General features: G+C 44.9%; 1 protein-coding gene across 1 annotated transcript; it reads right to left on the minus strand.

Moving 5' to 3' along the window:
* Positions 1–1,257: 1,257 nt before the first annotated feature.
* LOC146208439 (cytochrome P450 2J6-like) lies at positions 1,258–33,984 on the minus strand. Its single transcript, XM_084578516.1, has 7 exons — positions 33,737–33,984; positions 25,174–25,301; positions 19,878–19,984; positions 11,602–11,903; positions 8,521–8,829; positions 3,001–3,188; positions 1,258–1,487 (listed from the first exon to the last, which is right to left on the minus strand). The coding sequence occupies exons 1-7, from the start codon at positions 33,982–33,984 to the stop codon at positions 1,258–1,260; spliced, it is 1,512 nt and encodes a 503-aa protein (XP_084434642.1).
* Positions 33,985–62,980: the final 28,996 nt, after the last annotated feature.

Consider the following 62,980-nt stretch of genomic DNA (forward strand, 5'->3'; position numbering starts at 1 on the left):
CGCCTTCCTGCACGTAGGCAGTTCTAAGCGCCTCGAAATGTTTAGGTGAATTGTTCTTCCAACACGTCTTGGTCATTCCTAATTCCAGGACTTTCACAGGAACCCCAATTCTGATCTTGTAATTTTGTGCAGTAAGGGATCATTTATGATGGGAGATTGTCCCCCCGCCGCGGTGGCGCAGTGGTTACGGTGCTCGACTACTGTTCCGAAGAATGCGGGATCGAATCCTGGCCTCGGCGGCCGCTTTTCGATGGAGGCGAAAAGCAAGGCGCCCGTGTGCTGTGCGATGTCAGTGCAAGTTAAAGAACCCCAGGTGGTGAAAATTTCCGGAGCCCTCCAATACGGCGTCTCTCATAGCCTGAGTCGCTTTGGGACGTTAAACCCCACAAACCAAACCATCATGAAGAGGATGTATGCAGAATATAACAGAACTATTTCTCGAAGTAGTGCACACAAAATAACTCATGTAGGAGACAACAACAAAAACGTCAGGAATGAATAAAATAAATTTATTGTTAGTTATAATACGTTGGTTTAAATGTTTACAACTGGTTATATGGAGAAAACAGTAGCACATAATTTAAAATTGTTCCAACCTCTTTGCGCCGATTCATAATAATTCTGATACCTAATAAAACCGCATTAAAGCTTATAACTTCAATTATTTGTAGGTGTCGAAGATTATAATATGCCCGAAGTATTACTTGGGACTTGGAGAGTAAAAATATTGACTTTCCTAAAGGCCAGATCTCATATACTGCTAAGATAGCATGCCGCATTTCCTAGCCGAATGCTTGGCGCAGTCTAGCCCCATGATAATCACAGAAATATATTGGCGAACATATTATACGTTTTATCTGGGAAAACTACAATTTTATGGCATAAAACAAAGCCGAAAATAATTACTAGCAGCGAACAAAAAGTCAAACTATCATTGATGAGTTTCTCTGCAATGAAAAAATGAAAAGGTCAAATTGGCACATTAGGAGCTCGTGGCAGCAACGCGGTACAAAGCACACGTGGTCTCTCATGAAACTGCACTGCAAGCAAATCACTTGTGCTTTTCCGCGTTTATAACTCACACAATAAAAAAAAACTCCAGAAGGGGAGTATAATTGCATACGATGCATTTTTTTTTAATGTGTGCAGTGCTGCTTGCCGCACTAATGAAAAGGTAGAGTTAGTACCTCAATACAACTTTTCTGGAACGTATGAGTCACAGTCCCGTTAAGGGTTTGATTTTGTTTATATTTTATGCTAGCCTGTAGACCCGGTGGTTATGTCCGTGAAGTCACGGCATGCGCGCCGTATGCGCGGCCGGATGAGCACCTGCATCTTGTTTGAAGGTAGTAGAAGGATCGAGTAATCTCTTGAAGATAGACTGTCTCGTTCGGATGCTTCGACGATGGTAAAGTGCTGCAGAATCGTAGTAAAATAGGCGAAAATTGCCATGGTTGCTATGGATTCGCCAGGACACTTCCGTAATCCTGAAAAATAATGAAACGAATTAATGTAATATTATTTTTAAACTGTTCTGGATGCTTTTATTTTTTCAGCAATTTGCTCTCAACGGCACCTGAAGATTTTAATGAAGGTGGTGCGGACACACAAAATAGGCATTCTTTCCAGCCAGACAAATAGCTGAAATTCTTCCCCATAGTAGCCATACGTTTCTTTGAACCATTCCTAAGCTTACCTAACTGGAAACAAGCAAGCACCATCAGAGATTGTATGGCGTTTGTGCCTGTCGCATACGACTATTTACCTACGAATAATTTTTTATTGCATATGCACACTTCCTTAGCTTGAGCGACACACTGTGTCTGTGCTTCGCGTCCCTTTTATCTTCCCCACTTTGATCCCCTTATCCTTATCTTCAGTGTAGGGTAGTCAAGCAGAAGTATTTCTAGTTAACAACCCTGCTTTCCCTCCTCCTCCATATCTATCTATCTAGGATGCGTTAGGCGATTTTATACACTCCCGTACTTCACTGCTAGGCATTCCTCTAGGTAGGCAAAGTACCCAAGGATACGTTTTCAGTAGTCTGTTCCTACAAGAGGCATGCACTCATAAGAGACATACACCTTTAGACTCTTTATCATTTAAAAAGAATGTGCATACAAATCGGTGGTTCGCTTAAAAAGTCAGCTGACTTTGACAAGTCCTGCAGTTAAAGCCTCGCTGCTAGAGCCAAATGGCAATCAGTGGGCTTCCAGTAACGGGAGCGGCATTATCTGCACCCGGATATAAGGACTACGTTTCATGTGGCTTGTTGGGAACATAAATTCTCATTCAAGCGCCTCCATCGAACGCAAAACTTCATATAGAGCGATCCATTCACAAGGGCGTTGGCACAGCTTACAGAACATACAAATGGCAACGGCTACGCCATGGGCCAAGAGGAAAGCGCATGATTACTTCAGTTGTGAGCGGCTAGGCTCGACTAGTCAAGTGAGCACATTAAGCCAGAGAATGCAAATGAAGGCGCCCAGATGCATATCTAACGCCTTAGAAATGGTGTTTACTCCTATCTATACGTGCAATGCCATTAATAATATCAGTTTAATTATCGTGCTTATCAGCAATATGTACCGCCCCAGAATGCGCTACGATGGTCCAGGACAGCATTTCAATTTGCTGTTTATTCTAAAAATACCGATATACCTCCTTGCTATTTTTATAGCCCCACCATTTATTTGTGAGAGCGGAGCCAGTTACAAACCTATTATAGCTCAAAGTGCTTTTCTACTTCTTCTGTACATTCTGCAGCTATGAGATTTAGTCCAAAGCATTCTGTGAGATTACGCCTTTGTCATGGTGTGAAAGCTAACCATAAACCCACTAACGAATAGCTGTAGTGTCGTAGCAGAATAAACAACTTTTTCTTACATTGCCGGGAAGGTCTATAAGGACAGTCTGTTCCCATATTTTTTCTTTGCAGGGGCATCTGACGATGGAAGGTGGAAAATGAAAGAACTTTAGCTTCTTAGGCGCTGTTACCGTATGAAAATGGGACGAGTCGGTCCGGCTTCATGGCTCGCGTTCCTCCGTCGGTGAGAAAACGTTCCGGTCTGAACACCTCGGCGTCACCCCAGACGGTCTTGTCTCGGAACATGGAGAACAAGCACGTCATCACGACAGTGCCCCGAGGGATGACGTAGTCGCCCACTGTGACATCTTCGCTTGCACTGCAAACAAGAGGCATTATTGTCTTCCGTATACGAATACATGCAGCAACAAAAAAAAAAACAGCAAAAACCCACATCAAAACGTATGTTGGCCCAGAGCGGGTACGTCACAGAGTACTTCCGCTAGCCACTGGGGACATACGCAGTTTAAAGAAGCACCAGTGATGAGGCCTGCCACAGCTATCAGCATGACAGGAACAAGAACTTATTTTTAAAAGTTTTCTTTTTCATTGTATCGCAGGTATATACCACGCCACTGCGGTTTCCATTGCTCATCGCCTATGGTTGCAATCATCACCATCCGCCTGACTATACCCACTGCAAGGCGGAGGCCTCTCCCATATTTCTCCAATTAACCCGGTTTTGTGTTAGCTGCATCCACCTGACCCTTCGAACTTCTTAACCTCATCCGCCCACCTAACATTCTCCCGCCCCCTGCGACGCTTTCCATCCTTTGGAATCCAGTTTGTTACCCTAAGCAACCATCGGTTATCCTCTCTTCGCACTACATGTCCTGCCCATGCGCATTTCTTCTTCTTGGTTTCCACTAGAATGTCAGTAACTTGAGGTATTTCTCTCCCCACTCTGCGCGCTTCCTATCTCTTAATGTTACCCCTACCATTTTTCGTTTCATAGCCTTCTGCGTTGTCCTCCAATTAAGTAGAACCCTTTTGGTTGGCCTCCACGTTTTAGCATAGTTGCAATGGTGGGAACTATCTAAGAGCCACACCTGGGTCATCAACCATCCCAGCTAGTCCACAGGGCCTAGGCGGTACGAAGAAGACGTACCGACGAGGCCATGAATAGCTGAAAGCTGCAGCAGCAACAAGAGCATATTTGTAAACTTTGTCTGTTTCATTGCATTGAAGGTTGAAATATGCATTGTACTGAATTGCACTCGACTTCACTGTGTGTCGAGGCTGCTGCGAAATATAGTTCCTTTTTATTGGTTGGGTGAAGATGGGTCCTGAAAGACTTAAACTATTAGAAGAAGTGTGAAACTATTATCTGGACATGCGTGCAAGTCTCCAAAAAGAGTTCAGAAAAGAGCACTGAGAAGGAAAAACAAGCTTTGCCTGTTTGTTCTCAGTAAAATAAAGCTGGCGCAATTGCGAATATGCTAACCTTAGCTCGAAAAGAAAAGGCTGGAATTAGGATGGAAAACGCCTACGTCTCCCTGACTGTGTAGCTGTAGCTTTAAAGCAAAACATGCTCCCAGGTGAATTGAGATTAGTGAAGTCGAAACATTACTCAAGGAACAGAAATATTGAGATGAAATGCGCATTCCAGGCAGGCTGCATAAACACCTACATGGAAAGTAAGCACATCAACCAGCGAAAGTATAGAATAAACCCATTTAGATGTCTATTGTGGGTTCCCACAAAGAATAAAGACAATGAATTTCTTTGTTGAGCTTCATAGCTGATCCAAACGGGAAACTGTGGTTGAATATGCTAGCAAAAAGTGTCCATTTTTCTAACCATGGCATCGTTTTCGACCTGTCTCTGTAAACCAACATTCATGTTCTCAGTTAAACTTTTTAAGCAAGCATGTCCATTGCAAAAAAAAAAAAAAAAAAAAAAAAATCTATGGAACTGGAAGTACGCTTGGAAAAGGGGTGGAACGATTTTCGCAAGGAAAACAAAGATCACGTACCTTGTAGCTAACATGGTGCAGTGATCTAGAAAAGGTGAGGTGAATATTTCCTAATCTGCCTTCCAAGACTTTTTGTTTCAGTTAAAAATGACTGCTGATTACATGCAGCCCGGGCGAAGTATGTACAAACAAATTTAGCTCCAAGATCCACAACGGTATGCACGGACGCGGCTCCGTATACAGGAAGCTCACATAATAGCGCAGTGGCGGTAGCTATTGATTCCAACCTAAAGGAACTAGCTAGCGCCTCAGTCAGGGAATGCACGGTAACCGAAGGGGAGGAGTTGGCCGTTGCTCCTGCGGTGGTAGCCTGGTATCGAAGCAACACGTCCCTTACCATTCTTACAGATTCGAGAGAAGCGTGCCGTAACTACATGAACGGCCGCATAGGTCGCGCCGCGCACAGGCTCCTCCAGAGCGCGACCCCATCAAAAGTCAAACACAACATCTACTGAGTGCCAGGACACATCGACATAGCGGGGAACGAACGCGCCGATCAGGTAGCTCGAGGGTACACGAGCCAATCGGACGATCTACCCGAGCGAGTCGGCCCTACGTACTCAGACATTCTGAACTACTATAAGGGGGTACGGATCCGCTATCCGCCGCCTCATCGGGATCTAAAACAACAAGAGGCAGTGTCCTGGCGAAGACTGAAGACAGGACCATTCCCTAACCTGCATATCCTAAGTAAAATTTACCCATCACAATATCGGGACACCTGCCCATGGTGTGGTAGCAAGCCTTCGTTATACCTCATCACGTGGCAATGTAGAAATAACGATAGCTTTCGTAAAGACCCGAGTGCGGAACAGTGGGAGAGCCGGCTCTCCAGGGGCGATTTGGATTGCCAACTAGGTCTAATCCAGCACGCCCAGCGAGCAGCGAAGCTCAGCGGAGCCCTGGAATAGGGGCACCGACCCTGTGAGAAGACGGAAGGTGGACGTCTTCTGCTACTAGCACGAGACCTTCCTAGAGAAACTAACGTATTTCCTATCCTATCCTATCCTATCCTATCCTATCCTATCCTATCCTATCCTATCCTATCCTATCCTATCCTATCCTATCCTATCCTATCCTATCCTATCCTATCCTATCCTATCCTATCCTATCCTATCCTCTCCTCTCCTCTCCTATCCTGTCCTATCCTATCCTATCCTATCCTATCCTATCCTATCCTATCCTATCCTATCCTATCCTATCCTATCCTATCCTATCCTATCAAGCCATGTGAAGTGGGAGCTACACATGCTAGAAACCGCCGCAGCCCCTCCCGCCTTTTGTGTCAAACAGTGCAGGTCTTTCTTGGTTCCTGTCGTGGCACATTGCTGAAACTAGCTGGACGGAATTGTTGCGGAGCCTTGCCTTTAATTTTTATTATTGTTTACTTTGAAATGCCAACCTTGAGTGACAGCTTAGAGTTTTCTTTTGGGATCTGACGAGCATCATGCACAAGTGCCAGGCATCATCGGACTCCCAAAGAGAAAATGAGGGGGAGGGAGGTGTTTCTTTCGTCCGAGGGGGGCCGACTTCCGGTTGCTCAATCGCTAATGATCAATTGTTGGACGGGTTGCCGTCGAGATTTACGGCGTGAGGCGGAAATTCAGGTGTTTCTAAGTGGGGACTTTGACCACCAAGCCACACGCACTAGACGCAGGGTCATGACATCCTCAAGGATGAGCAGATTCAAAATTGAATACTGCTCGGCATTGTTAGCTATAAACCTCTCATCACAGAACCAATCATAATGAGATTCAAATATTTTTGAATGGTATCAAATCTACTACCCAACGTGTTTTTCGCAAATGGGTATTTTTGTTGTTCTATAAGATTACAGCTTCTATTTTCGGTGTGTTTATAATAGACAGGGAATTGTTTATGAGAAATTTTCTGCGATAAATCAAAGGACATTCATGACCTAAGCAAACAATACTCATTGTACAACGAGAGCACTCTTTTTTGCACTCTACTCTGCGTGCATTTTTACCTTCATAATAGTTGATGAGTGGCAGCAGATTCGTTCATTAAATGTTTTATTCCAAGTAATTATTCAGAATCCTGCGGAATCACTCGTTTGTATACCACTCGGTTGTTAACCAGGTCTTTCAGCTTGCCACATTCAGCACATACGGGTATAGAACTCGATAATTTCATTCTTGCAGTTATAGTGGCCATGTAGACTGAAAACTTTCAAAGGACAATTACGATACTCTCTAATGTAACTTAGAGCTCAGTTGTCTAAGCGTTTCTGCGATACATTGAAGGAAACAATTTCAGAGAAGTTTTTATGTTAGAAGCTGTATGCTGCTTACAAAGCACTTTATTATTGCGATAGCAATACTGCGCCAGGTTTCGAGCCATCGCGTATCTCCGGCGGACGCCATGCTTGACATTGAACAGCCGTGGAGGAGGAGGAGCAGAAGAAGAAGACGAAGAGGAAGAAGAAGAAGAAGAAGAAGAAGAAGAAGAAGAAGAAGAAGAAGAAGAAGAAGAAGAAGAAGAAGAAGAAGAAGAAGAAGAAGAAGAAGAAGAAGAAGAAGAAGAAGAAGAAGAAGAAGAAGAAGAAGAAGAAGAAGAAGAAGAAGAAGAAGAAGAAGGCTGCTAATTTATGCTCTCGCATCATACCCTTAAAGGATGAGCTCAAGTGTCCCTAATAATGTAGCGCCTTACACTGATAGGGCGTGATAGGGGAATAAGGTAGCAGGCAAAAGAAGCTTCCGCCGTTGTTATCGCAATTCAACTAGGGTTAAAAAGAGTTAAACCACCACTATTTTTTTTTTCTCACAAACCAAACAGAATTTCTCATAAGGATAGGCAGAGAGAGCCACAAGCCATAAACCGCTTGCTCTTGGTATTTCTTTTTTTTTTCTATTGAGCAATTCTCTTTCGTTCGTGACTTTCTTTCTCATGGTTACGCCGGCAATGGCACCAATTGGGACGCGTCTCAACCGCCACACGAGCACATAATTGCTGCGCTCTAATATACTCCCTCCGTATCCCTCATCACTGCACACCCTCCCTTCAGAGAACTTTCTCAGCCCGTTTGTAGGACACTTGTCTTTTTGAAACCTTAAAGTATGGCGACCCATCTAAAACTCCAAGGTAGCATTTATGATGAATATCTCATTTGAACGAAAGTGCGACCTAATTATTATCATAATGATGTAGCCCTATCTTACAGCACCTGCAAAAAGCTAGCAGTATGTTCGAAATAAATAAATAAATAAATAAATAAATAAATAAATAAATAAATAAATAAATAAATAAATAAATAAATAAATAAATAAATAAATAAATAAATAAATAAATAAATAAATAAATAAATAAATAAATAAATAAATAAATAAATAAATAAATTTACCATTCCAAGTATCTTTGCATTCATTATTTTTCCCAAAACTTTATTCAGCACGCAAGGCAGCAAGTCAGCAATTTTACATAATGAGAAAGGAATTTGTCTTTTCCAATAAAGAGCTTCTCCTCTTTCTCTCTTGCCAGAGCCGCTACTTCACAAAATTCTTCGAAATTTCAGGTCATTGCAGAGAGGAAAAACATTTAGGCAAGATTTAAATCCTAAAAAAAAACATAATGCCACTTAACTCAGCTTGTGGAACTAAATTTTCTCCTTACTCTACCACAATTAGTTAAAAAGTACAGGAATGGTTCGGTCGCTTACCGTCGCATCTGGGTGAGTGGAATTACAGGCCTGTACCGCAGTGTCTCCCAAATGAAAGCTTGCGTGTACGGCATCATGCCGCGTTCATTCCACGCAACATGCGCTCCCATGTCGCTCTTTTCGAGGACAGTGTCGATCTCGTCCTGGACACGGCGCTGCATGTGGGGTTCGGTAGCACACATCAGCATCAAGCTCTCGAGCGCAGCGCGCATAGCACCACTTCCACCACCGAAGAAGGAGCCTATGTTCCCGATCAGAAGCTTGCCTGCGTCAGGGATGAAAATCAGTATATTGATGCGGGGCCGTGGCCTGTCGGGCAACTGGAAAAATTAGCGCGGTTACACAAAGCTATCATGATTTTGTTTAGAATGTGGCACGAAAGGTTCAGTAATTCGTACTTTACAAATGCTTTTGTAAACATTTAGTATAAAGTGCGTCCCCGCATGACTTTGGTCCTTCGCAAATGATTAAAATCGATTCAAATGGTCATTAAATGAGCTTTCTGAAATAATTCGAATCAGTGATAAGATGACAATTACAGTTAGTCATAAGCACATACGCATCATCGAAATGATGCAGATGCTGTAGCACTCGGAGAGGGTCGCGTGCGGTCAGTGTCCGTACTGATGTTGTCTGCCGTTATAAGGCTAATGCAATGAACTTTAAGACATAGAACAGATTGCAGCCGTCCTTAGAGGTTGTGAAAACCAAAATAAGATTACCAAACCTCTCATGCGGGGCGAGTTGTGTCTGTGTGTGGCACCTGCACTGTAGATAATGAGGACTCCATGAAACCACATATACGCATATCGTGTGATTGAGATGATTCTTTTAGCATGGGGACTGAGATTTTGCGGGATCGGTCTGCTATCTGCAAAGGGATGTAGGTAAGGAAGAGATGGTGCATTTAGAACGCCGCCTTTCTTTTGGGTAAATGAACCTGGCTCAGTTAGTGTGTTATCAGACGGACAACCTGGCCGATTGCGACCATGGTAGAAGAAATACCGGTCCCTTTATCAAGAATTTTCAGCATGCCGTGCCAGATTTGCTTTTCAATCATACGCATAATAAATGTGTTTCCCAGGTTGCTCCAAGGAACGAGTCACCTGACCATTGAAGTGTAGGTAATATTCATGCTCACTTTTCTCTCTGTGCAAGGCGCCGGGGGGGTAGAACCCAATCTGACGTGCTCACCTAGTGCTCGAACGTTGGGCATTTTACTATATTGCTTGCATCAAAAACGATTTCGCATGGCTTTGATGTCATCTTCAGAATTTACGAAAAATAGTTCCTGTGAGTTCATTATGATTATATCAATAATAATCATCATTTCGCTTTCTGCTCCGAGTTGAGAACGTGTGGCAAATTAGAAGATTTACGTGACATAATTAGAAGTCAAATTATTAAAAAAAAATGCTGCGTGGGTAATTGAATCAATAAATATGGATGAATCTGCATCGCTTTTATGTTCTCATCTCCTTACATCTTCTCATATTATTATCAGGTAGACCACTTGCAGAGATGCCTGGTTGTGTGCCGACCGATCTATACGAGTCTGCAGACACTGTAATGAAGGAATGACGCAAGACTCTGTCTATAGGGATAACAATTTCAAATGCTGTGTAAATTTCCAGCACGTAATACAACTAGAAGCCCTTATTATTTATCTTTATTTTTCCTGGATCAAAGAGTCGCGCAACATGTGCAATGATACTCACGCGTAAACGCATTGTTTTTTTCTTCGAGCAACATTTCGCTGAGAAAGCCATCAGTGTAGTTCTGTATGACTCCACGCTGGTAATTGGGCTCGTGGACATCGACTGCAATACTGAAAGTTCAAATCAAACGATTGGAAGATTGAGTGGCCCTGTGGCTTCTTTTTGAACGCAATTTATTTTCAGGGTACTTTTTCTCTCTCTTTATTTCCCGTGCGAAATAAAAAAAAAAGGGTAGTGGACGCGTGGGAACGCCCTGTGCTTAAGGTCGCTCGTTGTTACTTATTAAGCTTATTGAATAAAGGCAAGTCTTCATTCACGTCATAAGAAATTTGAAACATCTCCTATAGAGAACGTTGTTGGAAAGCTAACCATAAGCTAGTGACGGGGAATGCAACAAGGTCCGAAAAATGCTCTCTGTTTTTCACAGAAAGCTGTTAAGTTTCTCTGCAAAGAAAATATATGATTCCGACACTCTGCCTGAGCAAATCGCTACTGTTCCTTCCGTATTCCTCTCCACTTCTTTGGAAAAGGGCAAAATATCTTCTCCTGACGTGTCTCTCTCATCTTTTACGATATTCCCAAATCGCTACATTTCTGAAGCAGTGCTGTATAATTAATGCTATATTGTGCTCGTTCTAGAACGGTTGTTTTCGTTTTTCTTGTTCTCTTGTAGTGCCTTGGTTTTCCTTATTACCGTGATTGTTGCATCGTTTGCCTAAATAATTGTATATTATATGTGTGCCTTTATTTATTACGTTTCCCGCTACAATACAGTAAAAAGTAAATGCTGTTTACGATGCTTGCTTATTGAACTGTGGCAAACATAAATCAAAAGAACTATATGAAGGAAAATGTAGATTTTGCTTTTAATATACGCTAGCGAACCTGAAAAAATAGAGAAACATTAAAACAACTGACGCGTCCCTTATGTTTGTTGAAATAGCAACACGAAAACGCGCGTCGATACTACAGTGTGCATTGTAAATTTATCGACGATGCTTAGCAAAATATGCAAGTAATAAATAGAAATGACACCAAACATTTATATTGAAATATTATTAAATTGAATTTACTGAACTATTGAATTTATTTAATCTTTAAAACCAGGTACATTGTGGTGAAGTACAAGCCATCAGCTCCAATGATTACGAATTCTTCCTCAAATATTAGCAACCAATTCACTGTATAGCGTCGATGAACCTAAAAGGATATAAGTGCGTCTTTGTTCTTGCGGATATCTAGAAACATCCACCAGAAGTGTTTTGTTTCGTAGTTAAAATTTGAGTGTGATTCTTCTGCTTTTGAATATTAATACCACTAGGTATCAATGGAATATTGATATCATTAGGTGGCAATTACTCACTCAGACATGTGTTCCCTGTGAAAGAGAAACCTCTTGAGGACCTTGCAGTGTCCCAGGTTGAAGAACCAGAGCACTTTACGCAGCCATGTGAAGAAATGTATCGGCGCAATTTCGGAACGTGGCGGGATTATTACTTTCACCAACCCGTCCATGCTAATACGCTTCGGGTCGTCATACTCGAGCCGCTGGCCAACCAGCAATCTCCTCAAAACGTTCGATATGCTGGCAGTGAGGATATCCGTTGGAGCGCCAGGGTTGCCGTTCCTGCACGCCAGTTCCCGCAGTAAGTGGGACAATTCGTCCTGTGTGACAGAGTACAACATATACAGCTTTATTACAGTTGTGACTGAAACAGTAAAAAAAAAAAAAAGTTTCAATAGAGCATCTGATTAGGTTTGTTCAGTTGCACAGGAATGGCAGCTTCCTGCAGCATATATTTGAAAGTACAGAGAGGAAAAGGAAGAGTACCCGCAAAGAATTGTTCAAAACTGATTACTTGGATTTACCTCCCCTAATACAAAGTAATAAGAATTTTGCACTATTATATTTTTACTCATAAAGGGTTATGTAACGTGTAAAGTTTATGCAACGATGAAGAAATTCATCAATGTAGAATATAATCCGTGATATCCGAAGACAAAGAGCCAGCTTTATTGCCTCTGTCCTTCTCTATGTTTTCATTTGTTTCTTTGAATATGTTATGCCCCATTTACGCGCCTACTTTGATGTCCCCTACCAACACACCGCTCTGCATAATCTTACTTACTACGCCTAACGAGTACAACCACTAAATTGTAGCAACCCCTATAACTACGATCCCTACATTAACAAATGCGTCGATGCTTTCATAGCCCGCAAGGGCCCTGCTTCTATCCTGATGTCAACAACGAGATTGGTAAAATCGTAAACGGGGGAGGAGAGCTGTCGATTTTCGCCTCGCCTCTCGCTAGTCGCTACAAGTGCCGTGGTACGGGGCGTACCTCTCAGCGCTGCCCAGTCGAGGACCTCTGCACTCTGGATCGTGGCAAGATGCGCGCCCTGTCTGCGTCGGGTGTCCAGGGACACACGCGCTGAAACTCAGGCGCTATCAGTTGCAATTCATTACACCTCGAATTGAGTTGTCTTGCTCGGCTTCCACATTTGTTTTTCGCCGCATTTTCATCCCAAGCACTTTTTTGTTGCCCGTTCTATCTCAACTATTTCGTCAGGAATATTTCGTCCTGTCTCTAGGAACCTTAAGGTAGTTCGCTGCGCATATTTAATACCATTAATGCCTACTCAATAATGGCGTAAGGCTCTAAGCCAGCACCAAAGTACGAACTTATATCAATTTCCTGTCTCCCCGAATTCGCCTAATCTCAAGCAAGGCAGAATACTTTCGGCACAGTCACAATGCCTGAGTGGTTTGTGTCCTCCACAGTAGTGCTTGTGCTGCAGTGTGAGGCTTTCATATAGAAGGCAAAACAAATATTAAGGATATCCTGCTTCCAGAACCCTATCAGTCAGGCGAAAAAAGCCCTGCCTCATGCGATGACAGAACTCGTTAAAAGCAAATAGTAACTCCACCCTCGCAACTGATAATTTTAGCACCTTATCATGTTTAGATGTGTATGGTAGGATTTTCTAGTTCGCTTGAGCCTGGCGACTCCGACATAAGTGCCCCGGTAAGAATTCGAGGCAAAAATCTAGATACTTCAAGGCATATCATCTAGAAGCTCCCAGCCGAACCTGAGATCAGGGCAGGTTTTAAATTCAGCCTATCTTTGCGTTGGAAGCCTTCCGGAAGCAGGATTTGTGTGTTCTTTCTGTGTCTTTTAGGCTAAGTTTTCTATCATATTCGACCAACTAGTTTACCGATTCACCATATCAGTGATTCCTTTTGATTTATTATAAGGTTCTATTTCCTCATTTCCTAATTCATTAGAGGAGAAATGCTTGACATCTCCGTACTAAGGTCATTCTATTGATCTTCCAACTACTCCCTCTGCTGCAAAGATCTTTGCACAACTACTCGAGTACATTCACTACCTTATTGATTTCACCGTTGACATTATCTGCCAAGTCTATTAGGGAATGCATCTGACTTTCGCTTGTACAGAAAGGTGGCGTGTAAAGGATGTCATTATTGTTAACACAGCCTCTCAAGACTGTTTCATCATATCTCCTACTATCTGATTTTTGCCAACTGCTTTCCGATTTTAATTTCTTTTAATGCTTTCCTTACTGCCTTATTTTTAGGGGAAGAAATCTTTGTACATCTGCGCTATCACCAGCCTATGCGTCATCTTGATTACTTCGGTTCCTTAATTGGTATGTATAAAATCTTCAGCAACATTCTCTTATTTAGATTGCAAATGGCACTGTAAGCCATGTAAATTGAAACATGAATCTTATTTCGCCTCGAAGTGCAAGCATTGTGCACACAGGGAGAGTATATTCAACACCATCTGAAGACACTTCCTGTTAATTAATGTTTCCCTGCTGTTTTCTCCTTTTCATCGCTTCTAAAACTCCTACTTTGCTTCAATGTCGTTTGGAAAAGGAATGCCTAATTTATGAGCACAACGCTCCTATGCTCGTCATACTGGTTACTCCGCCACATTTCAAACAGACATTTGAGCGAGTTGTACATCTTCGAAACTTTTACGAGCGCAACACAGCACAAAACAACTTTGAATGGTGCCCCTTCATCAACTTTGGCCCTAAAGTACAGAGACTGTTTTCTTAACAATCCGAGTGTCTCTATTATGTCAAATAAAAAAGCATGCAAACCTATTTTTTAACAGGGCGAAAGTTATAGGCTCCCAAAGCATCGCTGGGCGGCGCTGCGGCTCCTGATGGGCAACGCCATCTGTGGCAGAAAAACACACACTGGGACGCCGCCGGCTGGGCTCGCTGCCTTCGCGACGTGCGCCGCGCGCTTTCTCTCGAACGAGCACGCGCCCTGACGCGCATCGCAACATGCCGCCTGCATTCCGTCTTGATTATTGGACAACCTGCCGCGTATTTCCATGGAAGAAACGTAATTATAAGCGAGAAGATTTTTATTCACGTCAGCACTGTAGAGCAGACGACAGACGGCGATGAGTAAATATTGATTGTGAATGCATTTCCCACGTCAGCGAAAACGTAGGAAGTTTATCTCGAGGTAAGTCGGCTATGCAACTATATTGTCGTATATAATATGTTTAAAAACTGCGGAAGTATTATCAGTACTCTGAGGTAAAGTTGCTCGCTTGTTGATTATTGTTTTGACCTGTAGCATGAGATCTATATATGGTTTTGTTTTTATTATTACGATGTTACTAAAGCAAATCTTGCAGTAGAAGAATAAGCTATAGTCCGAAGGAGATGTTTCTTCAAATGCACGAACGTTAGCAGTCTCAAAAGCACATGCGTGCTCCGCGCGCTGCACGCGACATAACCGGCTCGCTGGCTCGGAAGGAAGGTGAAATCCAAGCTTGTACTACAATCGTGCTTTATTTCGGTTCTTACTAAATGGTAGTGCTTCATTTATATTTGGTTTATATTTACGAAACCTGTGACGCGAATAGGGTGCTCCATGCGAGTAGTGTCAATCGAGCCATAACTAGGATCGCTTTTGTATTGCACTTCCAACATATTTTGGTTATGAATAATAATAATGTTGGTTCATGTATTGGCCAATTTGCGGAAATATGTAAAAGCGGCTCAGCCAAGCATGTTTTCCACCCCCCCCCCAAAAAAAAAAAAAAAAAAAGCCTCGTTCCTAGATATTTTCTTGGTCATAGGGCACATTCACGCATCATTATCGATCGCGGACGTCGCACGCTGGACATCTGTTGATTTGGTTGCTTTCAGAGCGCTCGCAAAGCAGGGAGAGAGCACAGAAAATCGGCAAAGCAAGACACGCGCGGAGCGAAGAGCAGGATAATCCTCTACCCCCTTCACTTCGTATAGATGGTGTTAAACCATTGTACTTTTTGATGCCTCTCTAAGACGTCTTTGTCAACTGTCGAACATTTCTGAGTTTATGGAGAAGGGGAAAATTGGCCCTTTTCGTTTCCACAAAGAACGCAAGACTTCTCGGAATGCTGTCATGCGGTTGGAAAACAGGTCTTATGGAAACGCTTCCAATGAAATCTGCAAAGTTCCACACGTGAGTCTCGTCGTTAGGCGCTTCGCTTACTATTGTGGCTACCCATGACACAATGCTACTTAGTACCTCCGTTTCGCATCAGCGGAAGCGTTTTTGTATCGCCAAATAACCGCCAGGCGCTACTCGATCGCCGCACGTACACAGGAAGCTAGCGGAGCGTCTGCTCCGGCGACGTCCCATCGTTTCACATTTCGCCACCATGCCAGGAATGCGGCGCTGCCATCGCGCGGAGAAACTTGAGCTTGGGTTCCCTATATTCAGACAACAAGATCAATTCACAACGGAGTTGTGTGAAATTATTGTATTCACAAGAACAGCAACAAGTGCGTAAGCATACCTTCAGTAAATATACGTGACTGTGAAATTCCGCACCTGTATTCCTAACAAAGATCTGCTTATATTTTAAAGGCAATGGGGCGCATACGCGCTTCTGGTTGTATTTTGTGGGTATATTACCAGTATATATTTTTAATGAACTTCTGGGATTGGTTATTTCAGCTGCTGCATAGACTGGGGTAAAACTACTCGGGTGCCTTCATTATCTTCTCCGTGTTAGCGATGCTTTCAGCGTCAAGTCTTTTCAGGACGTGCACGTTTTACCTTGAGGTAATGGCATTGTACATAAATGGTGGTAACTAATGTTAACAGAACGCCCTCATAGTTTTTCTTGATTATCTGCTGCTGAATGATTTCGCGCAGCTGCCTTTTCTTTTCATTCCGTCTAAGGCTTTCTTTACTTCTTCATAAGTTATAGGAATTGGTTTGCTATGTAGAGTTTAACGTCCCAAATCGATTCAGGCTATGAGAGGCGCCGTGCGGGGAAGACTCTGGAAATTTCGACCACCTGGGGCTTTTTATCGTGCACAGACATCGCACAGCACATGGACGCAACTCCATTTCGCCTCCATCAAAACGCAGCTGCTGGCAGTCGGGATCGAACTCGGGTATTCCGGCAGAGTAGTCGGGCACCTTAACCACTGCACAACCGCGGCGGGGTGCTATAGGAATAGGCATGATTTCCCTGCACCACGTAAAGCCTCGCTGCTCATTGTCCTGACTACTTTGGCTGCCGCCCGGCTCTGCGCAAAATGACTTCTCTAGGTTCGTCATCTCTTCCATATTGTCGATGCTATTCTTAGGATACCACTTGCAAAAACAATAAGGTAGTTAAATTGCGTATAGAGGTTTGCGAGTAATTTTAACACAGCCCTGAGTCTTTCAATCTATCTGCATCTACCTAATTTTCCAAACCTTCTTTCTGCTTTTTGTTGCTTCTAAGGCTTTTGTTACTTCCTTGTTTGTCGGAGGTGTGCTTAATTTCTTGGCTCTACTGCGTCTTGATTCATCTTCCCGACAGCTTTGGCTGCTGCGTAGATATGCATATAGCTACTGGCTACATTCGCTATCTCATAGATATGATCAAATACATTCTCAGTCAAGCATCTTAAGGCCTGCGTCTTATTAACGCCTCGAGTTATAGGCATGACAAATGCAATACGACGAGTATTTTAATGTAGAATTCCCAGAGTCCTTACACATATCTCCCGTTACCTGGTTGTAATAACACCATTACTATTTTTATGGCTTGTAAAACTTTATTAGCTTCCTCATGGTGAGGAATTGAGCTAGTGGGTATAGTTAATGCTCCATAACACAAAAATCGAAAATGCGGAAGGGAATTACGTCATGTCCTTTAGCTTGTTGCGATATGGTACATCAAGTTTACTTGATCATACGTATCATAAATAACGTTTGATTTTCCTGTATTACAGCGTTTCTGTGCGCTGTACTCATTACTTCGGCTACCGCTGTGATTTTTGTATATATTCTCAACTACACTCACAATTTTATACCTATTGCTGATGACATTCTCAGCGAAGACTGTTGGGGCATGCCTCTTACTGCCGCCTAGGCGTGAATCTTTATGTATATGAGCTTCCGAGTATATTTAACAGACTAACCCGATTGTATCTGAGTATATCTGTTGTTACCTAATTTTTACTACCTGATTCTGTCTTTTCAGTGCTTCTAGGGCTTTCCTTATTTCTAAATTACCTTATAGGAATGCTTGATTTCTTTGCACTATTGTCTCGCGATTCAGTACCCTGAATGCTCAGGCTGCTCCATATATGTGTGCAAATCCACTCAGCTATAATCACCATTCTCAGCCATGTCTCATAGCGTATGTGCCTTATTTTGGCCTACGACTAATTTGTTCTGCAACTCGTTGAAGCTGGCTTTGTATTTTATACCCTTAGAGCACGCCCAATTTTGTTACATTTCCGTGCACTTGTTGTCTTATATTTCATTAATATCGGTGCCGCCAAGCCAGTTGTAATATATTTTTTGATTGAAAGGCTTTCATGTTTTGACAATCCTTGCACATATCCATCGTTGACTTAGATGATTTGCTATAAAGAAAAGTATCCCTATGGCCTACTTCACGTGCACACTCCGTGTCGGTATCTCTAATATTATCGTTCATTGCTCGAACACAAAGGTTGTTTTCATAGGTTAAAGCCGAAAATATGCTCGTGAGGAAGATCCCGATTTCGTGTGTTTTTCCTCTTTCAGATAATTCGTTTATTTGTTCTTGCTTACTAGCTTTTATTCTACCCTCCTTGAGTGCGGATCAGTTGAAAACCTTACAGTCCTAAGTTCGATACCAGACACCCTTCCGATGGCATCCACATTAAGTAAAACCCCAGGACGAGCAAGTCGTTTGAAACAATTTCATAGTCACGCTATCCTATCTGACAATTGCAACTTTGCAAGTCTGCTTTGGGCTCTTCCGTTTGCTGAAGAAGGTATTCATGATCGCAGATTATTTATTTTCTATGAATATCTATATCCTGCTTTTTCTAGGGCTCATGTCAGTGTAATTAATTATATGACACCCAGTCTGTTACTTGCCTGCCATAGATTTAATGTCTGCGATCCCAACATTATACTCTTATTCAAAATCAAAAACCAACTAGCCCGCACCTGAACGCTAGCATACCTTTCATTCATTTTAGTTTTTGCTGATTCCATGTCTTCATAGAAGCTTTCTAATGTCCTGCCATTGCGACAGGACGTAGGCGTGCAGTGCTGGGTCAGCTTCACATTAGTACCAATTTTAAGCCCAATTTAAATAAAGACCACTCTCTGTCTCTGTCTTCTACATTGCCACGAATATTCGTATCGACCTTCAATCACAAACATACTGCTAATTGCCTCACTGATAAATGATGGTAGCATACAGCGTGCCCTGCGTTTAGCTGTTTACATGCTTTTTCACGATGCCACATGGGCCAACTAATGGCCCCTGGTTCATCACAAATCATCACATGGCTAACAACACCAGATAAGGTTCCAGCTTTGAATCTTGCAATGTACAAGTGTCAAAAGTTAGAGCCACATATTCTAGCTTGGAGCTATATACTCTAAGCGCTCTCCACTATATCACAATTTCTACAACTTCCTTGCTGACGTGTTGCGCATCTACAGTTAAATAACGGTGAGGCCTTGGTGGATACCTTTAGGAGTCGATGGCCAAGTATTATATCAGGGTGGAGCTGTTGAGAGAGCGAGTTGGTCACCAGTGTTCCGGCACATCTCAGGCCTGGGTATTTTAGTAGAGCGGCGCAGAGACTTTTCTTCAGTGAATTGCAGAGGCTATCTATTTCGAACTGCTGTCTTTTTTGTCGCCAGGCGGAAGCTCCAAACAGTACCAATGTGCCCAAACCTGAGCATCGAAACACATATTTTTGAGACGTGCTTCTTCATTTTTCGCGGTCACTAGCTTTCTTTGCCTCGGAAGTTTGGCCGTGGGCTGGAGTGCTTACTCCGAGTAACGATTGCATCTTGCAGCAGTAAAAAGGTAAAAAGTGGTATTCATGCAAAATTGTTTTCTTCCTACCAACCTGTTGCTAGTAAAGACAGCAAATTTTAATGATTTCCTGTTGGAAAACAGAACAGGAAAATATCGCTGGTTATATTTTTAATCGTTCTATGGGGCGATGGCAGTAAACCGCCGTACGATATGATGCCTCGGTGACATTTTGCATTAGCGGAAAGAAATTGTGGAATCTTAGTTCTATCTCTGAGAGGAAAAACCTTCATTTGGACTTTAGCAGTGATTCCATTAATGTCTCACATGTATTTGCTCCTCAAGGGCTGCGGTGCCAACGCCAAGTTTCTTGAACGTGGTTTGCGTGAACTTCCTCTGCTGCCTCCATCTAGGTCCATTCATAGCAATCATGCCTGCAGCCAAGAACAACATATGCCAGAATTTGCATTTAAGGCCTGTAATTAAGGCTCAGGTAATACACCCATGAAGAAAAAAAAAACGCGACATATATTTGTGGTCCCAGATTCTATTATCTTGCTTTCGGTCGCAGTAGATATCATTGATATCTAGGCAAAGAAACAATTTGAAGAATTTATCAAGTGCTAGACATGGTTCTTCCTTTGAGTAAGACAGTCAAAACAAATGCCAAATTATACGGAAGTTCTTACGAAGAGAACAAACTTTATGTATACTATGAAAGTATCTTTTGTAGACATTACATCACTCGACTGTCTATTATAAACTTAATAAGGTCCTTTAAAAGGGACTGTATTTGTTTTGCCCGGGACGGAAATAATGAGTGTCCTTTGTCAGTAAAAATATTCTGTAATAATAAATTTAGAGGAAGAAAAGGAGAAGAAAAATATAAATGATACTCGGTCACTTGTGTTTATTTTCTAGCCAAAGTTCTCCATTCCGCCCGGACGTTTTGCCATCAACAGGACAAATATATTTTCGACTAGTGCCTCAGCCAGTGTATTCTGGGAGTAAAATTGTAAAACACCAAAGGTTCGTGCTTTTAAATAAATTTTTCGACCTGTAGTTAAGCTTATACCTCGTCATCAGCCTGATTTAGTTTTTTTTACAGCCTCACAAATTGTCGTACAACCCTTAAAATATTGCAAAGAAAAGTAAGTATAAGCTGTAGCCAAAATCATATTTTGCTGAGCGCTGGTCTTCATGCTGTTAAACTTCTATCTGACAAATACAAACTTCAATGTGGTTTTTATGCGCTGAAGTGTTTCATGGCTTGACAGCTTTTGTTTTCAAATGCCATTGAAGTGATGTATCCTAAACACCGCAACAGTAGTCCAGACATAGAAAAAAGAAACATATATTTTGATCGCATAGTATGTGCAGTATGTATAACCTTTCTTTTTGAGTTTTTGTTCGAGTTCGGTGTGAAATCCTGCGCTGTAAACTTATTTAGAGTTCTTGGTCCTTTCCTGTATTATACTTAGCCTTCAGTGATATGCCTTTAAGGCACGAATTCGGATATCGTTGAGAGAAGAAATTGTCAAAATTTTTTATTTGTTTACGAGCATGCGGAAATTAGATAAAAATTTAATAATTTTTCTTTTTCTTTAATAATTATGCTAGTTCTGTGGAGTCAAAATAATGTCGACACAGTTGTAACGAACTTGACGGTCGCCAGGATTGCGCTAGTTGCCTACGGGTCACGCGTTCGTTCAGCGCCACGCAGTTGAGAAATAAGTAGACTTGTACTATTACAGCAGATAAATACAATGACGGCGGGAAGTGGAGTTTGTGAAAAAGGCGGTTGTGCAGCCTTGCGTTTAGTAACCAATGTTACGTTGTCCAAGCTCTAAGTACGATCATTTTTTCTTGACCTAGCGCCTTCCTTCGGGAGAGGGGCTTCACTGAATCGACAATACAAATATTTGTTAAAGCGTTCATGGCGACAACTTCTAGGTTACCGCCCTTGTTTGGAAGGTTGTAGGGATGCAGCGACGAACCTATTCGTGGAACGAATACGCGTGGAACGAAAGGTATAAGCCGCGCTTGCGTAAAATGCTTGAGCGGCGTATTGACCTTGAGATAAAGTGAGGCAATATCTTAGCTGATAAGGTCTAGAAATAAACCTCACGCACACGTTGAACCTGATAGAATGCGAAATAGGTGAGAACTAGTTATTTCCCCGAAAAGCATTGCTGTTCTTGGATTTCAGTATAGGTTGACACCATGAAGATAGGGTTGCTCACTTTTAAATTCATGACAAGTGGCATTCACCTCCACTCACTCACGCTCACAGCCCACTCATACATACACACAACCACCCCAACGCGCTCGCACTTGCCTCCGTTCACGCTCACATCCACTCCCTCGCACTCACTGTCATTGCCGCACATTCACATCCACTCACCCACACTCCCACTCATGCCACTCACATTCACGTCCATTCACACACACTCATGTTTACTCACACTCACCATCATACACACTTGAACATGTCCACGTACTTACAGTCATGTCACCTAACGCCTACATCCTCTCGCTCCCATTCATGATCCCTCACAGTTGCATCCACTCACACTCATGCCAGTTCCCATGCATTCACTCTCATGCTGTCGCACATTCAGATCTGCTCAATCACACTCAATTCCACGTACACTAAGCCCCACTCAATTCCTTACTCGCATCCACTCATTCACAGTCATAATCACTTACCCCCATCCACATGCACTCACTGCCATTAACTCACACTCGTGACAACTCGCATCATATGTACCCACTCCCATTCCCATATTCACGACCACTAATGCCTGACTAATTAAGTTCATTATCAAGCTTGTCCAGCGTTCTTCGCGCCTTCTGGCCTTGCTTCATCATAACAGATATGTGAAATAAACGCTGTGTTATTGTATTATTACAATTAACCTCTCACACCTACCACTCATGACCTTCTTCACACCATCACCTTCGTAACCTCCTTTACTCACTATCCACTTCCACTCATATACAGCGACACTCGTACTGTGAACGATGACAGCTTATCATCATATCCACTCACGGCCATTCGCTCACACCACTCATGCTCATGACCACTCCCACTAGCACTTCCTCATTCTCTGTCCCATCAACTCAGATCCAGTTCAGCACTCATATAGATTCACACTCACCCTGTCATACTGCAGTGATTGCGACGTTGAAATACTATATTTGTAGCTTTTGTAGCGAAAGCATAGCACAGCTAGAAGCTGAGCTACATTGGCTAGATTTGGCCATTTCGCCGGTGCCTCCAAAAGGCCGCTACTGTGCATGCGCCGTTGCCATGGCGAACGGTTGAGCGTGACGGCCACCCGACGATAGCCCAACCACCGTCTCCTCCGTCATGCGGCGCATGAAATGGCACAAGCCACTACTGTTCATGAGCCGTAACCATGGCAGCCAGCTGCTTCCACAGTTCCACCAATGCGCTCGTTACAGAGCAGAGAGGAGGTAAAGAGGGTAGCGGCACCCGAGAGGGGTAAGGTTGAAAGTTGGGCGAGTTGAATCTTGTTCATTTTGAAGGTAGCGCAAAAAACGAGAACCAAGTAGTAGAAGGACACAGCACCAGCGCTCATGCTGTGTCTTTCTACTCCTTGGTCCTCGTTTTTTGCGCTAATTTCAAAATGAATCCGACAGGGGCTTTACATCCAAGCAGATGCGCGCGCCGGTGCGGAGAGCAGCAAAAGGGTAGTTTCCGTACTGGACATGCTCGAGTCGCCGCGAAGATCTGACCGAACGGAGCAGAAAAGCGTCTGCGGCGTCGCATGCGCAGGACATGAAAGTGGATCCTGCCTAAAACGGAATAAGTTCGACCACCTGGAGATGTTAAACGTACAATGACATCGCACAGCACACGGAGGCCTCTCCATTTCGCCTGCATCGAATCGCAGCTGCTGGTGGTCGGCTTCGCAGCCGGGTACTCTGGTTCAGTAGCCACTTTCGCAACAAATTCGATTCAGCACCGTTGAACCCCTTTATTGTTTCAATGGTTTTTCTTCTTGCAACAAAAACAAAGGCTTGCTTATCAGTGTCATCAACATTTACGGATAAATCTTTACCAACTCTATGCTGATGTGCTTTGGCAGGTTCCTAGATAGCGCCCTGTGCTTTAGCGGCTTTTAGCTCTGTGAAGGGGCCGCATAAGCAGCCAGTTGTGCAGCGAAGCCATTTTCGTCTTTGCAGGAGTCGAGAAGCGACACTAGAAATGTAGTGGAGAAGTCCTGTTCTGAAGTCAGTTCTGTTCATATGTGTTCCTTCTTTCATATGTCCCTTGTATGTTAAAGAAGCGCTAGCAAATATGATTTCAAATGATTACCAACTCGCCCAAGTTTCCGCCTTATTAGTATAGAAGCGATTACATTGGCTGTCCGAATCAAAATATTTTACCGTCACTAAAGCTAGCACATAGCCCGGCGCTCCGTCTCCACGACGGGTGATGCAGGGCAGCCAAGTACCCGTCGTGTTGGTTTCACAGTGGTACATGGTTGCTTGGTGGCAAAAGAATGAAACGCGGAACTGTGGCAAAGCCTATATTGTAACTCTAGAGTGGCGCTGCGTAACACGGCAAAATAAACACACTCATATTTGCCCATGGTCACCGATGTCCACTCACACTTGTGACCACTCACATTCATATCCGCTGACAGCCAATCACTCGCACTCCCATCCACTAACATTTCTATCCTTTTGCCTCCGTTCATGCATACATACTCATGACCACGCTCACACTCTTGACCACTCGCAGGTGTATCAATTCACTCCCTTTCACATACACTCACGCCCACTCATGCACGTCTACTCACGCTGATTGTCACTAACATCTTGTCACATACATCTTTTCAACACCACTCACTCACACACCGGCCCCGTCGCAATAATATTCACTCCCACTCATACAGACCTACAATCACGATCACTCGCATTCACATGCTCACACACGAATCCACTAGCTCGCACTAACATTCTCTCACACTGAGAGCTGATCACTCACCCTCACGTCAACTGAAATTTCAATGCCAAAATTTACTGTTTCTGATTATAGAAACTACTAGACTCTTAGACATCCGCGCTGATGGAGAGGTCACTTGCTCGACTGCGGGGCGAGTTTACGACGCCTGCTCGTTCACTATAGCCGACTGGTGCTGTTATGGTCTTTTTTTTATCACAACGCGGTAACACAGCCTGAATGCATATATTTATTATAACACAACCATTGCCCATAATAGTTTAGTGTGGCTTGGCCGCTGCAGATAGCAAATGAAATCTTCTATACAACGTATTTTTCCACACATGCGTAATTCTAATAGTCTAGCAAGGTCTATTCTCCATGTGTTTCGCAATTAAAAAATTATGAAATCTGACCGCAGAATAAACTAAACTAATCCAAGGTACCATTTTGCCATGAAGATTTTTTTTTTTTAGCGTATGCAAAGAAAAACTCCGCCACTCTGTCATTCTAATTTATTGAGCATAATATCCTAGTCGTTTAGTAATTATTTTGTAGTGCTTTGACTACAGAGGACCCTACTTCACTCTTCCACCAAGATGACTTGAAGTGCAGCAAAGAAGAAAAGTTTGAGGTTCCCAAGCTTACTTTCAACCTTTGGTTGAGCCCTGAGCGGGAATTCCACTGGTCGGTCGAGAAGTAAGGTTCCGGATAGTGCCTTTTTCATGGCGTTAAACTCACAAAGGAACACCACGTACCGGCTTCCCAGGTAGAGCCTGAAATGACAAGTCTCTCAGTACGACGCAAAAAAAAAAAAAGCCGCAAATTTGGAAGAAACAATAACAGTTCTTGTAGGTAATGGTTGGTTGTGTTTATAGGCTCTGACGTCCCAAAGCGACTGACGCTATGAACACCGTAGAACTGGCATCAGTGAAGAGGAATTAAACGTTCCACCAATAACAAGTCACGAGGTAAAGAAAGCTTTAGAATCTATGAAAAGGGAAAAAGGACTTGGGGAGGATAAGATAAGAACATATGTTTGGAAGGATAATGTGGATACTGTGCTAGGAAACCTGTCCACCCTATATACGAATTGCCTCATGACATAGACGGTACCGAAAACTTGGAAGAACGCTAATATAATTTAGTCCATAAAAAGGAGATGATAAGGACTTGAAGGACTTGAAAGATTACAGACCAGTCAGCTTACTCTCTGTTATGTGCAAGGTATTTAATAATGTAAGTCCTAATAAAGCCAGGGATACTTTAGGCTTAAATCGACTTAATTTTCAGGCAGGTTATTGGAAAGGGTATTGTACTACCAATCATATTCATGCTATCAACCAGGTGATAAAATAATTATTGGAATAAAACCATCCTCTGTACATAGCATTCGTTGAATGCGAGAAAGCATTTGAGTTAGTCGAAACCATGTCGCTGAGGTGAAGTTATCGGAAAATCAAGGTTTAGGCGAGCAATATGTGAAAGTACTGGAACATATGTATAGTGGCTGAACAGCAGCCAATATTCTGCACCAATAAATTAACAAAATTCAATAAAGCAATGTGTTAGATAAGGAGACACGATCCCCCTGTGAAATTCACAGCTTGTTTAGAGAAAGTATACAGAGACATGAAATGGGAGCAGTTAGAGTTCAGGGTTGATGCATAATTTCTGAGTAATCTGCGATTCACTGATGACATTGTCTTGCTAAATAACTCAGGGGATGAATAGCAAAAAATAATAGCTGACCTTAACAAGACAAGCAGAAACGTAAGCCTAAAAGTTAATATGCTGAAGACTAAGGTAATGTTCAACAGCCTGGGAAAAGAACAGCTGTTTACAATTGATAGATTGGTAGCGAAGCATTGGAAGTGCGAGTCGCATATGTTGACTTAGAGCAGGTAGTAACCTGAGATTCGGACCACGAACGTGAAATAGCTGTCAATGTCCGTATATTTTACCTTCATTCGCGAGTGCTTTGAACATTATTTTGCATTACAATTATACATATTTTGAACCTACTCCCCACTACATTTCTTAATGCAGGTCTATAACCTTTGCTAGCATTTGATGACCTACTATATCTTCCAGCAGAATTCTACTACTGAGCGAATAGTTCTGCGTAATCTAAATTTATAGGTGTGAGTAATTAATGCTTGGGTTGCATAGACAGCTTGGGGATTTAATTCAGGACTCGATTTCCGAGTCATTTTTTAGAGTCTGAACATCAATTCAATCAAACTCACTTATTTTCTCTAAATCACTATTTCGCCACCATCCATTCGAACTTTATATCTCCAATGTTCTTAATAACGTCTTCAAACCGAACGTTTTGCAATCCAGTCCGTCTCTGCTAAGATCTTTAGAACACGCTTAATATTCACGAAGCCTGTTCTTCTTGTCCCAGGCAACATTTTTGTCTGTAAGCCAACCGCGCTGTCTTGCAATAAATTTCGGGCAATTTTGTGACCTAAACATTAGCTTCTGGGACATCATTAGATGATAAGTTAATGTTTATTTGAACATGTTTTCTGATTACTAATATAAGAATCTTGTAGAAGGCGATGATAATGCCTGACGGGCTCATTCCTTGTTTCAAAGTATTTGCTCTGAATGAAAACAGCCCATTGCTGTTTCTTCTTCTGAGCATTGCTTCAATGTTTTTTATAATTATCTCTGAGATAGCAGTGTATCTCGTCAAACTGATTATTCAGCCATCTCGGGCAAACTCTGTCTGATGCACTGATGACACCAAACGGAATAATACGACTTAAAAAAGAGAGAGAGAGAAAAAAAAACGAACACGCCTAACTCCCTGTCTGTCTTTCCTGACGTATCACCTTGTGTAGGTTTGTTGCAGGGGCACAAAGGCATTGTTCTCATTCTGTCTTATCCTTGCAATTTAAAGCCTCCCTCTGATTGGTATGCTGTCTTAGTAGCTAACGTATAAATCCACCTAATTTGCTCTAATCCTAACATGCGAACTGGCCCCATCTTTCTGAATATCTGGTAAGCAACTGTACTTCAATGGCCGATAGCGTCATTACGTAGGCTATAGGAGCAATTAGCGTAAGTTAATGACTTTGACACGTGAGGAGATTACAAGTTCATAAATTGACTTGAAAATGTTCACTACCTTGTGTTCCACGCGGCCCCAGAGTTTCACTGGTACATTTTGCTGCCACCCGTTTAAAGGCAGTTCGTTTTGAAGGCATTACAGGAGCAATTTTAGTGCGTAAAATATCTGTGCTTTTTTATGGCCCGAGTACATCTTGTCTGGGTGTAACAAAAATGATATGTGCATGGCAATCCAGACACCGCTACAATTTTCGACTTCTGCGCGTAAACGCAACCTCACTAATTTCCATCATAGACGACTTCGTTTATGTCAACACAATATCGTGAAGTAATCCCAAGAGCAGAGATGGGCATTTGACCTCAAAAAGTGCAATCTCACCTCAACCTCAATAAAAATTTCCTGACCTCACTCAACCTCAACCTCACGCTTTGAGGTTGAGGTTTGACCAGGTGACCTCACCTCAATTTTTCTGATGCCACCACCGACCTCACTCAACCTCAACCTCACGCTTTGAGGTTGAGGTTTGACCAGGTGACCTCACCTCAATTTTTCTGATGCCACCACCGACCTCTCTCAACCTCACCTCAAACTCAAACTGTGAGTTTGAGGTCGCTCGCCCGACCTAAAAAAAAAAAAAATAAAAGGTTTTTCACTTGAGAACACTAACTATAAAACGTCATGGCACAAGTCCTGTGCGGTGACACGCCAGAATGACGACATAAATTTTAAACAACATTGAATATGATGAGGCTTACTTGTAAAGTAAAAAAATTTAAATGAGCATTTGCCAGCGGGGCTACTGATTCATAGCAGGCTGACCTAATAACGGCAGTATAATTGGTCAGTTTCAACTCTTCAAATTTTATTTTTATTTGTTTTGATATGGTGACTTTCGACCTAATTCCCGCTCTAATGCTTATGTGTCCTTGGTGGTGCTGGATGCGAACTCCCGAAGGTCTGCAGTGAAACGTCGCACATATCTGTGACCATCAAATAGTGTTTCCTCATGACAAGCAAGTCATAATTTCTTGGTGAAGACATTTTCCTGCGATTTGAAATCGAATCGGATGACAAAATCACAATCTAATGTTTCTTCAGTGTAACGTCTCTGTTACAAAAAAAAAAAAAGTGGATCGGCAACTTACGTATATATGGAAGTTGTAGTACCATAACATTCTTTTATCAAACTGACTTCTGACGTGGGACTTCTCACAAGAGGCGGACAGAACAAAATGTTGCCATATGCAGAGACGCTTAGTTACGAAAAGGTAAAGCGTGCTTGACTTTTGACATTGCGCTACTTCGATAATCCTGACGAGTGGCTTGTGCTGTATAGAACAAACGCCGTGACAAATTATTGTAAAGATTGCCCTCCCTTCTACTTATAACTAACGGTGAATATGCAGCCCCAAAACATTCCTTTTATCATTGATGTAAGTTAAAGAAATAATACGTTGGATTAGGGATAATTCGCACATTACCTTGAGATGCCGAGATAAGCTCAAAAGCTGGTTTCCTTGTCCACACAGTTTCTTGTTGCAGTGAATGCATTCCAAGCTTACAGTGCTTTTCGTTTCTTTTGCGTGACTATTGTAACGGAAATGGCCTTCGATGTCTGTCAATTCGACAACTGCGCGCGCACACATCATCGTCGGTATATTTAGATTTTGTCGCTATATCTGCCATAACTACAACTGCCGTAATCGCAACCATATCATGCACCCTGGACGCCGAACGAAACAATGCGTTAGACCTCGAAGAAGGGCAGACCTCAGCTGGAAAGGGCGGAAACTTGAAAAAGACGACCACGGTAAATGGCGAAGAACATAGCATGTCGTTTAGATGCTGTCTTTTTTTTTTTTTTGCTGATTTCGGGCGGCTCACCGACGCCGTTTGGGGGCGACTTCCAAGCAGACGTTCCAGGAACGATTGGTGTCGATGAGAACGCGGGGCTAAGACACCAGCTTCTAGCCGCGACGAGAGAACCACGCCCACTGGGAGAATGAAGCGCGAACACTTAACCCATGCTACGGGAGTTGTTTCGTTTTTCTTCGACTGCACAATATTCGTCAAGAGAGGAAGACTAGCGGGTGGGGAGCAGGGTGGCAACGCGTCTACACGGAGGAAGAGCAGAGTTTGAACACTGACTAGCGTGTCTCTCCTGCGAAACGATGAGATGCCTGCATGGTCGACAAGCGACAGAGGTCCGCGCAGCCGCCACGGTGTTCCGAGAAGCGAGAAGGGCCTGTCTTTATATTTCTTTAGACCAACAGGAATACGCCAGTCGGAGGTATAGCGCACAACCAAAAGCTAAAGAAGAAGAAGAAAAAAAAGAAAATGTTGCGAGAGGAAGAATCTGAGAATTCTTTTCTGATTTCTTTTGTTTTTTTTTTTCTTAAGAGAAGGAGGGGGGGAAGGATGACGACTGGCCGTACCGCAGAAAAGCGGCCGGTTGTGAGGAAACGCGGGTGCACAAACGTGAGAGGGGGCACTGGTAAGTGACCACACAAAACGAAAACAAGAAGTGAGGAAAAATAGGGGCGGTGCAAGTGTACTGAAAAACTAAAGAGAAGAGGAGACGCAGATCTTCACTCGCGCATTCACACGCTCGAGCACCGCGCACACAACTCGCCCTCTCGCCCACACTACCACTGTCCTTGTAACTCTCGGCCCCGTTGACACAAACGCACTTAAATATACCTAAAACTCACGAACTCCCAGAGGCGCGCGTATGGGCAGTGGCTTACTTTCCAAGAAATGCCGAGGGGTTCCCGGGTCCGCGCTTTGTCCGCTAGTTGAGATCGGACACCGGCTGCGGAGCCGAAAGAGCAGAAGCCAGCTTACGAACAAAAGGCGCGCCCGCCACTTTGGCTGCAAACTGTAAAACGGAGGGGAGGCCCTCGATAAACAAACATGTAAATAAAAAGGCGCAAGCTCACGTAGGGTATGAGAATGACTGCAAACAGTCGTCAGTCACCTGTCTGTTCTTCAATGATTCTTCGAGAAGGGCACATTAAATTTATATTTTTATGCAAGGGTTAATTTAATGTCTAGTGACTAATAATAATAATCAATCAATCAATCAATCAATCAATCAATCAATCTTTATTTAATGTGCGCAGGAACAACCATGTGGTCTTTGTGCTGCAGCACAAAAATAAAAAATGAAAAAGCACAAACATGTTTACACACACAGAGAGAACACAAAAAAAGAAATAAATAATACATGAAATGAAACTGAGACGAAAAGTATCACGGAAATTAAGCAAACAATGAGTATCATCACTTATATACACAGTGAGAGAATTTTTTAGCACACCAGGAAATAAAGAAAAAAAAAAAAAGAACGGTAGGTAGAAGAGAAAAAAAAAAAAACAGATGACTGACATTGATTATAGTAATATAGAAATATACATAAAATAAACAACCATTCCAGGCGCAACAAGTGCATGGTACTTAAAACACAGGCTAGAAATACAGAATAATACAATAAAGAAGTAAAATTGAACAAGGGACAGTAAGATTCGAATATAAAGTTTAAAGTTGAAATATAAGCAAGAAACGGATAAAAAGTAGTTCAAGATACAGACAGCATTGAACAGGAGAAAAAGCAAAAAGTGAAGTAAATACAATTTAAGGCTAGAAAGTGGGAGTTATATGTGATAAAGTACTATTTAGAATACAACGCTACGAACATCCAATGTAAATGAACAGAGCGAGTTTTGGAAGATGTCAAGGTGAGGACAAAAAGAGTTAAATAACCACTGCATCCTGTCCAGAGGGGAGTGGGAATGAAGAGGAGAAACCTGAAATGGTCTGAATTCCCTCATGCTCTTTCGCGGAACGCGCAGTAGGATGTACTCTAAGAGCTGAGGGCACATAATGTGGCCATGAAGGAGTTTGTACAGAAATATGATATCAAGTCTGATACGACGGCAGTGAAGGGAAGGAAGATTCAGTTGGGCGCTCCTGGTGGAGCGAGAGGGGGAAGTTGCGAAAGGAAAGCGATAATGAAATATCCGTAAAAATTTTTTTTTGTACTCTGTCAACCTTGTCCAAGTTCGATTTGCAAGTGCCATTCCAAACAACCGACGCATACTCCAAGACCGGGAGGCATATGGACAGGTACAGTTTTAGGAACGGAAGTGGAGTATGGAACTCTCTCGAAAGTCTGCAAACGAATCCGAGTGTGCGCATAGCCCGCTGAGCAATGCGTTTAGTGTGAGAGGAGAAGCTTATTATAATAATAATAATAATAATAATAATAATAATAATAATAATAATAATAATAATAATAATAATAATAATAATAATAATAATAATAATAATAATAATAATAATAATAATAGTAAAAGAAGTGATTGCACTGATACAACTACGATCTACCGTCATATTGCTTTCTTTCGTTTTAACTCGTACCATATACAATAGCAAAAGCAGATTTTATTTACTAAAATACAGTCTTCGTGGGGTGACTTCTCATCAAGTCATTTATCTCTCGTCTCTTCTGCCTCCTTGTTCTTTCCATATGCCTCTCTGAAACCTCCTCTCTCGTGCCATCCTCCCCCAAGCAATTCCTTGGTTGCTGGATCTTGCGCTTCCCTCTTTTCTACTATTCTAGTTTTTTTTTTTTTTTCCGAGAAGTCGACATACCCACGTAGGTCTGGAAACCCTTCGAGTTTGTGCAGACTTTCTTCACTTCCCAAACTCGCTCGGAATGGTGGCGGGATCTTGTTTCACCTTCTTTCGAGTCTGCAGCCGTCGTCCAACCCCACTCGTTTGCCGCGCTGCGCTTTACGCCCCCCCCCCCCCCCCCCCGTCCTTTTTTTTGCGTGTCGAATGCAAACCCACAGACGCAAACTGTTCGTTACGTGCGTGTTGGTAGCCAAGAGAGTGTACACGACAGGCATTATGAAAGGCGTTTTGCCGGCTATTTTATCGCTGTGGGAAACAATAATTTCGACCTCACAAGCCGACCTCGCTAAGTTACGACCTCACTCAACCTCAAACTCACGCATGAGGTTGAGGTCTCATTTGCTGACCTCACTCAAAAATATTTCAGGTGCTGCCGACCTCACCTCAACCTCACCTCACTCCGTGAGGTTGAGGCCATTTTGAGGTTGAGGTTGACCTCATGAGGTTGCCCACCTCTGCCCAAGAGAGCAAAGAAACATTGAATCAGTAAAAAGTAATTGCTAATTTTAGAAGCTCTTAGGGTTGTGCCAGCGCATTGAAATTTTACGAAAACACTTTTTAATGCATTCTGTCGCAGTATGTAAATTTGAGACTGCCTTTGCTGGCGAATCTCCTTACTGGGAATAATGAGCCCCAATACCAAAGCTTCCTTTCTTTCTGAGGGTATAAGGCGGAAAATTGGTTAGGAATATCGATCGAACCACCCTGCGCAAGACCATCGTGGAAATTACTGTGGCATAGCTTGGACTACATTTCCTGAAAGGAACGGCAATGCCACTGAGGAGATCACAGGTTTAGAGCGAGGCCACTTCTACTCCAGGTATAAATCTGGAAAGTGCTTGTGTACGTCTGGATGGCCTTCAAGCTCTAACAAGGTCAAACTGGTACTTAGTAGTTCTAGCCACAATTCTCGCTTAGTATAGTGTACGATGGCTAACTGGTGCACCGCCACATGACTTACTGAGTGCTTTACTAATTACATGGCCTAATTATTTACATTAATTACTTAAATACGATTTAACTTGAATTGATGGTATATCATCAAGTCATGTAGGATTAGATAGGTTATGTCAAGCATAATTTCACTGCAATAATTGTAAGCCTTATTTATTCTTAATTATGTAATTGTCAATATAATTTAGGGTCACGCTACAACATCAAGTCATGTATCGCTATATAGCTTGTATCGAGCACGATTGCACTGGGTAATTGTATAACTAAGTCTTAATTATATGCTGTTAATGAGGCAATCGTTAATACAAATTGAACTTTGAGGCACTAGGTCATGTCACATATCGTTAAAAAGGTTTCGATGAGTAGAGTCTCAAAATATATCCGTTATTATAAAAATAACGTTACATAAGACGGCTAAACGCTCAACTGTCCAGAAGAAGCACCAAAAGAATTTTCATAAGCGAATGGTGAGGAACTCACCCGAATACGTTGCCGTACTTCTGTTTGAGCTGCTCAACTTGAAGGTGCCCAACCCTACTCATGAAAGGCAGATAGCCTACGAAAGGAATGCCACAAGGACCGGGCGGTAGGCCCCGTCGTAGCCGTGTCTTCAGTAGGTACAAGGCGCAATGGAGGAAAGCCGCCACCATGCCTACTACGAGGCCCGTGGTTACGGATTTCATCAACGAGCTTAGCATGACGTCAGCTATTGTAGTAGCGTAGCCCATGCCGCTGTACAACTGCTTCGTTCAGACGAAGTATAGGATGTTGATCCTCAACTGGAAAAACGCACACCAATCATTACTACCCCCATTTTTTGGAACGCAGTGAGAAAGCATTCCATGGCTATCAGTGGCATTTCTGATATTTGTGGTACAGTAAGAGGCAGTGTGGTTGGGCATAGAATTGCGAATATAAAGTATATAATTGCAGACACTGGATTCAAACTTGTGACATCTGGGCAGGAGAATTTTCTGTGGTCATTGGTTATATTTCAAGTGTCTTCTAGTCTAGCCTCAGATATTTGCACCCATTAAAGGTTTTTTCTTTTGCGACTATATACAGCATATTGTGTGCAGAAACTGTAGGCTGTGCCAAATAGATGTTTCTCGGAATACCTTTATCCCACATGTTAGAGAGCTGTTGATCACGGACTGTTATTGAATAATAAAGCTCTATTTTCTTCTTCGCTATATGCTTTGAATGTACCTTGCCTCCTATTTTGCTATATGCGAGCCTGTAAAGAAGTTTGTAAGGGTGCACCACGTATGAAAAACATTCTATTGGGAGAAAAAATAAAAATCGGTACGTAAAGTTTCAAGAATGCCAGTAAACCGACCGCGATATCTGTAAATATGTTTGTTGCTCGTGGCAGACTGATTTAAAAACATTGGTTTGGTCGACAACTGGAAGTATATCAGTATTTTCATCTATCATTGCGCGGCTAGTTGCAAAGAAAAAAATGCAGATATGTTTGCTACCACATTTACAGCCGCAATTAAATAATAATGAATATTAGGGCGTTAGCGTTCTACCTTTTCTTTCTTAAACAGGCAGGCAAAGTTCCTGGCTCAGTGTACTAACTAAAGCGAAAGATGAAAGGTAGTGGCGAACACGACCTGTACCTACCATGGTAGCCGCATGCTTTATTTTTCTCATAACAAGTGCCCTGAGTCTGCACTTTCCCCTCGCCCTCCTCCGAGCCTCGACCGCCCAGAGTTGCTATCTTCTCGGTTCTTCCTCAGACTAAACTTTTCCAGCCTCGCTCTCCAAAACCTACACGTGTAGAGACGAATTTCCATCTCTCAGTTTTCCCACCTGCCGCCCGTGGCATGTTGTTTGAGGATGTATTGTATACGCATTCTTCCTTGCGTACCAGGAATATTTACGTCTGTCTCTACTTTACCACCTGCCACGCCGTGACACACGCTGATGCTGACGCTACAGGGACCAAACTTACATCGTAAAAGAAATAAAAGGCCGGACAGACTTAACAAAAATGTCACTTTTTGCGAAACCAATAAATCATGTTCAAATGAATACACGTAAGATAAAACAGGGAACAAAGTGGTGCGTTAGTGGTTAAGCGAGAGTGCGTATGCGAACGAGGATCCGCGAGTGGAACATTCCCCTCTATTTTCCAGCATTCGGTTAGAGGGCGTTTTTTGCTGCCAACAAAAATGTAACCATGTGCGCAGAAAACACGAGGCTAAAGCTTTGTGCGACGAGCGTCATTATGTTTACACTTCGCGCATAACGCGCTGGTTCTTCCTGTTATTAGCGTCACCTGTGTTTTTTTTTTCTGCTAGAAAGAATTTGTTTCCCGACTGAACCTGCATTCACATATGAATTGCTTTGAGTATCGTTTGTAATTTGCAGTTTTCACGGAATTTGTTTCTATTTAACTGCTGCACTGAACAGTTAAATAAATGGTATGTTTTAGACACTTTCTACTCAACAAAATATTTATTGTTCTAACGTGTGCCAGGCCTTGCAAAAGAACGCCTTGAGAAGGGTTGTGTCTACTGGTACATATATATAAACCATTTTTTTTCTTATTCTCACAATGCCGCTAAACGACTGCTAGCCAAAACCTTTCTAATTTGTTTACGGTGAAGACAATACGTTATCCTGAAATATATGTCAAAGATTTGATCATTTTATACCGGATAACATTACGCTCAGGGAGGTAAAAACAGTTTGTAGGGGTTGTTGATGGCAAAGTTGCGCAAAAAAACGAAGCCACTTTTCTGATTTTCGGTATGAGTAATTGAAATGAAAACTTTGACTTTAACGCATCATAGCCGCAGTTGCTTATTCGTCATAAAACTTCATACAACTAATTATAACTTTGACCTGGGTGCGAAGACAGAGTATACAAGTGTTTAAGGCAATCTCATTTCTCATGAAAATGCTCACTCAATATCGCTTACCCATATACATCTATTCTCGCCACAAAAAACAACAGAAAAACACAGGACGTAGCGTAAAAGGTAGAACAGACATCAAAAAGTATTTCCTTCTGTAAGAATGGGGGGTTTATTCAGCAGATCAACAGGACTTGATCAGCAGGACTGAGCAGATCAGCGGCGAACACAGCGGCAGCGAACACAGTCAGATCCAGCACGCGCAGCGATCACGATGCCAGTGACTGGCATGTTCGTTGTGCACTTCTTCCTCTTCACAATTACCCGCGGGACGAAGAGGAGACATCCTAGGGACTTATGGCGTGAGCAAGACGGCAGGGTCGTAATAGAGTTTGAGGCGCTGGACGTGAACAATCTCGCGTCCGTGCCGGCGTAGATCATGGGACGGCGTAACAGGTTCCACCACATAATTAACCGGAGAGGTGCGCTCCAGAACACGGTATGGGCCATGGTATTTAGCAAGAAATTTTGAAGACAGTCCAGGGGCATTGGAAGGTTTCCATAGCCACACAAGAGCGCCAGACGAAAAGTGCGGTGTCGAGAGTTGGCTGTCATGGTTGGATTTATGGCGGTACTGGGTGTTAGCCGTGAATGTGCGGGTGATTTGTCGACAGTCTTCCGCATGCTGGGCTGCTTGAGACGCAGGTGTATACTCTGATATGTCTGGCTGATACGGGAGTATGGTGTCGATTGTAGCAGAGGGGTGACGGTCGTAGAGGAGAAAAAAAGGAGAGAAGCCAGTAGTAGACTGCGTTGCGGTATTGTATGCGTATGTGACATACGGAAGGACGAGGTCCCAGTTTGAGTTGTTGGAGGAGACGTACATAGAGAGCATGTCGCCAAGGGTACGATTGAAACGCTCAGTGAGGCCATTAGTCTGGGGATGATAGGCGGAGGTGGTTCTATGAATAATGTTGCACTTGGTGAGCAAGGCTTTCACAACGTCACTCAAGAAAACGCGTCCTTTGTCGCTGAGCAGCTCTCTAGGTGCGCCATGGCGAAGAACAAATCGCTGCAAAATGAAGGAAGCTACTTCTGACGCTGTGGCAGATGGAAGTGCGGCGGTTTCTGCATACCTCGTCAGATGATCAATGGCTACGATAGCCCAGCGGTTGCCGGCCGCAGTGTAGGGAAGGGTTCGTACAAATCAATGCCGACGCGGTCGAAAGGAAGTGGTGGGCTGGGTAACGGCAGCAACTCTCCAGCAGAACGTTGAGGAGATGGCTTGCGACGTTGACAGGTTAGGCATGAGCGAACGTACTTGAGTACAAAGGTGTACATACCCCGCCAGTAGTAACGCAGCCGGAGACGAGTGTATGTCTTGAAGACGCCCGCGTGACCGGATTGTGGGTCAGCGTGGAAATAGTCACAAATTTGAGAACGTAGCTACCGGGGAATAACTAGCAACCACTTGCGGCCATCTGCGCAGTAGTTGCGGCGGTAGAGGAGGTTATCACGAATGGCGAAGTGGGAAGCATGGCGGCGGAGAGCACGCGATGGAGAAGCTGCTGTGGGATTGGAGATAAAATCGAGGATAGCGTTTATTCAAGGATCTTGCCGCTGCGCTGACGGCAATGTCATTGATGTGAAGCGATGGCGGGGAATCGTCGGAAGGGGAAAGGCTCGCGACCTCAGCTGTAAGGGGGCAGCGGGAAAGTGCATCGGCGTCGTGATGTTCGCGGCCAGAGCGGTAAACAACGCGAACATCATATTCCTGAAGGCGAAGAGCCCATCTTGCCAGTCTGCCGGAATGGTCTTTCTGTGAGGAAAGCCAGCAAAGCGCATGGTGGTCCGTCACTACGTCAAAAGAGCGACCATAGAGGTAAGGGCGGAATTTAGTAAGAGCCCAAATAATCGCTAAGCATTCTTTTTCAGTGACAGAGTAATTGGATTCAGCCTTCGTGAGTGTACGGCTAGCATAGGCGACCACGTATTCAGTATAACCTGCTTTGCGCTGAGCGAGCACAGCGCCGAGACCAATACCACTGGCGTCTGTGTGGACCTCAGTAGGCGCTGTGGGGTTGAAGTGACGTAGGACAGGCGGTGCCGTGAGGATGTGTCGTAAAGCATTGAAGGCATCGTCGCACGCTGGTGACCAAGACGAAAGGTCGGAACTGCCGGACAGAAGTTCTGTCAAGGGAGCAGCAATGGAAGCAAAATTCCTAATAAAGCAGCGAAAGTAAGAGCACAGCCCGAGGAAGCTACGTAGATCTTTGATGGAAGTCGGTTTGGGAAAGGCTGTTACGGCACGAAGTTTGGCAGGGTCTGGAGATACGCCTTCTTTGGAAACAACGTGGCCGAGAATGGTGAGCTGGCGGGCGGCAAAACGACATTTTTTCAAATTCAGCTTCAGTCCGGCATCAGATAGGCAGGTCAAAACGTGCTTCAGACGGTAGAAGTGTGTGTCAAAGTCACGAGAAAAGACGAAAATGTCATCGAGGTAGCAAAGGCATCTCTTCCACTTTAGGCCACGCAAAATGGTGTCCATCATCGGCTCAAATGTTGCCGGAGCATTACAAAGGCCAAACAGCATAACTGCGAATTCGTACAAGCCGTCGGGAGTTACAAAGGCAGTTTTGGGGCGATCAGCCGCTTCCAAGGAGACTTGCCAGTACCCGGAACGTAAATCTAGGGAAGAAAAGAGTTCGGCGCCTTGCAAACAATCGAGAGCGTCGTCGATGCGTGGGAGAGGATAGACGTCCTTTCGCGTAATCTTATTAAGGCGGCGATAATCGACACAGAAGCGGATAGAACCATCTTTCTTTTTTACAAGGACAACAGGTGAGGCCCAAGGGCTGCTTGAGGGCTGAATCACGCCATTCTGGATCATTAGGTCGACTTGCTCTTGAATAGCCTGGCGTTCGGTTGCAGACACACGATAGGGGCGCTGTCATAGTGGTGCGTGGGGGCCGGTGTCGATGCGATGAGTGACTGTAGAAGTTTGACCCAAAGAACTTTGATGAGAGTCGAAGGAGGAGCGAAAGTGATGTAGTAGGTTCAAAAGCTGAGTGCGCTGCTCTGGAGAAAGAGCGGCATCGATGGAACGGAGGAACAAGTCTGTAGAGGGGGGAGCGGGCGCAGGTGAAGGGGGGCTGAGCGCAGTCACGGCACAGTGCGGTGCGTCGTCAGGTTCCTCAGAGATCAGAAGAGATGCGATTGGCTGGATACTTCCGAGGCATTCGCCATGGCGCAAAGCAGTAGGGGAGTTAAATGGGTTCGAGACCCATATCATGGAAAGGCCAGCGGAAATAGCGAGCACTGCGTAGGGCAATGGAAGGCACTTGCGGCGCAGGAAAGTATGGGCTGGTGTGAAGAGAACGGTGTCATCGCTAATAGATGCACAAGCGACACGAACAAGCACTGAAGAGCAGGGAGGAAGGTCGATATCTTCGGCGACGAGGGCTTTAGCACCGAAATTTGATTAATCAGCGTCTGGTAAGGCATCGTGCCCAGTCGAGAACCCCACTTCAGCTCGAGCACAACCGATAATAGCAGCATGACGCGACAGGAAATCCCAGCCTAAAATTACAGCGTGCGAGCAACTTGGCAGCACGACGAACTCAATCGTATAAAGGGAATTCTGGATAACTACTCGAGCGGTGCACGCTGCTAAAGGCTTGATATGCTGAGCGCTGGCCGTTCGCAACGAAAGTCCCGCAATTGGCGTCTTCACTTTCTTTAAAGTGCGACATAGTTTTGCGTCCATTACCGAAATCGCAGCACCAGTGTCAATTAGAGCCATGACAGCAACACCCTCGACGAAAACTTCAATTAGGTTTGTCGGCGACAGATGAGGACTTGGGAAGTTCGACTGGGTCGCAGTTCTCGCCTCAGGAACTGCGACCTCTAGTTTTCCTCATGTGAAGCGCTCTGTCGACGTCGCATCGGAGAGATAGAGTGGCGTCGCGGCGACGGTGAACGGCGGTCGGATATGGCTGAGCGGTCTGGGGACAAATGAGGGCGGGCTGGAGGCTCAGTAGGCGCGGAATACTGAGGCGCCGGAGACCAGTATGCAGAACCATGAGTTAGTGGTGCCGACACCGGGAGACGGTTGCGGCAATAACGAGAAATGTGTCCAGCAAGCCCGCAAGTGTAACAAATTGGCCGGTTATGCGTCGTGCGCCAGGGATTACGTGGTCTTGGAGCCGGTCGCATAAACTGCACAGGTTCTCGCGCAGGCGCAGGAGGCGGCTGAACGTAGGCAGGGGGCGGTGGAGCATATGTAGGTGGCGGTCGGGCCGCAACAGCCGCATATGTTAACGGCGCCGTAACAGATATGGGTTGAGGGACTGGAGGAAGAGATTCAGCTACCTGTTCTTGAATAATGCGGCGCAAACTGGGAGCTAGGTGTGAGGAAGGTTTTTGATGGCAGGATATAAGGAAGAGCTGTCGAGCAACTTCTTCCCGAATGAAGCTCTTAATTTGTCAGGCCAGCAAGGGACTCAGAGTGCATGGTGTTCGCGCGAGTTATGGCCCTTTGTTTCCGCAGTTCATCATAACTTTGACACAGTGTGACCACTTCCGCGACGGTGCGGATATCTCGAGCCGACAGCATCTGAAATGCATCGTCATCGATGCCTTGCAGAATGTGCTTGATCTTCTCGGCCTCTGACATGTGTGGGTTAACGCGCTTGCACAAGTCGACGACGTCCTCGATATAGCTCGTGAAATTTTCGCCAACTTGCTGAGACCGCGTACGCAAGCGCTGTTCAGCGCGGAGTTTCCTCACAGCTGGTCGGCCGAAAACTTAAGAGAAGCTGGCTTTAAACGCGGACCATGATGGAATGTCCGCTTCATGGTTTCGAAACCATAGGTTTGCTACGCCGGTGAGATAGAAAATGACGTTGCTTAACTTTGTTTCCGCGTCCCATTTGCTGTAAACGCTCTCTTTCATAGGATGTGAGCCAGTCCTCGACATCGTGGTCGTCAGTGCCGCTGAAGATGGCGGGGTCTCGGTGGCGGAGGGAGCCGGGACAGGTGATGGCCGAGCTAACTTGTACGGCTTGGTGGTTGACGTCCTCAGGCATCGCAGTAAGTGGTAATGTACGGCTGCGGAGTTCCAGGGCGAGAGGATAGATCTTGACCGGCACCTCCACCAAATGTAAGAATGGGGGGTTTATTCAGCAGATCAACAGGACTTGATGAGCAGGACTGAGCAGATCAGTGGCGAACACAGCGGCAGCGAACACAGTCAGATCCAGCACGCGCCGCGATCACAATGCCACTGACTGGTATGTTCCTTGTGCACTTCTTCCTCTTCACACTTCCAATATTTAGTCATGAAAAAGATGTAAGTTACTGTACAACACATTATGCTAAAATAGAGGTAAGAACTAGCTATTCATTCTAACACTTTAAATGAGACAACAAAATTGTATAGTTTAGCACGAAATGAAAAAAAAAAAAAAAAAACATTAGAAAAGGCCACTGAGAAAATGGGTCCCACATATCCCAAAATACACGGGCGGCTAAAACCTACTTTCTGTTCTTTCACTTTAACACCGCGTTAGGGCTCCGGCAGCTCCTTCTCTTATGTATCATTGCCCTGTTCAGAGTATGTGAATTTTTGTTATGTACGTGCGTTCTTTGAAGCTTTTCACCTGAGATCATAAAAAAATAACAGGATTGCACTTAGCTTGGCTTAAGAGCTTAAAGGCGAAAATCTTTCTTCCTTCTTATCTTCCATCTCTTCTCTCTATATTTACTTTCCAACTGTTTTTCTCTCCTCTATCTTGCGTGTTCGTGTACGTATTATATTTCAATTTCTTTGTTGTCTTTGACTTCGTCATTGGCGACATCGGCACCTCACGACTGCTCTGCTCGACATGCTGGAATGACTCGAGTTAGGATAGGAAATACGTTAATTTCTCTAGTTGAATCATGACCCGAGTTATACTTGGAGCTACGGGGTTTTTGCCGCGAAAGCTACGCTACGCTAGTCAGAGCCGAGTTTCACGTGGTCAGCCGGAGCCACAACTGCGCATGCGCCGTTACCATGGCACCAGCTGCGCAGCTGGAGGGTGTTCCGCCGCTTCGTCGTACCGGTCTCCACCGCTACGTCGGCGCATGGAGTCAAGGGTCACCGCCAAGCATACGCCGTTACCATAGCAACCAGCTGAGCCTTCTACAGGTGTTTTGCATCTGCGCCTGCCTAAGGAGCTTGACGTATAAAAACCCTGAGGGCATGCGCTTTGATATTGAGGTGCTCCTTGAGTGAAGGAGTTGATAGTAAAGCGCGTGTATGGTGCGTGACATCTTCCCCAGCTGCGAGAAGCTGCTTCGGACGACCCCGAAATCGCTGCGTGGCATGAAGGGGCTCGTAAGCATCCCAGTTCGAGCAGCATTTCAATAACAATAAACTGGTGCTATACACAAACACACCGATGCGCAGGTGTGTCTTCAACTGCTGAACCGATATAGCCAAACCAAAGCTAAACGTTGATCTCGCTACGTATAACCTGGACTAGCTGAGCTAAGCCTCCGCCAGTGTTTATAGTAACTTGGCCTAACTGCACGAAAGGGGAAATATGGCGACGTCAAAACCTATTGCGATATCCTGACCGTGGTAATTATATCGACGTCAGAACCTATTGCACCGTCCGGCGGACACATCTCGGGGAATCTCCGGAGCTAATTTCGAGGACAAATCTCGTAGACGGATGATTTTACCAGCATCAATATTTAACTGCTTCAGCTTTTTATTTCTGGGTGTCTCGTCTAAAACGTTTCCGCAATTCTACGCAGGGGTGAGTGGCACTGGAAGCTCTTCGCTTACCATGGGCGCCCAAAGCAGCATGGGGCGAGGTGCAGAACTCAACGTTTGAGCAAAAATAATGCAAAAATAAGTTATTTTACAAAATTTTCTCCCAACATTGAAATAGTGATAATAAATTGAAAAAAGCGCGCAAAGCAAGAATGAAAGTGTACAATTTGTCTAAAATAAGCGATGGCTCTCTGCCCTATTGCCTAAGTATTGATTAGCACGGAAACCAATATTTCGCACCTAATAGGCGCACTTAAAAAAATGTTTTGTTATATACAAGGTTGGTCAATTGCTTCAGTAAAAAAAAGCTGAGACATTTTATTGGCGTCGTCTGCATTTTCGCATTCGTTACAGTGGCTTTCGCGCTCTGCGTGCGCGCCTCGCGAGGATGACAATTGCATTGAGACAGTTCAGTAACGCCACTCTGTATTCCCGGAATGAACCGACTGTCCTGCAACAAGTAGCACAGCGGCCCATGATGCTTAGCTCGCCCATGGTGGCTGAATTGAAGCACCCTCAGCTTTCCCTCCAGTAAGGAACTTATGACCATGCCTGTACAGCTACAAGTATTGTCTGTATTGGGATTCAAGAGTCCCGGTGGGGTCAGTTTTCACCTTTAAGAGGCTACACAAGACGATAGTTCCTTCCATGGTATATGGTCTCATGTTTTCATTCAGCCCGCGGGAAAATCAATCACCAATTATAGCCTACCAGAGCCATGATCGTAAGTTCTCATTCAAAGAGCCGACGCCTACCTGGACAACCCGTACATGGACGGATTTTATATAGAACAGACATTTTGGCTCTATATCGCACTGATGTGGGTTGAGCGAACGCCTAACACCCTGCTTCTAACACGACTGCTGGTTCGATCATACTCTTTTCTCTTACATGATCAATCCCTTCATTTTTATAACCCAGGGTTATGTTCCACTTATACACAAGATATCTGCTACGCTCAACTTTGCCCAATGCGCCAAATGTTCACAATGAACGGATGAATGCATAGTGCAGATTTTAATGAATGCACTCTCTGCATTCACCATTCTAAGCTATGTTTGCGCAATACTGTAGCTATTCATCATGTGGTATTCATCTTACGGGTTACATGGTTCAATGGTATTCTTAGGACCTCTTCAAAGGATATTCGCACGTGGCGAATATTTAGCCTAAAAACAAATTTGCAACTTACATTAGCTCTGCTGCCACCCCCGTTGTAACGGTTGCCGGCGTCACGAGTTCGATACAGAACTCTTTGACAAGACTGCGGAGCGCACGCCAGCTGTTGGTTGTACAGCACTGTTCACACTGATACACTTCCGTTCAAGTGCTTGGTATCATGCTGCGGAGTTTACACACAGCCACAGGAAGCCAAAAATTCAAGAATAGCTTATACAAGGTGCAAGCTGCGAGCCGAATTCCCAACCCACGCATTCTAGACTGATGACAGCGACAAAAACATTTTGTTGTTATTTTGTAGTTCCCCGGCACGACACAGGGCCAACGAACAGACAATACTAAAAGAAACACATTTCACTTAAAAAAGCAGGGCAACGTCCTTTCGTCATGTTTAATTAGTTAGAGATAAAATGATGAATGCTTTCAAGGACAGTATTCATATATTTCAAGAGCGGCGTGGCAGATCGTGTCGCCTATCACAATGACGCTTCTTCACCGCAGAGCGTTTATTTTGCGGTCTATCCCGAAAAAGAAAATTTCGTATATCTGCGCAGTCTTGCCTTGCTGCTTTTTTATTCCTTAGCGTAGAAAAGTTCATCTATGATGGTTTTGAGGAACATTCTAACTTGCCTCTCTGCTCAAGACAGCTCTGGAAAAGAGACATTGGTCATGTCTGTCACGTACATTCCTCACGTGTCGCGCCCGTGGTAGGTAATACAGGTCTTGATATTTACTGTACCTCTTTCAAACTTTGCTGGAATCGAGGTTGTGCAATTTAGTTCAAGCGACACTGTGCAAGTCAGTCGCGCAAGAAACGAGTTTTGGACTGCGGTGTGTGGCAGTGAGCTGCACGTAGATCTTATTTCAGATGATTGCAGAAAAAGAGAAGGTGGGTACAGCCTTTGCCAAAAGGGCTGGCGGCAAAGGATTTCTGTTTAAGCTACAAAATGAAGCCGTCCCGACATCATTAAAGACCGAATGGCCTTTAAATTTGGGGAAACGGTTTCTTGTCCCAGCAAGAAACTATCGCCGAGCATTTCACGGTCCTTTAGTCTTTAACAGTGCCATGACTGCTTCATTTTGCAACTGAGACGAAATTCCTTTGGCTTTAGGACGTTTGACCCAGACTCTACATCGATAAATTCTCCGCCTCTGCTGTAGCAATTAAAGGCAACGAGATTTCAATTTGCTTCGTCCAACCGCTGACATGGTGGGATATTACCTGTCAGAATGAAGATGATCGGAGCCATCCGGACTATGAAAACTGTTAATGCCCTTGAAAACGTTGTGTACGTTCTTCGTATTCCGCATTGTCGAAGAAGCAAAGGGTGAGGATGTACTCTGTACAAGACAAGTATGATTCGCGAATCTGATGCGGGGTTCGGTGAGTTCCCTGGCGAGCTCGCATTCACCGAAAGGTGCACAGAATCTTTGCCGTAGCTCCTGCAGTTAACCTTGTTATTTGAAAGTGTAGCCTTCGTGATTGTGGAACCATGCCCCTGTGATATGATCTACGTAGAAAAAAGGAATTTAAGACTCATTTCGGAGATTTAAATGATTAACCCTTGTTTCGTTACTAAGCTAGTCACCGATATCTTCTTCAAACTGCATTGCAGAGGCCAGAGAATTACGCATGGGGGCTGGTGACGTTTCAAGCGGGGGTAGTCACAATAACAAGGGTAGGGGAAGCAGTAATCATGTCCAACGCCGTGAAGCCTCTCACGAGTTTCCTACATGCATTATATATATATATATATATATATATATATATATATATATATATATATATATATATATATATATATATATATATATATATATATATACAGATCTCCCTCCACACACACACACACACACACACACATGTATACTCTAACGAAAAATGTGCGTAAGCGGCAGCGCGCGATCGCCGAGCGCGAGCTGCTTCTGCCCTGAAACAACCACCACACTATGTTACAGAAGTCCTCCAGTTGCAAGCCCCTAGCGCGGCAACAACAAAAAAAAAGCTACTGGAGGTGAATCCTCATCTATCCTCTTGCCCAGAATACCTATGGACGCCTCCCTGTTGGTACCACCTCCATTTGTGCCGGCTGCCTGAGCTGGGGCGCCTCCCCAGCGAGACCAACCCGTCTTTCCTTGGACTGCTACTCTAACGTTGAAGATTGCCTAGCTGCAAGTGAGCGGGTCAACACCCGCAACCGCTGAGACGACACAATGAAACTCAACATCGCCATCTACCTAGCTGACGTCATCAACATTACGACCCTATAGTACTTGCCGGGGTACAACGAATGCTAGCGGGGCCGGCATCAGTGCTGCCCTTGTCCAACTGAAGCCCGGATTTAAAGAATGTGTGGTCGCCTATGCAAGCCGTATCCTCTCGAATGCCGAAATGAACGATGCTGTTACCGGACCGGAAAAGAGTGCCTTAACGTCGGTGGGCCATAAAAAAACACCGCCCATACCGGAAATGCCACCCTTTCGACTTCGTCACCAATCACCATGCTTCTTGAATAATCCCTGGGGTCACCTATACCGGAGGGCGTTACGCCTTTATGAGTGCGTCATTCGTGTCGTCTGGTACTCCGGACACCTGATGCTGGAGCACTTCCTCTGTTTCCACTGACTTTAGACTCTACGCATCTATACAGCACTGGCCCAGTTATTTCATTATTACGGCCGCTTGACATGATCTTGGTTAAAGACCATTGAATATTTCTTTCTATATTATTATAATATATTATAGGTTGCAACTAATCATGGACATAGCACCAGTGCCAACAAGCGTATCAACAGCAACTTCTTCGACCAAAGCCTCAATAATGTTTACAAGGCTTGACACAGTTACTGAGGGCGCAGTTCTCGTCTCCGGAAGTGCGGCGCCTAGTTTTCCTGCTGAAAAGGTGGTGATCGGCGGGGCATAGGTGAGCGGGACCGCCAGCAGAGAGATGGCGACCGGTGGGCATATGAAGCGGAACGTGTCGGAGGGTGATGCGAAGGCGGACGACCGGCCTCAGGTTCGAAAAAAGGTACGTCGTATGCTGGAGCACGCCCGAAGGCATAAAAACGGGATTCACATGCACGGCACCATCATGCCACATGGCCAACAACACAGCAGACGTAGCATATCGGCGGGCTATCTTGTGTGCACCAAGGATTTGGATTGCGGGGACCGGTGCGAGGCCGAGGAGGTATCGTAGGTGGCACTGGATGCACGGGCAGCGGATGATTGAAGCCGTGGTTTGAGGACGCGTACGTTGAAGTTTCGGGTGAAAACGGTGGGCGGCTGGCGACTTCGGCGAACGTAAGCGGAGCGCCCACCATGGGGGGTGGTTTGGTGCCTGGCAGGATCTCGGCAACCTGCTTCTGGGTGACACGCTGTCCGGCAGGTAACCAGGGACAACTGTCGAGCCACCTCTTCCCGCGCAAACTGTTTTATTTGCTGGGTAAGCGCTGGGTGATCCTGAGGGGCACCGGGAAGATCTAGTGCCGATAGCGATTCTTGCAATGAAATGGTACAGTGCGTCATGAGACGCTGTTTGCGGGGCTCGTCATAACTGTCGTACAAAGAAAGGACGTCAGAAACGATTTGGGGTGTTTCGGCGACGAACATGTGGAATGCGTCCGCTTCAATTCTTCTATGTACGTGCTTGACCTGTGCTTCAGTCATAGATAGATCAAGACGTTTACAAGGTCGACAATATCATCAATGCAGCTTGTGATGTGAAATTTTCCCTTTTCTTCTGGACGCGAGAACTCAATCGTTGTTGGGCGCGAAGTTTCCGAACATCGGGGTGACGGAGCACCTCCGTTAGACTAGTTTAGTGCTGCCCAGGTTGAAATATCGGCTTCGTGGTTTTTGAACTGCAAGCTGGCGACATTACATAAATAGAAGATGATGTTGGTGAGCTTAACGTGGTCATCCCATTTATTGTAAGCACTCACATGCTCGCTGCAGCGGTGGCGTAGCGGTAGAACATCCGCCTCGCATGCAAGAGGACCGGGGTTCAAATCCCGGTGCCGCGCAATTCTCCACCGGATTAAAAAAAAAATCCGCGTGTCGATGGAATTGCATAAATAGGTTTGGGGTGCGAACTGATGCCGGTGAACACCTCCGGCAACGCACTCCCTCACCAGAACAGGAGTTGTCCACCCTGGTGCAGTAATTGGCCGCAACCTCTCATGATAAGCTCCACAAAACCTCGGCCCTCAGTCACCAGCGGCTGCGGAACAACTGATTACGGCGGCGGTCAGACCTGTAACGCAACAGGGGGTGCTAAGAAAGCCTGGCTCCACTGGACGGGCCGCCATTGGAAACTGACCCTGGCAACGTTTTATGCTAGAACCCTAGCTAGTGAAGCTAGTTTAGCAGTGCTCTTACAGGAACTAGAAGGTATGAAATGGGATGTCATAGGGCTTAGTGAGGTTAGGAGGCCGAATGAGGCATATACTGTACTGAAGGATGGGCATGTACTGCGGTATCGAGGTTTACCGGAGAGGCGAGAACTAGGAGTAGGTTTCCTTGTCAATAAGTATATAGCGGGTAATATCGATGAATTCTATAGTATTAATGAAAGGGTGGCAGGCATCGTAATTAGGCTTAATAAGCGTTATAAACGGAAGGTTGTACAGGCCTATGCACCAACATGTAGTTATGATGACCAGGCAGTTGAAAGCTTCCACGAAGATGTAGAATCGGCAATGCGAAAAGTAAAGACGCAGTATACTGTACTAATGGGCGACTTCAATGCCAAGGTGGGGAAAAAGCAGGCAGGAGACAAGGCAGTAGGCGACTATGGCATTGGTTCTATGAATAGCAGGGGGGAGCTACTAGTTGAGTTTGCAGAGCGCAATAACTTACGAATCATGAATACCTTCTTCAGCCAACGGAAGAACCGGAAATGGACATAGAAAAGTCCGAACGGGGAGACTAAAAATGAAATCGACTTCATAATGTGTTAACCCCCGCCATTATGCAAGATGTAGAGGTAATCGGAAAAGTGCGATGCAGTGACCACGGGATGGTAAGGTCCCGGGAACGCAAAGATCGGTAAGAAAGAAACCCATCAACGAATTAGCGGTGAGGGGGAGGGCAGAAGAGTTCAGGATCTCGCTACAGAATAGGTATTCAGCTCTAACCGAGGATGGTGACATTACCCTAGAAGCAAGGAACAATAATTTCAGAGATATCATTACTGAGTGCGCGGTAGAAGTAGGTGGTAGGAGAGTTAGAGAGGATAACGGTAAGCTGTCTAAGGAGACGAAAGATTTGATTAAGAAACACCAGAGAATGAAAGCTTCCAATCCAACAGACCGGATCGAATTGGCCGAGATATCAAAGCTAATCAATAAGCGCAAGGTGGCCGATATAAGGAAGTATAGCATAGAGAAAATTGAGCATGCTGTAAAGAACGGGGGAAGCCTTAAAGCGGTAAAGAAGAAATTGGGCATAGGCAAAAACCAGATGTAAGCGATAAGGGACAAGGCGGGCAACGTCATCACGAATGTGGATAAGATAGTCAAAGTAGCCGAGGAGTTCTATACAAATCTCTACAGCAGGCAAAGTAGTCAGGACCGTAATGAGATTGGCGGTAGGGACAAACATTCAGACGTTCCACCAGTGACGAAGGACGAGGTCAAGAAAGCATTAGAAGCTATGAAAAGGGGGGACATCAGCTGGAGAGGATCAGATAACTACGGATTTGCTGAAGGACGGGGGGGGGGGGATATCGTGTTAGAAAAACTGGCCACCTTGTATACGCAGTGCCTGGTGTTATCGACGGTACCGGAACCATGGTAGAATGCAAACATTATCCTCATTCATAAGAAAGGGGATTCTAAGGACCTTAAAAATTACAGACCAATCAGCTTACTGTCTGTTACGAATAAGGTATTTACTAAGGTAATCGCTAATAGAATCAGGACAACCTTAGACTTCAATAAAGCAAAGGATCAAGCAGGATTTCGGAAACGGTACTCTACTATCGATCATATCCATACCATCAATCAGGTGATAGAAAAATGCTCGGAATATAACCAGCCCTTATACATAGCATTCATTGATTACGAAAAAGCATTTGACTCAGTTGAAACCTCGGCGGTGATGCAGGCATTGTGAAATCAGGGGGTAGACGAGCCGTACGTGAAAGTGCTGGAAGATATATACAGTGGCTGCACAGCAACCATATTTCTGCATAAAGAAAGTAACAAAATTCCCATAAAGAAAGGTGTTAGGCAAGGAGACACAATCTCCCCAGTGCTATTCACAGCTTGCTTAGAGGAAGTATTCAGAGACTTGGAATGGGAGCAGTTAGGGATAAGGGTAGATGGAGAATACCTCAGTAATCTGCGATTTTCTGATGACATTGCCTTGCTAAGCAACTCGGGAGATGAACTACAAATAATGATTGATGACCTAGACAGGAAAAGTAGAAAGGTAGGCTTGGAAATCAATATGCAGAAGACTAAGGTAATGTTCAACAGCCTCGGGAAGGAACAGCAGTTTACATTAGGTAGCGAAGTACTGGAAGTAGTAGGCGAATATGTCTACTTAGGACAGGTAGTAACCGCAGATCCGGACCATGAAAAGGAAATAACAATAAGAATAAGAATGGGATGGAGCGCATTTGGCAAGCACTCGCAGATTATGTCTAGCAGCTTACCGGTATCGCTGAAGAGGAAAGTATATAACAGTTGCATCTTACCTGTACTCACCTATGGCGCTGAAACGTGGAGGCTAACCAAGAGAATTCTACTTAAGTTGAGGACAACCCAGAGGGCAATGGAACGAAAAATGGTGGGGGTAACATTGAGATAGGAAGCGTGCAGAGTGGGTCAGAGAAATAACTCAAGTTACCGACATTCTAGTGGAAATTAAGAAGAAGAAAGGGAAATGGGAAGGACATGTAGTGCGTAGAGAGGATAACCGATGGTCGCTTAGGGTAACAAACTGGATTCCAAGGGAAGGAAAGCGTAGCAGGTGGCGGCGGAAAGTTAGGTGGGCGGATGAGATTAAGAAGTTCGCAGGGGTCAAGTGGATGCAGCTAGCACAGAACCGGATTAAGGGGAGAAATATGGGAGAGGCCTTCGCCCTGCAGTGGGTATAGTCAGGCTGCTGCTGCTGCTGATGATGATGATGATGATGACATGCTCGCATGAAGTCAGCCAGTCCTCTACATCGGTGTCGTCCGTGCCAGTGAAGATAGGTTTGTTGCGCCGCCGTACTGGTCCCCGAACAGATTATAGCGCTGGAAACAAGCGGGCCAGACTGGGTTGTGGCGTCTGTCATGGTGGTAGAGACGGGTAGGGTGCGAGTGCGGAGCTCCAGGTTGGGAACAGGCCATACCTCCAACAAGTGCAATGAAGCGGTTTAGATGGTTCGCACAGCAGTATATTTATTTTATCGTAGCTGATACGAAGGCCAGCGTTCACATCGACAGCTCGAGGTTCGTCCGCATTGTTGTCTTTACAACTTCACCCTCTTCGGCTCGCGACGTCTTTATCTTCCTCTTTTGTCGGCTTTTTCAAAGGTCAGGAATTTAACTTACAAAATATATATAATAGATATATTATATATAATGCGTAATATATATCAATAGTTCTTTGTTTCAGCTGTACCATCATGGGCTACAGATCAAAAAGAGAGAAGAGTAATTACATATAACATCCTTGTTACACACTCACACTAGATGGTAGCTCACCTGTTTCCATTGTAGCGTGCATAATGCTTGCTCTTTTCATTCGTCATGAGAATAAAACTGCGTAGAAATTGCGGCTCTAAACGTTTTTTTGTTTTTTGGCAAGAATGTATTACGAAACTTCAATAAAATTTCAGTTGGGCCTAGTTGGTTCGTGATATTTTACGAATATGATGAGCGCAAACAGGGGAAAAACCAAGGAGGAGACACAAGGACAGGTGCTATTTGTTATGTGTCGTGCTTTTTGTTACAGACGTTTTGTTACGGGTCATGCTTGTACTAATGATATCCATGCCCAGCCACCACATCAAGCTCTCCTGGGTTCTCGAAAAATACATAAGCTGTGGAAGTTCACTGATGTCGGCCGTTTTTAATCCTTCTTATGTATTTTGGCAGCCACGTTCATGGCGCCATACGCCAGAACTCAGATTCAAATGGCTCAACACTAAGTGCCTCAAGTCATACATAAAACATTTTGTCTTTGTCGTCACTTGCAGTGAGATTCGAAATAAACAGATTAACAAGACTTTACTGGAAACATGCATCTTAGAGCAATGTACACAACTCAAACTTTTTGCATAGTTCCTTAAAGCTGCGACAGTGGTGTTTCTACCATTGACATTTTCAAGTGTACCTAAGGTGGGCTATGGGTCATGAAGTAATATATCTACTTGATGTATCTTATGGACGCACAATACATAATTTAGCTTAAGATTTGTCGTATCTGTCTGGGATATGAGTCTGTGATGTACTGATTTATCCCACGAATCCAAGATATCAAACTAACCATACATTTTACCATAGGGTTGAGTGATATGAACAGTAGTGTGATGTCACACTACTGCGACAAAACATTCTCAGCCTCCGGCGTAGGAATCTTCTCACGAGTGAGCGTCGACCACTAATAGGTAGCCAACGGTCTCCGGCGCAATATAATGAGCCCCGTTGGGCTCAGTAGATGATTTTAATTTGTTAATAAAAACTTGCTCGTCGGTTTTCAATGTCAGGGTCTCATTTCATCTCGCTCTGCGCGGTCTCCTGCATATTAAGGTGCGATGTAATATATGGGCGACACAAATTGGGGCAGCGATGGCATTCGGCCTAAGTAAATGCGCGGAGTTTAGGCTTCGAATTTCACCCGTGAAGGAGGGAACGAAATACAATGAGTAATGAATTTCAAGCGTACGTGTTGGGAGCCGGTGCTAAGGTTCCGGCGGGAAGAATTCCGGCACTTACCAGGGATGGTATGGGGGTCAGTGTGGAGGATATCATCAACATAATAGAGCAGATCTGCCGGCAAGGTGGCTGGGCGGATGTGCAGCTGATGGGAATACTACGCTACAGCGCAGCGCGTACAGTATTTATTTATCACAGCTTTTATCACAAAATTTGATGACTTGCTACAAAATGATTTGCCATCGAGCCGAAATACGTCAAACTTCAAGGTACGCACGCCATATTAGCTCGGTCAAAAAAAAAAAAAATCAAAAACGAAAAGACTCTTTTGCGCCTGATAAACACAGCTACGCTTGTGCAAAAGAGATGTTCAGGTGCTATCCTGCGCTCCGCTAAGCATCCGGAATGCTGCGATGCATGTGGGGACCAGACACGTATCGTATCAACCTTGTGTGTGTTATTTTTTTCCTGAGCTCGAACGTTCCCTAATGCATTCCGACCTATACGTGTGAACACACCGTTCAAGATCCAGCGTATACTTCCTGCGCTAGTTTACCTCAAAATTGCGTAGGCCGTTCATGTTAAAAATACAGTATAGAATATGCTATTTGCTATCTGTAATCAAAAGAGGAGGCAACTTGCATGGTAATTAAATCTCCGGTAGAACATATTTGCCCGTATGAATGTAAACGCGCCGAACCTGTGTTCTTTTTTCATTCCGGGTACGCCGGTGCTGCTCAAGCTTGAAGTCTGGCCCCAAAAAGAGTTTTAATTTATTTGCTAGAAAATCAAGCCCATAGGCTCTCCAGTGAGCTTCAGCCGTTAAGCTTCGGTTCTTCAGGTCGTGAGCTCTTTAGAGCACTCATAACCACGCGCCTATATAGTTAGCTATACGCTTTCAGTGCAGGGAGCCATTGGGCGGCGCTTCATTTTCCTAGGCTGTCCGCAATCGACGTTCACTCGGTTCATGCCCACTCAGTATGGTTATTTAGTTATTTGTTGTCCCACACTCGAGAAATTTGTTTTAAAGTAAGACATTATATGCGGAAACCTTTCCATGTAGTCTAAGTTTATTACTGGTATTAATTGTTCGACAATTACGTCCAACGAACACAAGCTCGTGTGTAAAATCGATGCGCTCCGCCAGACCTTGCATGATTGTTTTTGTTTTTTTTTCCTCGACACGTGTAAAGAATGCAAGCTCAAATTACATGCACAGAAAACCGGGAAGAAACATCCGCTGTTTCAAGCAACAAAAGTGCTTTGAAATACTGCTATGGATACTTCCTGCCTGATCGCAATTCCCTCACTGAGGACGCGCTTCATTTTTCTGAAAACGTTTTGTCCTGTCCACGTGCTTTAGACGCTGTGTACGCCGGATGTATTTTATTCCTGTTAATTTGAAAACGCTAAAGGTCTGATAACTCAGAAAATGCGGCGTCGGCGTTTTGACCCAAAATATCCCGGGCATGGCGCTGGTTAATGACAACTGGCAGTGTACATGGCCGTGCACAGATTCCTCGATGGTTTGTGCGAGTTAATAAGGCCATATAATACTAGAAAATCGGGAGGACCTGCTTACTCGGGTTTTGCTCACTTGAGGAGGAAGTTGAAGTAAGAATCAAACTTCCAGAACTACTACACGCCGAGTCAGGCCCTCACTCAGGCGATCCTGAACATGGCCGCAGTCACGTTCATGGGCCTTAGTTGAAGTGAGGATTTATATGCCGGGTATTCCCTTACGATAATGAATATCGCGGTAATACCAGAAAATCGGGAGGACCTGCTTACTCAGGTTTTGCTCACTTGAGGAGGAAGTTGCAGTAAGAATCAAACTTCCAGAACTACTACATGCCGAGTCAGGCCCTCACTCAGGCGATCCTGAACATGGCCGCAGTCACGTTCATGGGCCTGAGTTAAAGCGAGGATTTATATGCCGGGTAGTCCCTTACGATAATGAATATCGTGGTAGCGTAGTACTGCCTGCTGAACATGTGAGATATTAGAGTCACAAATTAAATGATCGGTATACGCGAGCAAAGAAACGAACCAGGGAAGGCACGGTAGCCCCCCTCCCCCCCCCCCCCCCCGTTATTGGCATCACTTCACTTAAATATGCAGCTTCAGCGTGCTTCATATTTTTTGTTAGTGTAGTGTGGTAATCTTCGTCTTTACAGTCACTGCCATGCATCGCGTGCTGGTACACTCGAGGACGAAGAAGAACGTCACCGTTCGCCATAATAATACGTCGCCGGCAGGTTAATAATACGCGGGTACCAACAGAGTCGGTGATTGCCACATTTGCGGGAACTTCATGCCCGTCAGAGATAAAAGCATGGCCATTGATCTTCCGTGTGGATCCTCTTGTATCTAAGCCACTGCAGTGCACTAATTGCTGGCGATATGGTCACAGTGCTCGAGGTTGTAAGTCCTCCGTGCAGTGTTCCAAATGTGGCGATGGTCATCATTCGTCATCATGTTCACAACAAAACGACAAATGCTGCCTTTGCGGTGGAGCCCACGGTGCAAACTCCTTGGAGTGTCCATCTCGAAAACAGGAGCTGCAAATTCTAGAAGTAATAGATAGAAAACGCTGTTCGCGTCGTGACGCTGTAACAGAGGTTAAGGAGCGATTACACGGTTATGCAGGTGTGTCAGCCCGATCAGGTGTGCCTCTGGATGCATCAATCTCAAAGGCGATAATGACTGCAGTGGAAGCATCAATGACTAAAATGGTCGATCGAATAGTTGCTACTGTCACGGAGAGGCACTGCTCCACAAGGCAACTTCAGTCGCGGGGAGCAATACGCTCGTAGTGTGCGGAGACTTTAACGCTCCGAGCCAAGACTGGGGCTACCACAGAACGACGGTCTAGGGGAGAGAGCTGATGCAAGACGCCACCGACGTCGGACTGAACCTAATCACGGATCCGGCCTTTCCCACCAGGATCGGCACATCTGTTACGAGAGACACAACTCCGGACCTTACCTTCGTCAAAACTGACGGAGGATCAACCCAGTCGGAAAAAACTACAGAAAATTTTCCGATGTTACGACAGAATGTCTGTGCTGTTTTTGACGGGAAACCTGTTGTGATAACAGAACAATCTGTAGTAACATCACAAATTTCTGTAGTTACAACAGAAAAGTGCGACAGAACTACAGACAACAGAAATATGCTACAGAAAAACTACAAAACTACAGAAAAGTACAACAGAACTACAAAAAAATCTGATGGTTACGACAGAGGTACAGGGTATTTTGTCGTATTTTTGACAAAGTTCTGTAGTTTTTTTCGACTGGGAAGAGAAGCGAAATGGAGAAACACGGGCCAAGAGCTGGGCAGCGATCACTACATCGTGGAGGTCGTCGTACCGCTCGAAGGCCAAGGCAACACCGGCATAAGGAAGCATCGCATTACGGACTGGGACGCCTTTCGAAAGGCGCTATCCGCGGTGCAAGGGGACATTACGGACATCGAGCAATGGGCGGCCAACGTCGTTGAGACGACGGAAGGAGCCACCAAAGAGCTAGAGACGGACGAACGGATAGACAAGGTGGACAGTCGGCTGGACCACCTGATAGAAGCCAAGCAGTCCATAAAGGCGAGGTGGCAGAAGCGACGAACCAACCGAAGTCTAAGGAAGAAGATCGCCGAGCTCAACAGGCAGATCGAGGTCCACTGCAGGGTGCTATGCACCCAACAGTGGAATGAGGCCTGCAACGAAGCCGACGGACAGATGCACAAGGGCAAGACGTGGAACATGCTGCGGCACCTCCTCGACGAAACCAAGACCAAGGGCCACCAACACAACAACCTGGCCAGGATCCTACACAAGGCAATCTGCGAACACGGGGAAGACGAGGTCAAGCGGCGCTTGGACGCCAAGTACCTGCCGACCACCCCCACGGAAAGACACCCGGATTACCAAGGCAAAGAGAACGAGACGCTAGACCGCGACATCCAGACCTGGGAAGTCAGAGTTGCCCTGCAGGATCTCAATAGAAGGTCTGCCGCGGGTCCGGATCGAGTGACCAACAGAGCGCTCAAGAACCTCAACGAAGCGGCCATCGAAACGCTCACGAACTTCTACAACAAGTGCTGGCAAGAAGGAAGGCTACCCAAGCAATGGAAAGCAGCCAAGACGATCCTCATCCCCAAGCCTGGCAGGCCGCCCAACATAGAGAACCTCAGGCCGATCTCGCTCACTTCGTGCGTGGGAAAGGTCCTCGAGCACGTTCTCATGAACAGGTGGCAGCGTTACCTGGAAGAATCGGAATTTTACCCAAATTCCATCATCGGGTTTCGGAACAAACTCGGGACGCAAGACGCCATGATCTTACTGAGGAACGAGATCATCGACGATACGACGGGCACCAAGGACAACAGAGCCGTACTCGGGCTGGACTTGCAGAGCGCCTTTGATAAAGTGAGGCACTCGGCTATCCTGGCTCAAGTATTCAGGCTAAACATGGGCAGGAGGACATACCAGTACATCAAAGGCTTCCTGACGGAACGGACCACCGAAATCTGTGCGGGAGACCTGCAGCTCGAAGAGAAGAAGCTGGGCAGCGTCGGAACTCCGCAGGGGTCGGTAATCTCCCCGCTACTCTTCAACCGCGTGATGATCGGGGTGATCACCCGGATAGAAAGAGTAGCGGGAGTCCGGCACACCATCTACGCCGACGACGTTACGCTATGGGTACTGGGAGGAAGCGACGGACACATCGAGACAACGCTGCAAGAAGCGGTCAACGCCATCGAGGAGCAGCTGGACGGGTCTGGTCTCGTTTGCTCTCCGGCCAAGTCAGATCTGCTGGTGATTCCCCCGAAAGGATCGGGCAGGAAATGAAAGAATATGGAAGTCAAGTACGAGCGTCCCAAGATCACGGTCAAGACGGCGGGAGGACAAGTAATACCGGAGGTCGAGAAGATTCGAGTACTCGGGCTACTCATCCAGCGAAACCGAGCCAACGGTGAAACGGTCAACAAGCTCGCGAGCAAAGCGGCTGCGGCAATGAGACTCATCAAGAGGGTGTTCAACAGAAAAGCGGGGATGAAGGAGGAGAGCCTGACTAGGCTCGTTCAATCCTTCGCAGTTAGCCACACAACGTACGTGGCCGCCTTCCACAACTGGAGGCCGAGTGAACGTAACAAGATAGACGCCACCATACGCAAGGCGTATAAGGCGGCATTCGGTCTCCTCGGGGGCACGAGCACCGAAAAATTCATGGCGCTGGGAGTCCACAACACGCTGGACGAAATAGCCGAAGCACAGAGAACGGCGCAACTCGAGCGTCTCTCTGAAACGAGAACCGGAAGACAGATACTGCGGGACCTTGGCCTCGAACCGAGGGAAGGCAAGCAGCAGAAAGACGTACCTATACCAGATAGCATCAACAGAAAGCTCAAGGTCTTCCAGATCCCGAAGAACGTGAACCCCGAGCACAACAGGGAGCGGAGGTTGGCGAGGGCCAGGGCTCTCGTAGACCTCCACGCCAGAGAAGAAGGCGCCGCCTACGTGGACGCGGCGGAGTATCGAGGGAACACCGACGCATACGCGGCGGTGGTTGTCGGGGCATCGACGGGTGCAACGAAGACCGCGGTGAGCGTCCGGACTCGAGAAGCGCACCGGGCGGAGGAGGTGGCCATCGCCTTGGCCGTTTCCGACCCCGGATGCACTACAGTGTTGTGTGACTCTAGAACGGCAGTGAAGAACTACGCCAAGGGTAGGGTATGTAGTGAGGCCGCGCGCATACTGCGCAAGGCCGAAGACATCGGACGCAAAAGTCCTGTGGTGATCAAGTGGTTTCCGGCCCACATGGGCAGTGACGTGTCGGAACGCGGAAACGTGAACCACAACGAGACGGCCAACTCGGCCGCGCGAGGACTAACCAACCGCGCGGCTGCAAGCACGGCCGACTCGGAGTCTTGGTCGCGGCGCAGTGCCAAGGACAAGATGACCACCTTCAACGAAATAGTGAAATGGTACAGACTGAACAGACAGACTATGCCGCCACCTCACCCGGGGCTTACCCGGAAGGAGGCAGTGTTATACAGACAGTTACAGACGGGGTCCCTGCTCACCCCGGTGCTAGCTAAGCACATGTGTCCGAGTGTGCACGCGAGCGACATGTGTAGACTGTGCGCGAAGGAGAGAGCCACCGCGGCTCACATCCTTTGGGACTGTAGCGTAAATCCGCGCGAAGCCAGCGAGAAGACGACGATCCCGCCGCAGCTAGAGGCTGCAACGAGGAGCTGTGATCAAGAGACACAACTCAAGGCCGTCCAGCAGGTCTCGGCAGCTCTAGAGAGGCAGCGACCGAGCGAAACCGAGGAGAGGGGGGGGGGGGCAGCACCCCCAAGAAGGGGGCGGCGGCCCTCTCGAACCCGCGGAAGTAGCGAGGGACGTAACAAGACCTCAAGGAGCACAACGCACGAGACTGACGTAGTGGCCGCGTCGCGGTAAAAACTTGTCCTCCCTGCTTGGAGGGAGCCTAACCGATTCTGCAGGCATTTTAAATAAAAGTTGTTCTCTCTCTCACTGTCACAGAGTGTTTTTCTGACGTTCTGGCAGTTCAGCTAACGCAAGCCCTGCAATCAGGAACAGCCCCTTTCACAGCAAACATGCCCTCTGAAAGCTCTCAACTGCTTGAAAGCACTACTGTTGCTTCGCCTCACAGGGCTGCTCCTCCAGATGACGATGGAAACATTAATGAAGCAGAGATGGTGGAATCAGATGTAAGAACACTAAAACGGTGTGGGTCTCCAATGTCCAACCATTCTTCTCCGCGGTCCCAACCAAAATCAAAGAAACATCAGCATACATCAAAGCCGAAGGATAATATTTTGGGGCAGGCTGTTGTGGCTGCCCAGATTTCGCAATCATAGGGGCACTAAGAGTTATCCAGTGGAACTGTCGTTCAATTCGAACAGCTTCAACAGATTTAGTTTACATTTCTTCTCAACATAATCCACACATAATTATTTTGCAAGAAACTTGGCTAACAGCCGAAAAGCATTTCTATTTACAAAATTATCATTCATTCTGGCAAGATCGCCAATCAAAAGGAGGAGGTTTAATTATATTTGTCTGTACAAAATTCTGTCACAGGGCTAAGATTTCGTTCCAGCTATTTTCTATAGATTGTGAGTTATTGGCCCTAGACTGAAATTCCAGGGCACTGTCCGTTTTCCTTAGTGAATGCTTACTTCGCTAGCGTTTACAAGATACAAAACCTCTAGATCTGCTATTAGTTAATTGTCGAAAGTCAGTTCTTCTGGCTGGTGATTTTAATTCGCATCATGTGTCATGGGGCTACAAGACAGATAGTTGTGGCAAGCGTCTTTGGGATTGGATAACAAATAATAACTTTTCCTGTATAAATTCGGGCTCGGCCACTTTCATAAGAAAGCACAGTCAATCTGTGTTAGATTTAACTTTTACCTCTCCCAGTCTTTTCGTTAATAATTGGTCGACACTTGATTGTGGCACCTCTAGTGACCACATACCGACTGCGTTTGAGGTTAATCGCCCTGTAACTCCAGCGACTTCTCAGTTGAAGTCATTTATCAACTATAATAACTTTCAGTTAACGTTACGCTCTAATCTTGAGTCATTGACTAACACGGATGAAGAACAAAAGTCAAAACGCTTATGCTCGGTGATTGAGGATTGCCGTAAGAAGTCTGAGATCTTGGTACGGAGCTCAAAGGTGAATACCTCAGCTGTTTGGTGGAATGCTGATTGTTCCCGAGATTACAGACGTAGAAAGGCGGCATGGAAAAAGCTTCTCCACAACCAGTGCCCGAAAAACTGGCAGGATTACAAGTTTATTGCAGCTACTTTTAAACGTACAGTTGCAAAAGCGAAGGACGAGTATGATGCTGAGCATTTTGATTTCCTCTCTAAATCTGGCAATCGAACTGCTCTTTTTAGTTTTTTTACGCTCGCGGAAAAAGATTCCTCAAGCACTAAATCTACATTCCTTTATTTTGACTCCCCATGAAGCAATAGACACAATTGAAACAATTGCCAAAGGACTGGAGAAGCGTTTCTCGTCTGCACTTCCTTCGGGCTCGATATCTGTAATGCCAATGGAACCAGTTAATTATGATCCCCAAATTTCCGTTTCTGAGCTTTCTCCTATAGTTATGAGATTACCAGCCGCTGCTCCCGGTCCTGATAAAGTAACTTCAAAAATGTTAAAAATGCTTTGTGACGAGTCACCTGAGACGTTATTAGAGCTAGTAACTTATTCTATCAAACATGCTTGGATACACCCAGAATGGAAACTTGCCAAAATAATTCCTTTACTTAAGAATAAAGGCGGTGCCTTGTCCATTGATAATTTTAGACCAATTGCATTAACATCAAACATTGTAAAATTAATTGAAAGAGTCATACTTATACGTATTTCGGAATGCATGAATAAAGAAAATATCCTCAGCCCTTGCCAAATTGGTTTCCGTCAAAAGTGTTCCATCTGGAATGCACATGCTGATCTCGAGAGTCGAGTTCGTTTAGCGCGGCGCCAAAAAATGCATGCTGCCTTGATAACGCTAGATATAGCCAAGGCCTATGATAGCGTTGAGCATAGCATTCTATTGCAAAAATTAAAATCTCTTCAGTTTCCACATTATTTAGTAGCCTGAATACCTGAATTCCTCCAAAACCGAGAGTTTTACTGTGCATTAAACGGCGTCCATTCTGGTAGATATAAGCAAGCCAGGGGAGTGCCGCAAGGAGCAGCCCTTTCACCAGTCCTTTTCAACATACTACTTAGCTCAATACCAGTTAATCATGACGTTCGCACTTACGTATATGCGGATGATATTGCATTTTTTGTAACTGCATCGGGTATTCAATTCCTTTATCTCCACTTGCAAATGTACCTAAATTCTATTGAGAATTGGTTGCGTGGCTTGCGTCTCACATTACATTTAACAAAAGCGCAGTCCTCGTATTCAATATAAAAGATTCTGTAAGTCTGTCTGTAATGTATCAGCAGCAAATAATACCACAGGTTAAATCATTAAAGTATTTAGGGGTCACTTATGATGATAATCTTTCATGGCAGCCCCACATTAACCATATTGCTACTAAAGGGGCTCGGGCCGTGGGCATGTTGCGCCGAATTAGTCGTCCCAGGTCTGGAATGCGGAGAGATGTCCTTTTAATGATTTATGTTATGTATGTGCGTCCAATTTTAGAGTTTGGTTCAGTCTTGTTTTCTGGATCAGCAACTTATAAAATTCGACCGCTTGTTCTGTTGCAGCGAGAAGCACTTCGGTTGTGTCTGGGACTTCCAAAATTTGTTGCCAACAATGTGCTCTACCTTGAAGCCCGGATTCCACCCTTGATATATAGATTACAAATTCCAACCGTTCAGACGTACTTAAGGATATATGAATCAGAGTTTCACCGATCTGTGTCTATTTTTTGCTGTTAACCGACCTCCTTTTTCGGTGTCCATTGGCCTAAATTTCACACCCCGCAGGTTGTTATGGTCAAAAATTTGCTGGACCCTTTAAATGTTTTCCTTCCTAGTATTCTACCCATGCAAAGCATCGGTTCATCGATTGAAATTGTCTTTGACCACATATTCCCGAATAATGCTAATAACTTATCATCCGTTATTCTAAACGGATTATTAGAAGGTCATTTAAGAAGCCTTTTTGCTAATTTAGTTGTAGCTACTGACGCATCTCAAAGTAATGAAAAGGCGGGTGTGGGCATATATTGTCCACACTTAGACTGGTCTTTTTCTGTCCGGCTTCCGGACTTCACCCCAATTTTTGAAGCGGAGTTTCTGGCGGTGGTACTCGCTTTACGGAAATTAGATTCCTCATTTTCTAAAGTGGCTGTAATTTCCGACTCTCTATCCTTGTGTTCATCTCTCTCTTCGTCGGTGGATTCTGCAATAGTAAAAACCTTTGTCTCCCTGATCCCTAGACATTTGAAAATTGTACATATGGTATG

This window comes from Amblyomma maculatum, chromosome 1, assembly GCF_055883805.1.
Source record: "Amblyomma maculatum isolate TAMU_Amacu chromosome 1, ASM5588380v1, whole genome shotgun sequence".
NCBI classification, from domain to species: domain Eukaryota; kingdom Metazoa; phylum Arthropoda; class Arachnida; order Ixodida; family Ixodidae; genus Amblyomma; species Amblyomma maculatum.

What these genes read in the sequence shown, in the direction of transcription:
- LOC146208439 (XM_084578516.1), bottom strand. Translation starts at nt 33,984, where the DNA reads ATGGGCTACGCTACTACAATAGCTGACGTCATGCTAAGCTCGTTGATG. An exon ending in CACAGGGAACACATGTCTGA is followed by an intron (nt 8,830 to 11,601) that starts GTGAGTAATTGC and finishes GTTGCCCGACAG; the next exon opens with GCCACGGCCCCGCATCAATA. An exon ending in ACTCGTCCCATTTTCATACG is followed by an intron (nt 1,488 to 3,000) that starts GTAACAGCGCCT and finishes ATTATTTTTCAG; the next exon opens with GATTACGGAAGTGTCCTGGC.